The following is a 72,089-nucleotide window of genomic DNA, read 5'->3' on the forward strand; positions in this document are numbered from 1 at the left end:
TTTGCAAGCAAGACAAGATGTAATGTTTTGTAAATGAAAATATCTAGGAAGAAAATTACATGTATGCAGGGTGCTGACTTGTTGAGTGCTGGGAGAGCCAAACTGCTGACTTTGAGAGTCAATTTATTGTAGTGCTATACAATATTTACAAGCCTGAGGCAATGGGTTTCTTTCAATTCAGAAAGAGCTCTACCATGGATAAATGCCTTTGTCTGAGCAGGATGGAGCATTGGCCAGGAGCTGGCATCTGAACAAACAGGCCAGGGAAATGTTTTAGCCTCCTAGAAACTAGGGATGCAACAGATTTTTCTTATATGGGGCAGGGCAGGGTGGTAAAAAGGATGATAAATAGCCTGCCATAATCCGAAAGAAGGCCCAGGCAACCTGTAGCCCAGAGGTGAAATTAGGACAGCCTATCTAAGTATGGAAGTTCCCATATTGCATTTTTGTCCATGAATATATAGAACCCAGGCAGTCTATACCAGTGTCCACTCAGGGACACTTTTAATGTGCAATTAATGCTAGGTGGTCTAACTCAGTTACAGATCAATATGTGCCCCTGTCTTCCCTATCCAGATAAACTGAATGACCACGGCACTAGAATGTGGCACTGTTCCCTGCCACTTGCTGGCTCAGCTGCGTTACCTATGAGCACAAGGATCAGTCCCTTTTCTGCTCCTCTTCTATGTAGAAGCACTGAAGGACAGCATGCTGGCACCCATCCTGCTACAGCAGTTTATCCCCTGTACTGTGTCCTGTAAGAATGTCCTTTGGGGACAGCCTAAGGGAAACCTGCAGAAATATCCAAAGGAACAATATACCCAGACAGATATGCCTTTTAGGATTGGCAGGGTGTGGGGACAGAGCCATGGTGAGACACCTACTTGAGAATTTTTGCTATATCCATTCTACTAGCTAGCTTTCCATCCTGAAATTTAGGAATACAACACCCAAGCCCACTTTAAACTGCTTATGGACACACCAGATGAAAGACATCCCCTGGCACAACAGTCAGAGATCAGAGGTTATCTAGACATTGTGAGAAATGGAATGGACAGGGGCATGTAGGTGTGATCAAGGGTTCATGTGAGCAGAGAAGAGACTTGTTTTGTGCTTCTTGTGAGCCCAAGTGTACTGCAAGGAACAGGGCACACAAAACCTTTGGTTATCACTGTTAACAGGTCAAGCTAACGGACACAGGAGGAAACACATGTGAATTCAAACACAGGTTGCATTGTAGTCAGTGACAAAATTCTCAGAGAACTAAATGGAAGCAGAGAACAGACAAAAGGCACATGGAGAGAGCAGACAAAGCAAGTGAAAGCTGTGCATCAGTAAGGAAAGAGAAAGACTCTTGAGAGAACAAAAAGAAAAAAATGCAAGGATTTTTTAAAATATATATAATGTAGAAGAATAGAAGCAGAAAGAAACTTTCATTGATGTCCTTTTGGTTTGTTGCTCTAGACAGCACGCAAATGCATCAAGGAGGGGAAATAGAAGAATAATCTGATTACGTTTCTAACGAGGGAGAAAACAAGCCTATACAGGAGAAAAAAATATGGGTGTTCAATTTCAGTGGAACAAGCTTCCTTAGAATTGAAAGTGTTGGGCTAAAGCGAAAGGAATAGAATCACGAAGGGAAGGGGTGAGTGAGGGAAACTGGAAGGTGTTCAGAGTAAAAATCATGTTTGCCTCAGGGAACGTTGTGTATGTGTATGCTACCTACCCAGTAAATACACTGTAAAGGAAAAGGGATGCCAATGTGAATGAAAAATGCTCTGTATGAAGTAATCCAGGTTAGTAAGGGACCAAATGTGAGGCACAAAATGTGGATTATGGAAGGGAGAGATGAGAAAGCGTAGAGAAAAGAGAGGGGAATTCAGCAGAAAGACTAAAGGCAAAGTAGCACAAAAGGAGAAAAGAGAAGCAATAGAAATGCATTAGGGCAGGAAGGTCATCCAAGGAGATTACAGTCTAGGATATTGTAAATGTAAGGTATTATTAACCAAAGAAATAGATATGGCAATGATATGAAATTAATTCCCTGCCTCAGTTTTCACAAAATAAAAATAAAGGAGAAATGTTAAAAGCAGACATGAAATTTCCCCAAGGAGGAAAAAGAAATATTAGAAATATTACAGGAAATCTCAGTCATGCCAGAACAGGTAATCAAAAATAATGGTCAGAACCATATACACCAAGAATATATATAGAAGAAACCTCAAACTACCTCTATTCAAGTATACTTTACAACTTTCTTTGTAAGGAAGAAAGAAAAGAAAAAAGCAGTTAGAGGAGAGAAGAATAAAAATTTCAACTCACAGCTCTCTTTCAAAGCGTATCAATGACAAGCTAAAAGCTATATTTAAAATACCCAGCCCAGCAATTCTTCACTTTTCTGATAAAAGAAATGCCTTTGGAAAAGAACACAATAAAACCACTCCTCAAAGCCTGTACGTTTCACTCTCTTGTAATTCACATACCCATTAAGGACATAATCTGCTACCACTGAAGCCAATGGAAGCATATAGTGCTGATTTCTCTTGGCATTGAGTCAGGTACCAGCTAACAGAACAGTGTACGTGCCTATACCAGAGAAATGATATGTACCTTCAGAGCCCTGCGTGCTGAGAGTGCTTCTGCCACCAAATTCATGCATGTTCATCACTGCTTTGTGTCTGTCTTCCCAGGTGGAAAATGAGACATGCGACAGGTGCTGAAGTGTTTTGAGATCAGTCAGTGAAACCTTTTGGATTTTATACATAAAAAGACCACTCAAAAAGCTGCTTCTTGGGACATACAGAAGGAGAAATTACTGCTAAGCACCTCTTTATTTCTCTGCCTTGTCTGCCCACCCTGTATAACGCAGGGCAGAAGAGCTGTTACGTCTGGGCTCCTACACTTTTCCAGTGGCTTGTCCCCTTGTGTATACAAAAGTGCAGGTCAACAGCAGGGAAAACTGCTACTTCTGTCCCAAAGCCACTCTTTTAATGCCTTCTCTACTGCCAGACATGTGATAACAATGCTGCCCTTCCTCAGGGAAGACTGCAAGCATTGGGTTTTCAAGCAGTGCTGGGCTAGGATATCTAGGACCCATCAGTACAGTAGTTTTAGAAGAATCAGCCTTGAGGAGTCACATATCTGACACTCCACCTGAGGCCAGTGGTTCAAAAGCTGCAGGGAGCTTTTTACCTCTTTTTAAAATGTTCAGCAGCAGTAGGGCCTCTTCTAGCAAAACTACAGTTGGGTGAGCTGAATCCTGCTCCAAGTTGCTTTGGCATTCAGAGAAATTTCCTTGACTTCTGAATGCATGTAGAGCTGGCAACTTGCAGAAGCATGGAAGGTGTTTTCTTCAGCGCATCACAATGATACAGGTGTATGATGATTCCTTTTTTTTTTTTTTTTTTTTAATTAAAAGCACTTAAAACACGTTTTAAAAGTCTTTAAAGGCTAGTGAATAGTATAGTCAGACAGTACTCTTCTCTCTCTTAATTCCCCAGATAAGAGGTTAGGCATAATGTTGCAGAAGCACAGGACTGTAGTTTTTGCTTGGTTTTATCTTAAGTATAAATGGTGTTTCACATCTTGCTGGAAAGGAGAAACATTTGTGGAAATGGGACCTCAACAGCAGTGGGAATATAACTTCTTTGAGTATATTGAATTCAATATTCAGACTTGCTCCACTGAAATTGGACACCCATATTTTTTCTCCTGTACAGGCTTGTTTTCTCCCTCATTAGAAATGTAATTAGATTATTCCTCTGTTTCCCCTCCTTGATGCATTTGCATGCTGTCTGGAGCAACTGAATCCAGAAGAATGGTTGCATTCCATCTTTTGTGTATCAAAAAGTGATCTCTGAACCACCTAAGAATTTAATCCACAGTGTTTCTGTGGATATTTTCAAAGGTATTTTCAGCTGGTGAATTGACACTGGCTATACTGAAGTTAGACTGATTTACACCAGATGTGAAAGATTAAGCAGCAAATCAGGAAACCAGAAGCAGAATCCAGACTCCCTTGAACCACATTCCCATGTGTATCTTGAAGGTCCTTAGCCTTCCCAAGTGCTCAGTTTTATTGATTAGACCTTCTGGTGTATTTAATAATTAGGTGTCCTATATTAGAGACAATATTTAAGCTTTACTGCATCAGTAGAGAAACTCCAACTTCACAGTAGGAAGGAGCCATACAAATGAACTAGTCCTCAGTTCAAGCAGAACAACCAGAAGAAGGTGTGATTCTACAAATAAGTGACATTTTCAGTGAGGTTTACAAACAGACAAACATACAAGCTTTTGTAGAAGAGGCTTCATTGCAAGAACCTTTTGAAACATAAACTGAAGCTGTAACTCTTGTAAGTGCTCACCACGTGAAACACTAGTAGATGGCAGAAAAAGAGTATTTGAGCTGCATTCAAAAGACAACTGAAGTAGGTGCAAGCCATTGATAGAGCAAAAGGTCACAGTGCAGGAGAATATTAGTGGACATGCTACACTGCTTGGGAGGAATCCAGATCAGCACCTGAGCAGCTGCATATTCTGGACAATCTGTTGACGATTAATGAAGGAAGACAGGAGGCCAGTTACAATCATCTCAGCCCAGTGTTATGAATGCATAGCATAAATCAGGTTTTCATCATCTTTTTTTAAAAAGCCTTTGTGCAAAACACAGAGTAACTCTCAGGTGGCAACTAGGGCACTGTGGAAATTCACCTTCAGTAAGCAGGCACACTGTTCTACTGGCTTCTTATGAAGAGTTAATTATAAAAAAAATATAATTATATGACACTGAATAAGTGGAGGAAAGTTTTGGAAAATATTGCCTAAGCATTAGAGCAACTGACTGAGGTCATTCATCAGCTCAGGAGGTCAGCATTTGCGTGGGCAGAAGTCAAGCTATTTAGACATCTCCAGTATAAGTGTTCCTGTCATCCAGGGTTTCCCTTGTTTTTACAGAGACAAGAAGACACTCCAAGGATGGGTTTCTCTGACATATTCTTGTTGTCTATACCACGATGAATTCAACTGTACCTAGAAATGCCCATTTCTCTTTTAACCATAAAGTGGACTTGCAGTAAAACTGCCTCAGATGTAGATGACTGCATGCAAATGTCTCATTTAGTCAGATGAATCCTCCTTGCCGCCTTCTAACAGTATGAAATGCTTGCATTGGGCATTAAAGTTTTGATGTTAAGCTGTGGAATTGAAGTTAGAGATATTTGGGAAGGAAAAGGCTGGCTCAGTTTCTTTGATTAACTTGAAGGCTTGGTGGTTCCCTTTACACTGTGCTATGGAGTGTGATCCTCAAGCTATCAGCAGCCCATGTGTGTGAATACGTTCCCACAGCAAAGCTTCTTGCCTAGAAGTGCACCTTCAGAAGTGGTATAATCATGTTGTCAGAGCCAAGGAACAATATGAACAGGAAAATACGGTTTTCAAAACATGTTGAATAGCTCAGCAGCGTGCTTGCTAGTGTGTTGGATTTCAGGACATGAAGAGGCAGTCTGAATTTGTCTGCATGTGTAACACAAAATATATACTCGTCCTTCATTTGTTATGGCAATGACTTAAATATCATCTCCAGTTCCTTATTTTCTTCAGTAGTGTCTTAGTCAACAAGCATAAAGGGAAAGGTATGGATTATATAGTATATTCTAGGGGGAGATTCTACAGCTAAAAGATATTTTAGCCATACCTTTTAGGCTGAAAACTGCAGTAGGAAAAAAGGAAATATGTCAAGATTAAGTTTAATTTACCAAACAGTTCAGTTGAAGTGAATGAAAACAAAATTCTCTCATGGTAGTGTTCGGATCCAGTATTCCATCCGTAGATGTTCATGTACTTCTTTGATTGGAAAATGGTTTTATAACATTACGGCAACCCACATGTTGACTACACATTCATTTATGCAGTTACATATTATATTTATTATGTAATATATAGTGTATATAATATAATTTGTAGAAGCTAATATAATTTATAGATATTATAACATTACAGCAACCGACTTGCATGTCAGACTCACCAGCACTGCCCACTGCACTGCTAATCCTCAAGTAGCCCTAGAGGAATCAGGTGTGTGGTGACCTAGTTTTACTGAAGCTCCCTGTACAAGGACTACCTGGCCATACCTAGTGTTATGTGTACATGTTCCAAAGCACTTTTCTCGGCAAAGAAAAAGGCAGATGCTAACACTATTGTTTTAGTCATTCTCCTTTCTTATGACAGCAAATGCAAACTTCTGCCTGCAGGATTGAATAACGCTGTGCAGAGATAGAAGCTGGGACTCAGGTACCCAAAAAGCAGCTTTGCATAACAGGACCTGGGAGTCCTGGTGGACAGCAAGATCCTGTCCTACAAAGCTGCTTTCTGGACAAGCCAAGCAGACAGCAAGATGAACATAGGTCAGCTCTAAGCCTTTGCAGCAAAGGTAGCCAACTGCGTATTGGTCAGCAGGTCAAGAGAAACGCTTCTGTACAAAACAAACATTGACATAAAGGAACAGATTAGACAGAGGCCTCCAAGCTGGTGAGGGTCACTGGTGCACATGACGTATGAGGAAAGGCTGAATTTTCCCCAGACTTAAAAAGGCATGTTAAAGGAGATGGTATTGCCAGCTTCAACTATCAAATAGAAGGGTCTTGAAAAGGTGGAGCCAAACTCCTCTTGGAATTGCACAGTGATATGACAAGGGGCAACACGCATGGAAGTTGGAACATGGGAAATTATGGTTAGCTATTAGGAAAAAACACATTTTTATCACAAAGTTGGTCATTGTACCAGGTTGCTCAGCATAAAGGCTGGGAAATCTCCCTTCCTGGAGATATTAAAAATGCAGCCTGGACAAGACCAAACTGATTCATTAAGACCCTGTTTTGAGCAGAAGGTTAGACCTGGTGACTTACAGAGGTCCCTTCAAAACTCAAGTCTTCTGTGGTTTCCTTTGGCCAACAGAGGAGTGTTGCTGTTCAGGGACACTTTTCAAGCAAATTAAGTGACTTGTTTTCAGAATAAAAAAGTTCTGTCCTCATCCACCAGCTGTCACCCTTGAACTGTGTCAGAACACCCAGTGGGTAATAACAGGGGTGGTCCCTGAGCCCCTTTCTTCAGTCTTGAACCTGCCAGAGCCAAATATGCCTCCAGAAACCTGAAGCTGTCTCACATGATATATATACTAAAGCCATATTTTAAACCCAGCTCATCTGCAGACGTGGAGTTCCCACACACACCTTGACAACTTGGGCAGTCCCTCACCAGGTGTACACACAAAACTTTTCAGGAGACTGAACCTAAAGTAAGACCTTTACGTGCTACAGTCAGGGATAAAAGTAGAAGCATAATCTCATTTTTCCAATACGCAGCCTCTCTGTTCTTAGCATATTACTTCTGCCCATGTGTTGGAGGCTGAACTACAACATTTACAATACACTGCTCTAGCTTCTTCATTTTCCATAAGGCCTGAAGTTCCCTAGACCTGAATCCTCAAGAAGCAATATTCTGTTCTCTCTTTTTGTTTTAAATGGGCAGGATATGTTACAACTGAGATCATGACAAACCAAAAAGGATGATGTTGCTAAATAGGAAGCTCATATAATCATAACTTTAGATTTGTGATATCTTCACATCTGGGGAGCCCAAAATGATTATATTGGAACTAGGCTACAAAAAAAGTCTTCAGACTTAGTTTTACAATCATCTAAATCTTTCCCTGCTGCTTGGCCTGAAATTACACCTTCAGAAGCATGCTGATATGGATGGATATAAGCACCTTCGAATACTTTCTACAAACACAACAGAATGCTTAGAGAGAAGCTGCCTAAACTAGCAAAGAGAAAATCCCTACAAAGAGAAAATCCCTACATCTCTCTTCTCTAAGTTTTTTTTGGTTTGTTTTTTTTTTTTTTTTTCCTTCTGATGACACAGGTGAACTACTGCATATATCTAAAAATCTGCCTGGTTAGGCCATACAAATATGACAGGCAAGGATATGTCTGAGAATCACTTTGGGGCTTAGCAAATGATCTTCTCAGATGTTGTATAACTGTGCATTTTAGCAGTGTCAGAAACATATGTCCTGATGGGATTTAGATGCTGCAAGGTAAACACAGGAAAGGATCTGTGAATGCCTAAAGACATGTATTGTGGTCATGAGGTTCCTTCAGGTATAATTCATTACTAAGAGGTAAAAAAGAATGTTTTTCCCATGCAAAGTTTCATTAGTTCACAGTGCAGGACAATTGGAAGGCAAACCTAAAAAATATATGCAGCTGGCTTTGCAGCCATAAGATTAAGTTTAAATGAGAAAAAGGGCATTATTTGTCTTCTGATTTCTGAGTGTATAGGGTTCACTTGGTTCACATTTTCCAGCTTTTCTGTACACCTGTGACCAAAGAAATTTAATTTTCTTAAATAAAAAGAAAGCTGAGAATCTCACTTAACCACATCATTTTACAACCTATATATGGAACACATAATCCTTTCCCTCTTCTAAGTTTTTTCATAGGCTTTTACATGATGGTCCTGATTCTTAGCACAATCTCTTGTAGTTTTTGACTTCAGTATTGACTGTAATTGAGCTAGACCACCTTGTATCTGATCCCAAATCTCATCTTCAAAGCAAACTTTTTTGTTTAATCTTGCCTCACTGATTTTCTGACTGACTATATCTAGTCTGATGCCATGTTCTTTAGTTATTTGCATTTGTTCTCCTCAGGATGAATTATTCATCGTTTGGACACACTCTAAAATTCATAGACACCTTTTAAAGACTGAAGATAGTTCACACCATTAAAAGTAACCATCTCTGAGAAACATGCTTTCTTCTTCTGACCCAGCCTCCTGCTGTCCTGAGGAAAATACTTTCAGCTTTCAGAGTCCTTTCCCTGAATATGGTCTTCATTCTTCATGGAATTACCCAGTCATTGCTCCCCACAAGCATGTGGTCCCGTGTTGGTCTGGAACATATAGAGGGCTATTGTATTACATGGTTATTTGTGACCTGTAAAATTGATACCAAGTTTATTATAATGCAGCTGACTTGGTTTCAGATTTCAGACATTATTAATCATAATAGAAAAGAGTGTAACAGCAGGAACATGTCTGATGGAGGAGACTTCAGACTGAGATTCGTCCTTCATGTAGGTTGAAAAAGTTAAAACTATTCATACTTTAAGCTGAATTCCTAACTTGTGAGATCTCTAGTTCCTTACATTTGCTTTTCAGGCTTCTAAACACATAAGGAGACTTACGTCCTTGGAAGTTTAATGTTGCTTTTATCTAGGAAAAAATAAAAATAAATGCTAAATAAAGCTCAAGATAGACAGGCAAGCAAAAATCCCAGTTCAGGACTTCCTTGTTTGCACTGATTGCTGAAACAGCTTTGCAAAACAAAGATTTATGAAATACTAAAGGATAGATTCTGATTAAAGTTACCATGGGGTAAACTGAAATTATTCCCATGATGTGAACAAACCTATGTAAATGAAAACAGAATCAGAGTTTATGTGAAATCGGTTGCCTAGAAATGGTTGATTTCCATCTCATTGAAAGTCATTAGTATAAATCTAACACTTGAGCAGGAGAAGACCCAGACACACAAAAAGAAGGACCCATGCTCAGCTCCTCTTCCAACACAGTTATAGAAGCAGTTAGAAAAAAAACCAAAATTAAAAAGTAGACTACAATAAGAAGTGCTTTTTCTTATAAGTAAAATACATATTCCTATGAGTTCTGGGTAAATTCATGAGGTAGGAAGTGTTTAAGGAGCTCTATCTACAACAGCACTGAGGTGCCAGAGTGAAACTCCTGGCTGCATAATGACATTGAGGCCAGCAATGAAGGAAAGACTCACCAGACACTTCTGTAGCTCCAGCTTCTAGTTACAATACTAAAGACGCAGATTTTGAAGAGAGATGAGGTTTTATGCCTCAAAGGCATAGGCTAGCAAAAAGCCAGAAAAGCATCCCCAGTGGGCTAATGCCTTTAAAGCTACTTTCTTGACCCTTGGTTTGAAATATGCACTATTCACCATGTCATTCCCAGGATCTTTGCAGAGACAAAACACAGCACGCTCATTACTATGCTGCTATGCCTTCATTTAGTTAGGGTCACTGTAAGGGGCTGTGAATACTACAGGGAGGGCCAGGTGATCTGCCACATAAAAGATTTAGTGCTTTAAACTCATGCTTAATTTCAAACATGGGATTAGTCTTACTGAAGGCAGGAGGTACCCTTTTACAGTGTATTTAAACACTTTATTGAAGAGACCAGAGCTTTGCAGTCTACCTGCAAACACAAACATTAAGCAAAATTTATGGAGTGCATCATTAAAAAATATTTGCCCAAGTCTCTTCAAGAGCTCAAAGACAATGTGTTGACACTACAAACACAGGAGTGAAGGAGAACAAAACACAACCATTTATAGCATGTTTCTTTACTCTGCCAGATCCTCTAGACTGCATAAGCTCTTAGAAACTGCCAATTTATTTTACGGGTGTGCAGGGATATCCAGCACTGATAGCAAATAATTTTGCATAAAGCTTAAAATTCTAGCACATACAGTAAGGCTAAATCCCCAGAGTACCTCTCAGCTTTGAACAGTGCTGCTTAGGAAAAGAAGTGATTGTATATGCAAGAGAAAATCAGAAATAAAACCCATCTACGCTGAAAAATGGAATACCAAATGGGCAGATAAATAATACGCCGCTTCAAAGTAAGTCTTGCCACACAAATCCTATAATCACTGTGAGAAAAAGGGATTATGTAAATATATTTGGTGATTAGCAAAATTACATATTCAAAATTATTTAATTTCATTATCCACTGAAAGTTACACAAATAAATATCTACTGTACCTGCATTTTCCCCATCTGCTTCTTTGTCATTTTTCACAATTTTTATTTACAAACTAGACAATGTATGACCCAGGTGATGTGTTAGATTTTGTTTAACAAACATTTATCGTGTATCTAACATAAATGACTGCAGAGCAAAAAGGACAGACAGCTAGTTAAGGCCTATGAATGAGAATCAAGAATCTTGGCAGTGCCTTCACTTTCTTACTGAAAGAAAGACAATTCTTTTTATGCCTCATCTTTGAGGCATGCAAAATGTGTGAACTGCCAGGCCATAGGTCCCCTTGGTTAAAACATCCCGCATCCCACATGGGAGAAGGCACCAACAAGAGGCAGGAGCAGATGAAGAAAAGGAGGGAGGCTGCGAGGTATGGCAGTAATGATGGTTGTCACATGCATAGCCAGGTAGCCAAGGCCGGAAGGTAAAGGGACACATTTGAACCATCCCTCCCTCCCAAGAAAAGGAAGCCCAAATATTGAAAGGAACTCTGTCAGCCCCTGGTGAAGCTATAGGGAGAAAAATACAAAAAGGGAAGACGGACAGGCCTAAATGTATTGCATTGCATGGCTCAGTGTGGGTGAGATTCTTTTCTGCTAAGAAGGGAGTTCTGAATAGGAGGAAACAGTATAGTAGTAACTGCATAAAAATCCAGGTCTGATAACTCTGTCCAGACATGCATTGGCTGTACCGGGGCTGCGTGCCCGGGTGCCGGTGCCGCGGGCAGCTCCCCCCGGCCGGCAGAGCCGCTGCCCCCCGGCTCCAGGCCGGGCCCGCCGCTGGCCGAGGCCGAGCCCCGCAGCCGCGGGGGCAGCGCCGCGGGGAGAAGGGGCTGAGAAGGGGAAAAACCCCCGCGGGGGGGAACAGCGGCGGGAGCGAGGGGGGCCGGGAGGGGCGAGCAGCAGCCCCGCAGCCCCCCGGGGCAGGGCCGGGCCGGGCCGGGCCGGAGGAGGCCGGGGGGGCTCCGGGCGCCGCAGCAGAGGCTCCCCGGCAGCCCGCGGGGAAGGGCCGGGCAGGGCAGGGCAGCCCCCGGCGGGGCAGGCTGTGCCCCTCAGCCCACGGAGCCCGCGGGGGAGCAGCTCCCCCCCGCAGCCCGGGGCAGGGGGTGCCCGCGGGGGGCTGTGACCCGCGGGGGCCGCGCTGGAGCCGGCTCCGGGCAGGGCCCGTGGCCCCGCGGGGAGGAGCCCGGGCCGGGGCCGGGCTGCGGGGTGGGGAAGGGTGTTTTAAGGTTCGGGTTTGTTTCACATTATCTTATTCTGGTTTTGATTGCTAATAAATTAAACAGATTTCCCCGAATGAAGTCTGTTTTGCCCATGACAGTAACTGATGAGCGATCTCTCTGTCCTTATGTTGACCCATGGGCTTTTCATTGTATTTCGGCCCCCCGCCCCGCGCCCCCCCCCCCCCCCCCCCCGAGCTGAGGGGGTAGTGACAGAGCAGTTGTGGTGGGCACCTGGTGTCCAGGCAGGGTCAACCCACCACAACGGGTTGAGTTGTGACCCAGGGATGAGGGGAACACCCTCCAGTACTCAGATAAAAGTCACATGTGATCCTAAGATGAAGAAAAGGAGGCTTTGGATGAATCCTCCCTGAGAAGACAGAAGATAAAGAAACTACTTGGAATCTATGACATGACAGACTGTCTTAATTCACCAATGTATTTTTTTTTTAAGATGCAAAATAAAACCCCCTACTGTCAGATCTGATAGAGGGAGCCAGAGTAGCTACCAAAGCAAGGCAAGGAATGGTGCAAGGCAGCGCTTGCAGCAAAAAGGACAGCCTAAATGGCAGGCAACAGTATGCGACCCAGGGAGAGGAGGCAGCTAGGCCTTCGCTCTCCTGAGATCTGGCGCTTCTACCTGCAAAGGCTTAACCTCCAACCACAGCTGCAAATGATGTTGGAAGGGAATGTAATCCAGGATTTAGCTGTTGCCTCTCTAGAGGAAAAGATATTAAAGTTATTATGGTTATAGTTTGACTTTAAGCACTAACTATTGTTATTGTGCTTGCCTACCTTTTAGGAACGCATTGTCTCCCTTGATTATAGACATTGTTCATTAGCCATTCTCTTTGTTGTGTTGTCTAAGTACCAGGAATTGTATTACAACCTGAGATTAGGTAAAGTCCTGGGTTAGGGATTTGCAAGTGAGGCCTAAAGTGTGAATGATGCTTGTCGCTGCCAGGTAAATCGCACTGAAAGTTAAATGTGGATGCCCAACACATATGAAGTCCCGTACCCAACAGTGTCTGAACACCAGTCTTTACTGACCATGTCTTTATGACAGCTCCATGGGGCAGCAAAGCATCATTTTATGGTGACAGGAACATGGAGAGACAGGCAAACTCAGGAAGACATCATTGTGATGAAAGGAAATCAAAAAATACTGCTTTGTCTTCAGAAAGTACTTTCATTACTGAAAGACCCTTCATCTCCAGCCAGAACTCCCATGACAATAAATCACAGAGGTAGTGTAACAGAAAGGATATGGAACTTCAAGGAACTGTAATTGTGTTTTGATTCAGCCAGAGGGTATCCGTGGTATTTTACACTGCACATTAGCCAGTGGCACTTCACGTCATTGCCAAGAGAGAACATCACCCTTTCCTTTCTCCTCACTCCATACCATCAGCTGTGCATTATGGCTCCTTCCCCATGTGAGATCAAATAAACCCCTTGAGGATTTAGATAAACAAGGACATTTAGTGGAAACCTTTTTTTGTTCATTTGTTTGCATGTGTGGTAAGTTAGTTTCTATCGATCAGCTGGACCAGCTGACTCACGTTTCCGTTTCAGCCCTAGTACATGGGAAACAGGAGAAGTGATAGCTGGGGACAAAAAGCTGAAGGAAACAGCATCTTGGGATGCACTGACAAGTCATATGAGTTTGAAATGTTCATCAGGTTACAGATCACATCTCTCCTATTTACAATTTCTTAGTAAGACGGAATTAGTATTTTTTTACTTTTGTCTAAGGAGATGGGCAAAATAACTCAGTAATGACTATGGACCCCTAAGCAGTGAGGATAAAGGCAGGTAGAAAGTAGGCAGCAAACAGATAGTATCCTTCCTCAAGGCCTTTCCGTTTAGCAGAAATTTTGTTTGACTTTTTGACTCATGACATTCCACAGATGACTTATCAGCAGAAGTTTTTTTTCCATCCAGAATGAAGTTTGCGAAATAAGATTTTTCAGGTCAGCAATACTGATATTTAGCGGAGTTTAAAAAAAAACCAACACAAGAAAGCAAGGAATTATCCTGAATGAAGATGAAAACTAATACAGCACAAGAGGTCTAACAGAAAACATGAGAACTTTGGAATCATTACATCTCAGAGTTCAGTGTAGACAAAAAGGTTGTGTATCAGCCAGCTACCCTGAACCCTCATCAACAGAGAGAAGAAGGCTGTATAGAGGCTGTGTCGAGGTCAAACACTTGTCTTGAAAGGAAAAGCTCAGTCTTCATTGCATTGACTACTTCAAGTTCAGAAGTCTAAGAATCCAAGTCTAAATATTCAAGTTCAGACACTCATTTTTCTCATCAATCACTAAATATTTAACGTGAATTTTGTCAAATATAATAAAAACCTAGCATAAAATCAATATTGATAAGTAGGTATAATGTAAAAGTTAGAACAAAATGGAACAAGAGAAATGAAATCAAGTTTCCTCCACTTCCAACACCTTCGGGGATAATGCTATAGTCACTGTAATCTGATTCTCTGGCTTTTGCTATAGTTCTGCTTTCCCATCAGAGCTAACGCAGCAGCCTTTTTCACAGGGTTCTGGTAACTTTGCCTACAAGTATCCATTCAGAAAACCACTCCAATGATCATTCCCTAAGTTATCATTCCCCCAGAGCTCCAGCACATGAATCCCTTAGCTGAGGCATAATGCTGTGTTTTGTCCATCTTTACTCCCAGTACCCCAAATAGTCTTTGTCCCTCTTCTGCATTTAGTGCTTATGCAGAACTGAAAGTTTGGGAGAGAGCTGTGGCCACCACACTACAAAGGGACTATAGTGTTCTTTGTCCTCTGAAACTGCTGTTGTGTGGGAGAGGCTCACTTTAAACATCTATAAACCCAATGCCAACTCCTGTAAATCTCTGAAAGACCTTACTTTGCTGTGGTGCCCACAAAACATCAGCTGTTATGCCACAGTGGTTTTTCTGAATAGCTTACCGTATCCTGATCACGATCAGAGAATCATAGAATCAATTAGGTTGAAAAATACCTTTAAGATCATAAAGTCCAACCATTAAGCCAGGGCTGCCAATACCACCACTAAATCATGTCCCTAAGCACCACATCTACACACTTTTAAACACCTCCAGGGATGGTGATTCTACCACCTCCCTGGGTAGCCTGTTCCAATGCTTGACCACACTTTCAGTGAAGAAATCTTTCCTTATATCTAATCTAAACTTCTCCTGGCATAACTAGGGGCCGTTTCTCTTGCCCTGTTACTACTTATCTGGGAAAAGAGACCTACCCCCACCTGCCTACAACCTCCTTTCAGGCAGCTGTAGAGATCGATAAGGTCCCCCCTGAGCCTCCTTTTTCTCCAGACTAAACAACCCCAATTCCCTCAGCTGCTCCTCATCAGACTTGTGCTCCAGCCCCTTCCCCAGCTTCATTACCCTTCCCTGGACACGCTCCAGCACCCCTACATCCCTCTTGCAGTGAGGGGACCAGAACTGAACACTGTATTTGAGGTGCAGCCTCACCAATACAGGGGGATGATCACTGGCCTGGTCCTGCTGGCCATGCTATTTCGGATACAAGCCAGGATGCTACTGGCCTTCTTGGCCACCTGGGCATGCTGCTGGCTCATGTTCAGCCAGCTGTTGACCAGCACCCCCAGGTCCTTTTCCACTGGGCAGCTTTCCAGCCTCTCTTCCCCGAGCCTGTGATGTTGTGTGTGGCTGTTGTGCCCCAAGTGCAGGACCTGGCACTTCTCCTTGTTGAATCTCGTACAACTGGCCTCATCCCATCAGTCCAGCCTGTCCAGATCCCTCTGCAGAGCCTCCTGCCCTCGAGCAGACCAACACTCCTGCACATCTTGGTGTCATCTGCCACGGGTGCACTCCATCCCCTCATCCATATGAGTATTGATTGTTGCAGTACTCCTTGGTGCTGTTTGCTGGTTATGGGCACCTGCCTTTGTCTTATCCATGGACTTTAAGCACCAGGGATAGGGACTGTGTTCTGTGTCCTCATCTACATCCTACCATGGACAATGGAGTGGAAACACATAATAAACACAAAATTCTGAGTCCCGTTTCCTTTAATAAACATGTATAGGTCCTGATTTGTCAGTCATGTGTCTTATGCTAACCAAACATTGCACCTTTATGTTTTGTGGAAAATTGGCATTTTGAAGGGGCCACCACCTGGACTTGAATTTTTATATATGGTCTATATTCATGCCTGAAGTTAATATTGCACCTCCATTTCCATTCCTAAAGCTCATTATGACAGGTTTATAAATTTAACCTTTAGAAGTGAAATAATCTTTTGTCAGACAGCTGTCAAATGGCTTTCAAAAAACCAAATGTAAACAGTTTTTACTTTTGAGGATGCAAAACCTGCAGGTTTTTGTTTTTTTTTATTACAGGATTTTTGTGAGCCTTCTAAAATACTTCTGATGGCTCAACAGGAACAGGCAAAGACTTGAAATTTGGACAATGAATCATGGCTTGCAGCCATGTCTTCATGAAATCCCAAGGAAACCTGGTTTAATTTGGCTGTTTTCTAGAAGTTTAAAATGTCTTTTCCATATGCAGTGCTTTTCGTGTTTGACCTGTAAAGGGCCTGCCAAAGCTCCACTGGCATAGAACATGTGTGGAAGTTGATTAGAAATTTCCATTATGTTGTCAATCCCTGTGCAGTACTGGTATTTTGCAAAGAAAAAGAGAAGAAAAGGAAGATCTTTTAAACATATATACTTGTATGGAAAATTAATCTGAAATACCTACATAATTATGTGTGTTTAAAGAGCTATTTACATACAAAACCACAAAGACTCAGGAGGAAGTATATCCATACTGCATGTAAAAGAGACAGCTGCAATTTATAAAACTGCCAAAATATGTATTGGTGCAATCAGAATTAATGAAAGTGGAAGAGAATATTTCTCTCAAAAAGTAAAAGTTTTTCCTTTAAAGTTATCCATTCTCTTGAAGTAAGAGTCTTATAGTTCATTTATCATTACATAGCATTTATGGCTTTCTTAATTATTTTGTATCATCTGTAGTTTTTAATTCTTATAATATAATATAATCTGTATAATTCATACTTTATAAAATTTTAATGCCAGGAAGAATTAATAATGTAATTTAATCTGAACACTGTATAACCTGTGCCATGGAATTTCGCCCAGTTGTTACTGTTAACGGGCCTTCTGTCACTATTTTGGTTAAACTTTTCTGAAGAAGTAACATTCCAGTTTGTTTTAAAGCAGTCATACTATGGAGAATCTACTGGGTTATTTAGCAGTCTCTTCTGACAGTCAAGGGGGTGTTCAAGTCTTTATAAAGGCAGTTAATTTTAGGTCTCCACTGGTGCACATCTGCACAAGGAAGGAATACAGTCATAAGAGACCTAGTCATCTCGAACAGTAGACCCCTTGAGTATGATTTATGTCTTCTTAAAGTGGACATCTATATTTGATCAGCTGAATCACTCTCAAGACATTATTTTTTGCTTACATTTGCACGTTATTTTGATGTTGTGTGTCATCCCCCCTGCACCCCACCCCCACCCCCCATATTATTTCCTTTGCTGGGCTGGATGCACTGTCCTTTGAGCAGCTCTGTGTTACCCAGAATTTCTCAATAAGTCTGGCAAGTATGACACAGGATCCATTACCTTTCAGTAGGAACAGCTATAAACAAGGCAATAAAGTACAAAATGGTACTAGACTTCTCCATGGTACTAGACTTCTCCATGAAGACAAGTCAAATCCAAGATCTCCATCCACTCTTCTAGGAGTTCAGACACATAGTTCACATTAACACTTTAACAGTCACTTATTTTCATCTTGAGCTGAATTGCCCACTAATTTAATTTATTCATTAAATACAAGTTTTTATCAATTTAAATTTATTTGGCTTTATCTTCCAACTTTTATGTTTTATTATGCTTCTTTGCACAAAATCGGTCACTAAAAATAGCATCAGAAAATGTCTCCTTGAATAGATTAGGGTCAGGTCATGTCTTGGACCATAATTTCATTATCATTCTTTTTTTGTCTGCTCTATTTCTTCCAAGCATCTGTTCTTGTACCCACACCAAATAAATGGTTCTGATGGATGAATACGAGTTAAAAATTCAATAGGCAACAGCACTCTCTAGAGTGACGCATCAGTGGTCAAGGAAAGAGCCATGAATGTCATCTACCTAGACTTCTGCAGGGCCTTTGATATGGTCCCCTACAAAAATCTTACCTTTACATTGGAGAGATACGGGTTTGATGGATAGACTGTTAGATAAGTAAGGACTTGGCTTGATAGCTTCATCCAAAAAGTTACAGTCAATGGCTCAATGTCTTAAGCAGAAAATGGTAATGAGCGGTGTCCCTCAAGGGTCTGTACTGGGATCAATACTATTTAACATTTTCATCAATGACATGGTGGGGTTGAGTGCACCCTCAGCAAGTTTGCAGCTGACACCAAGCTGAGTGGTATAGTGGATTTGCTTGAGGGATGAAGGGATGCCATCCAGAGGGACCTTGATAAACTTGGGGAGCGGGCCTGTGCAAACTTCCTGAAGTTCAACAAGGCCAAGTGCAAGATCCTCCACTTGGGTCAGACTAGGGGATGAATAGATTGAGAGAGGCCCTGCAGAGAAGGGCTTGGGGGAACTGATAGATGAAAAATTTGATATGAACTGCCAACGTGTGTTTGCAACCCAGAAGGCCAACAGAAGCATGGTCAACAAGTTGAAGGAGGTGATTCTGCCCCTCTACTCCACCCTTGTGAGACCCCACCTGGACTACTGCATCCAGCTCTGGGATCCCTAGTACAAGAAAGACACAGACTTCTTAGAGAGGGTCCAAAGGAGGGCTATGAAAAGCAGGTCCTGTCAGAGCGGGTCCAAAGGAGGGCTGGTACAATGTCTTTTATGAAGAAAGGCTGAGAAAATTTGGGTTATACAGCCTGGAGAAGAGAAGGTTCCAGGGATACCTTATTGCAGCCCTTCAATATGTACAGGGGGCTTGTAAGGAAGACAGAGACGGACTTTTTGCCAGGCCATATAAGTGACAAGCTTTAAACTGAAAGAAGGTGCGTGTAAATTGGACATAAGAAAGACATTTTCTAAGATGAGGGTAGTGAGATGCTGTAACATGGAAGTTGTGGATGCCCCACCTTTGTAACTGTTCAGGGCCAGGCTGGATGGGGCTTTAAGCAACCTGATGTAGTGAAAGATGTCCTTGCCCCTGGCAGGAAGGTTGGACTAGATGAACTTTAAAGGTCCCTTCCAACCCAAACCATTCTGTCATTCTATGGTAATGTGAAGGAACAGCTAGAAATGAGAATGGGCTTTTTAAGATGACAGTTTCTTCTCTGTTAGGTGAGTTTATTTGACAATAATGTATATTACGATACTTAACAGCACACAGGAATGTCAAAAATACTTAGCATGTAAGTGGGGAACAGCCCTGTACAAGGGAGACCTCTAGTTTCTTCAGAGAAATCTAATCTGATTTATCTGCTTAATAGCATGGCAAAAAATGTCTATAATGAAAGCCAAATTCTGCCTTCAGATGCCCAACCATAAACACCATTAGAAAAGTAAAGAAATATCAATGTCAAATCAGCTTTAAACTGTGAGATATTGGGAATAGGAAGAATAGAGATTTTTTTTCTATTGTACTTTTCTATTTTACTGCCCTCCCTATCCCTGCTACTCATGTTTTGTCTAATTCTCATCAGTATATTTTTTATAAAGCTTTAGAAGAAAAAATATATAAAAAAATACTTTTAGTATTTCTCATCTTTTTGTCTCTTTTCTCACTTTGCAACATGTCCTTAATATTTATGAAACACCCAGTTAACCAAATATGATATTTCACATGCAAAAAGACTGTCCATTACAAGCCAGTTACTGTTTACCTAGAATGTATCATCATTTAACACAATCCACTAGAGGATATGTATGACTACCCATTAAAGGAATATAAGCTTCTGTTTTTAAGCACTGAGAATGAAATTAGGTGGATGCATGAAGAACTTTAAGTGATAGAAACCATAGACATAGTGGTATTAGTGCATTTGGTGAGGCAGATGCCAAGATGACTTCTCTTTCTGTGCCAGGGTCCAACATTGTACAATGAGCATTGTCAGAATAAAAGGGAAAAAAAACCCCACACCTTGTCCATGTCCCCTGAATGACCAGAATGCTACATTCACACAGGTGCCTGTTATAACACAAAAAAGTTTTTAAAGTGCATCAGTTACAGTCACCTAAAAGTCAATGTCTGATGCTGGAAAAGTCCTGACATGCTGACACCAAACACCCAAGAATGGGAAACCACATACTAACAGAAGCCCAGCAATATGCTTCAGCTGGCAGAACCAAAAAATTTGGAAATGTTGAGAGAGCTGATTGACAGAGAGGAGGCTATCGGTTCTACAGCCTAGATTCCTACAGGGATTTAAAAGCAATTCACAGAATTAAGTACGGTAAGTGATCATGGCATGGCACATGCCTGAGGTGAGGAAAGTCCTCTTTTTGTATAAATACTTTAATATAAATTGGTGCAAGTACTGGAATCCAATATAACCCCTTAATGCCTGTGCATCTCTGGCCAACAAGCTATGAAACTATTTGCAGTCTAGCTCTCAGTTTTACCCACAAGCGTTTATCTTGCACAACGATACTGCATAACACACAGACAACACATGCACACCTGAACCAGCACCACTGTCATGCCATATATAGAGCTGAAACAGATATTTCCAGCACATTCAGTAAATTAAAGTAGTCCTAGTACAGTTCATTTAGCTGGATTTTGATTAGGGCATGAGGGCAAACATCCTTTTTTCTTCTAAGAATGGAACTTTAATACTCAGAAGAGGTGCAACTTTATTTATGTGGTTTAAATATTGTATTACATACTCTTGCCCTCACTGCATTAACAGCCTGAAGTATTAAGACCTAGAGTTCTAAGGTGTGTTATAATAATAAAAGTGACCCACCAAGATTTAATAACTCAGACAAGATTTCAGAGGGAAAACAGTAACTCCATGCCATAGGCACTTTTCATACTCTTTATTCTTTAACAACAACTGGGTTTATTTGATGGCTAATGTGACTTTGTTTGATTCTTCTGCAAGAAAAATACCATAAATATAACTTGGCATTCAGTAAAATGTGAGTAGAAATTGCCTTATAAACATAATTTGAATCCTAAGGAAATTTCCTGTTTCTTAATATTACAGACAAAAATATAACTTTCTTGAGAATGCCCTTGAGAATACTTTAAAAATTGGCAACTTCTGAAATGAAGTGTGAAATATTTTAAGAAAACAGATGTGTCTTTTTCTGATGCGCTGAGTGATACTGGAATATCATCAAGCTGTACACCGATAATTAGCTTAGTATAGAATTTTAATATTTTAATAGCTACATAAAGAGGTGAACTGAAGAGCAAAATACACATGCTGCCTCTACTCAGCTAGCTTGTCTTCACTTCTTCAGGAAGACAGACACGTGCATGCTCTCTTTGATCCCTTTTGGAACTGATTTTGGTCTTACTGTTTTCTCATCCACTCAGATTTCCATTCATAGTCCACAAACTCCTCTTGATTTTATTTCTTGGTATAAATCAGGTGTTCTCCAACTATTTACTAGTATATACAATTCAGTAGAAAAACCGTCCAGCGGAAAGCTCCCTCTGCTATCCACAGGAGGTGTCTTCTCACCCTGTCTTCCCATTTGATTCATATTGTAGTAACTACAGAATTTGCAGCCACCCAGAAATATTGTTCAGTGAGCCTTCAATGTCTTTTTATATGTCTAGGTTTGATTTAAAGGCTGCAAACAAGGAGAAACATTAGATTATGGCCAAACAGTGTTAAGATATTGAGTTAATGCTATTTTAGTAAATTACTGTCCCTCAGATTGAGATGATGTAATTGACTTTGAGTACTCTCTAAATGCTTGGCTTCATTTAAAATACTTTAGTGCTTCTCTGGGTCTAAATGAGTGGTGATTCAAATCAAACTCTTCAACTCTGAATTGCATCAAACTAGGAAAACAGGCACAGTTGAATACTAATGTCAGTTTTTCTCTCCATGTTTTCCATTATTAGTCATGCCCACACCTAACTCCTGCTGATCCACCCTTCTCTAAACACACTCAAAATCAGATCAGACTTGGTCTCTTTACTTTAAAATTTGAACACCAAAAGATCTTTTTGTGGATAAAAAACAAAGTCATATTAAAAAATCCACCCCCTCTATACCAATATGTACAAATTTGGTTTTAGGGCACGGTTTTAACTGGAAGAATTTTATTATTTTTTTTTTAACTCAGTAGAGAAAGTTTGGAATCTCTACTTCAGGGCACTAAAGCAAGCTTGTCTTCTTTGAAAACCCTACAACCAGATTCAACTTCCTGGCCAGCAGTTATTTTAATTATCTTCAAGTATAGAACTGAATTAAAGTAGCTGCTGTGCTGGGAGTCCCTGATGTGTGCTTCATCTGATTTGGCAGTGTTTGGCATCTCTAGAAAACTTGACGAGGCTAAAATCTTTGCAAAATAAATAAAGAAATTGATAAATAAATTGATAACATGCTCTAAAAATAAAGTTATTTAAGAACGAAATTAGAATTTGCTACAGCTCTTAAAAATAAAAAGGCATTAATGAATCTGAGAACTTATAAAAGAAATGATGTATAGCCTGTTGTATGCTACAGCCACTTCTGAGCCAGCATTGGCTCAGCACAGGTCTTTTGCACATTTTTGTCTCACTATCATGGCCCTTCTCCCTCTCCAAAACCCAATATGTCAAATGCAGCTGCTTGATCGAGCTGTGGTGTGTCAGCTGGAGCCTCCCCACATCCTCTGACAAAATTAACACCATCCCCACAGTCCAACAGGCAATATCTCAAATACTGGATCAGAAAACACTGGGAGAGCTGCTTCTTCATGGGGGTTAGAAGTGGTCAAGAGAGAGCAAATGTTCATTCTGGTCTAGCGTCCTGTCTAAAACAGTAGCCAGAAATAAATGCCCAGGCAATAATTTATAAACAAGGCAAACAGGGCAATACCTCCCTAAAAAATAGCTTCCCAGTCTCCACCAATTTTGATCTCAAGGGTTTTCAAAAACAGAGGCAGCACCTTTGATCTCCTTGGCCTTCAGTTAATTGTTTAATCCCATTTTGAACTCATTAAATCTGACAGCATCCATGACATACTGTGATAAGCAGTTCCACAACTTAACTACATGTTGAGTGAAGAGCCAGCTCTATTTGATGGTTTTGATTGCAGGTTTCCCTTTGATGCCCCCTAAATCTCATATTAGAAAAGAAAATGATCATACACTGTGTTTCTCTTTTTCATACCACTCATGTTTTTGTAGATGTCTAACAAAACTCTTCTTAGATGTCTCTTCTTCTAGGTGGATGAGAATTAGTCCATGTCTCATTTTGAGCCAATATACATATGTATCTCTGTCTTCCAGACAGACACTAATTCTCTACCACATTGTAATAGGACCCTTAGTGCCTTACATGAAGCTGGAGATCAGATATGCCAAAGCAAAGTCTTTCAGCATCAGCAAGAGGTTCAGCGTTCCTGCACTTGTGTTAATTTGTATGTCCATGTGTGTAACATGAAGTGTTGATAAATGCCTCATTATACCAAGTCTAGTTATTACCTTCAGAGGATCGAGAAGTGACTCTGTTGATGGAGCACAAGTGAAAGCTCACAAGCTTTCAAGGTCATCTCTGTAAACAGATTTACATCTCAGGCACAGTTTGTCACTGGCTATCTCTCTGATTCCACTTCATGAAGTCTCCTGAGAACCAAAGGCCTTGTGTCCAGCAGAGATCAGCTTGGTGGAACACTGGATCCATGTCTGATCACAGTGCTGCAGAGCTGCACACAGGCTGCATGCACAAGACATTCAGTGCTGAACACCAGTGTCATGAACACCTGTCTCTCTAAGGGGGTACACTGAGGCATGTTGTATCCCCATAAACCTCAGTAGGACAAGGCTCTCCAAAGCTCCCAAGTCCATGTTTCCTGCTGACATTAGCTTATTTACTAATGCTTCTTCACTTGGTCGTTCCCCAGGTGCAAAAGAAGGGGCAGCAGCTTTTGCAGATATGGCTAGTACTAATGCACGACTTTACCACAGCTTTTACCTTCGTCATTCTAACCTCTCTCATAATTTCTCCTGTAGGCTGATGCCTCTTTCACAGCGGGCATGCTATTGCTTGCTTCAGCCTGAGAGGGTTAACCAAAGTTTATTGAAAGTGTCTAAAACTGTAAAGAGGTTCCTGAAATCTGAATTCATGTTTATTCAGAACCTCTTCAAATGTGAATCACTTATGTAAAGCCCTGCAGGCCCAAGACTGAATTCGGATTACTTACAATTACCTGAAATTATTTGAACAGAGTAAAGCTCCCTCTTTTCAGGCTCTTTAAGATCAAAGAGTCAGTTTTCACCCTTTAGGGCTTGTCACTTTAAAACCCTGAAGTAACAATCAAAGGGCACCTTTTCCCAAGCACTTCTATTATATCCAGGCTACATACCTGTGCTGCAATAGAAAGAAGCGTGTAAAGATATTTTCTTTTCTATTACACTTCATTAGGTGTCTTTAGCTACTAAGAATGAGTCAAGTTTCCCAAAAAGCAACTCTCCTCTCTTCAGAGTTCCATTTTCACATGCTCAAACAGACATTTCCACCAAAGTTGCAAAACCAGCCTTGAAAACTCGGCATTCCAGGGCTTATCTCAGTTGTGGAGGTAAAAAATGGAGGCAAACCCGAATCAGAAGGCTACTTAATATGCCTTTATTTTTTTTGCTGTGACCCTACAAAGCAGACATCTCTCCTGCGCTTCCAGTGTAGCACACCAATCTCTTTCTGCTGGGCAGTAATGTCTGATAATCTTGATCCTCAGGACTCTTTCTCTCCCTTCCTCCTCTCCCTCCACATAAAGATTTGATTACAGCTCTCATTTTCCTCCTGCAAAACAACTCTTAACTGAAAATAACCAGCTTTGTGCAGCAGGTAGTTAGCAGCAGTTACTGCTAAGTTTGAATTTACTGTTCGCTTTCAAAAACAGAAAAAAATACCCATTGCCTGCTCTGACAGGCTGGGGAGAGTAAGACAGCGTGAGCCCTCACGTCAGACTTTACGAAATCCATCCACAATTGGAGCTTAGACTTTTTACAACAGCTGTTTGTGTCCTCTGAAACTCAAGTTTGTGAGATCAGCTCGATTTGGTACAGCAGAAACGATCAGATGACAATGGTCACTGACACAGAGGAGCAGGAGATGGCAGTTCCAGGCAGAGGCCACACTTCTAATACAAGAATCATAGTGATAAAATGAAAGAAGTTTTCAGATTTTGGCACTGCCATTATTTCTATAGGATAAACCATTAGCTGTGAACTGGACAACTTACAAGGACAAAATTAAATACAAAATGGAGTTAAATCCAGTTGGTGGCTGGTCACAAGTGGTGTTCCCAAGGCTCAGGACTGAGGCCAGTTCTGTTTAATGTCTTTATCAATGATCTGGACAAGGGGGTCATGTGCACCCTCAGTCAGGTTGCAGACACCAGGCTGGAGGAGAGTGTCGATCCGCTGGAGGGAAGGAGGCTCTGCAGAGGGGTCTGGACTGGTGGACCAAAGCCGGTTGTATGAGGTTCAACAAGGAGAAGTGCCAGGCCTGCACCTGGGTCACACCAGCCCCCCGCAGCGCTGCGGGCTCGGGCAGGGGGCTGGGAACTGCCCGGTGGGAAAGGGCCTGGGGGTGCTGGTTGACGGCCAGCTGAACACGAGCCAGCAGTGTGCCCAGGTGGCCAGCAGCATCCTGGCTTGTATCAGAAACAGCGTGGCCAGCAGGACCAGGGAAGGGATCATCCCCCTGTACTGGGCACTGTGAGGCCACATCTCAAATCCTGTGTTCAGTTTTGAGCCCCTCACTGCAAGAAAGACACTGAGGTGCTGGAGCGTGTCCAGAGAAGGGCAACGGAGCTGGGGAAGGGTCTGGAGCACAAGTCTGATGGGGAGCAGCTGCGGGAACTGGGGGGGAAATCACTCTCTCTACAGCTGCCTGGAAGGAGGTTGTAGCAAGGTGGGTGTTGGCCTCTTCTCCCACATAACTAGCGAAGGGAAATGGCCCTAAGCTATGCCAGGGGATGTTTCAATCAGATATTAGGAAAACTTTCTTCACCGAAAGGGTGGTCAGGCATTGGAATAGACTGCCCAGGGAAGTGGTTGAGTCACTGTTCCTGGAAGGTATTTAAAAGACCTGTAGATATGGTGCTTAGGGACATGGTTTAGTAATAGACTTGCGAGTGTGAGGTTAATGGTTAGACTTGATGGTCTTAAAGGTCTTTTCCAACCTAAATTATTCTGATTTTAATAATATTCACCGAGGACGAAACAGGTATTTGGTGAGATCAGGAAAGAGGCAAAACAATCAGTATCCTATTGGCTTCTAGTTTAATTTATGTCCTTTTAAAAAATAAGATAAGGAATGCAATTCATGTCTCAGGGAGCAAAAAAAATGGTCTGAAATTCATTAGCTCCCCCATGTGAATACTGAAATGCAGATTGCCTTTCAGCTCAGTCTGCCTTATTACACTGGGCATATTTATACCATTTTAGACTTGTTCGGTAGATTTTGTATCCAGGAGGAGAAATACACTGTTAGATAATGGTAGTAATCATCATGTATGCCAATGCTCCAGTATGGTTGCATATGTAAGCACCTAGCATTTAAGTAGGACTAATTAAGGCTGAATATTATCTCTGCTTTTATTTTCCCCACTTGCGTACATGCAAGACAGGCACTAGTTATGTGACATACAGCACATTAACTGAAAAATAGAATGAAATTAGTGAAGACTGTTTTTACTCACATTTAAGACATGGGGCAATATTATAAGACTTTCAGCCAAATCTCAGAGCATTTCTGTAATTTTTTCATCTGAAACCCTGTAGAAAAGTTACTGACAGAGAGTCTGGGGTATTTTTTCATTGGTGGTCCCACAGAGGTCCATTCTCCATCTGCTTAGCATGTCTCTACACCCTCCTCCCCTCCTGCTGCCAGGCACTCCTCCTGACTTAGGCCAGTCACAGGATTATGAGCATGGACCTTGTCTTCTCTTCAGCTTACACTGCTAGGTAAAAAACTGTTAGCTTCAGAAATTTGCCTAAATTCAGAAATTTGGCTAAAACTGCTCATTAGTCAGAGATAGAACAGCACTGACACAAACACAACAGACTAGAACACACATAGAAAGCTACTACCTCAAAGCTCCAGAGCCAGAAATGATCCAACAGAGGTGTTTATGTGAAGCTTGTCACTCCAGGGTTAGTGACAGAGGCCCGTGCTTTGATGACAGGCGGGTTTCCATGCTCTCCCTGCTCTTCCCAAATAGTTTCCAGGTGGATGTGATTTGTGGTGAAGAAACAACTGTGACATTTCTAAGCAGCAGTATTTTGCCAGAGGACTGTTATCCTTTTTACAAGTATGCTGGAACTGAGGCTCATAACAGCCAGGAAACTAAATCTTTATTTAGGCAACTAAAGTAGTGGCCTGATTTTCTATAGCTTTGATTCCCCTAAAGAGAACAGGAACTCTGGGCACTCAGCAGGGCTGAAAAACTACCCATTAACTTCTAAATCTATAGCCGTTACACAGCTGTATCTGTGTTTCACACCATGCTGCTCAGTTTTCATCAGCAGCAGAGAAGAGCCTCTCATAGAAAAAAAGGCAGATGGCTGCACAGTGCAATGATCTCTGGTCTTCTGCTTTGGAAAATGCAGCCCACATGGCTTGGTCAAGGTTGCTTATAGACTCTCTGCTGCATCTCTCTCATTTCCCATTCCTGGATCTCACCCTTCCAGCTGCTAATCCTTCCCTAATACCATTGTGGCATGTAAGACAGAAAAAAAAAAGAGACCATTCTCTTCATTTACATGTAGAGTATAGAGTAAAACATAATTAAACCACATACTACAGATGCACTATAATAAAAAAGAGAAATAGTAAAAACAATTATAGGCTGGCATACTTACAGCTTCACATTTAAATAATAATGTGAACTATTAAGTAAACTAGGGCATAATCAGCTGAGGTTCATTAACTTATCTCACTGTAGAAATAGTACTACAATTCAATACAATTAGGTACCTACTAGTAGGAAACAGTGCTTTTTCTGCACCATGCTGGGCCCAGTCCTAGAGATGCTGAGGTCTTTTGCCTCCCACTGTCTTCTCAGAGCCTGTTTGCTCCCTTTCAGGAGGCACCCAGCACCATGCTGGATCCAGCCCAGAAAGATCCAGCCCATTGCAAAGAAATGGGCATTAAGAGGGTCAGTTCATTCTGGTGCTGTGGATAGCCATGGAATCCCCAAAAAACCCACTAAGAACAGGCCACACTCATGGACCACATTCAGCTGGGGTTGCATTATCTGTCATGGTTTAAGGAGAGCAGCAATGCAGGCATCTACAAAGGAGACACATGTATGACATTACCCTGCATACAGCCGGGGTTTTGGCCGGAGCAGTCCCAAAACTGCTTCAAGTAAAGAATCTCCAGGCCACCCCAGGCTCCCAAAAGCCTTGGGAGAAACTGATTCTGGATCATTTAAAATCATCCAGGAAAAACAAGAATAAACCAAACAATTTACTTCAGGCTATCTATGGGACATTTTGCACATGCTCCATCCCACAGTAGATTTCCCCCTGACCTCTAAATGACCTTCTGAATCTCAGAAGACTTTTCTTCCTGCAGAATGGGGAGTGAAAGCACGGAGACCCTGAAAAGGTGTCTATAAAATCTCATTACATTGCACATTAGCCTTTTCACTGCACATGTGCTCTTCCTGGCTGTGCCTGTAGCAGAAAAGCAGACAGGGCTAGGGCCTGACCTCTGACCATGGGGGCAAGTGGCACGCACAGCTGATGTCCATCCTGCTGAATTTTTTCCCCTTCAGGACAGGATGGACTCAGAAAAACTCTTTGGCTGGTATGGTCCCTGGCCTGTCCAAACATGATCTGGTACACTGGTAGGGATTACAGGCAAAACACCATGAAAGTTCAAGCATTTAAACAATATGGAAAATCACACATCACTATTTGACTCAATGTCTTCACTCCATTTATTTGTCTTTGGTTTCCTCAGAGCTAGCCAAGGCAAGATTTTGATGAAAGGCATTTGGCTTGAGTTAACAGAGGTTGCTGATAGATTGTAGTGAGCATCTGGCGGATCATTTGTGATAAATGTCTGAAGAATTTCCCTAATCTTTCTTGAAGTGGTCCTTACTATCTGAATGCTTTTGAACCTCTTGTTTCCTCAGCCTTCATATGAGTTTTGATCAGTAGAAACTCTTTTCCCTCTTCCATCTGTATTTAGCAAGGAGATACAATGTTGTACCAGATGGAGATGCTGAAGGTCTCCCTGAGACCTCCAGATGGAGAGTGGTCAAAAACCTATGCAAAGGGACATCATTCTTTTTGGACAGGGTTTTAATCTCAATTTCTATGGGTGAAAATAAGAGCATATGGCACAAGAGAGTAAACCACACAGCTGCTGAGGGGAGAAATATTCTCATTACAAGCTAGGGTCCATAAATAAATCTATTAAATGAATTTATAATGTACTCTTAAGGTTACAGTCCTTATGTATCCCTAAAATGTTTTCACTGATTTCTCCAGGTTATGTGAAAACATTATGAGCTACAGCTGCCAATGTCTTCAAGCAAAGGGACTTAGAGAGAGATGTTCCATGGCATCGTTACAGCAGGTGTCATGTAGAAAACTCAGTGTAGGATGGAGATGGTTTTAAACCTGGGAACTGCGAACAAGTCCAAGCAGAAAGTGTGTTACAAAGAGCTCAGATGAACAATTCACAAAAAAAGTCCTAAGCAAAGATCTGTTCAATAAAAACATGGGTCAAACAACAGGTCAAGCAATTGCTAGCACTGAAGGAACTCATGTTTAAATTAAATCCCTCTGTGTGTGTTCAATTAGGGATCAGAAAATGAAGCTTAATTGTCTGAATACGTTCACTCCAAATTTCTCACTTGAATGCCTATAACAGGGAGCTAATAAGCTGGAACTTTAACTTCATGGAAAATTCCACAAGTCTCCTAAGTTCTTCCAGACTGGGGAAACAAACAAACAAACAAAGATAAAAAAATAAAAATAATTCCATAATACTCTGCAAAAAAGAAATTTTAAGAGATGAGAAGTTATTTTTTACTTACTGGAATACATACATTTCAACAAGATCAATACTTCTTTTGCTTCATTTTCGAGTTTTTTTGAGTTTCCAAATAAATGTAAAATAATAAAACCAGACTAACATAAAGAAAAAACCCACACCTTTAATAAATGAAAAAGCCTTTGAAAAAGAATAGCAGGCAAGCCCTATTCCCAAATGAAAAGTTGTCCCCAAACTGTTGAAGTGACATAGTATTTCCCAACATAAAAATGTTCCTTTGGAAAATATGTGACCAGAATACAAAGCACTTCTCTAAGGCATATCTGTGACAGAGTTTGTTTCTATGATTATGGTGCTTCAGAGGAAGTTTCTGCACTATGTGTTCCATAGACATACACCGTAGCTCTGTGGGTAAACATAGGAAATCTTAGGTCAAACTGAAAAAAAATCTAAGCACATTTCAGGAAACAGAAAATAAGCAGTCCCTGTGGATTGCCATTCTCAAGGTTTTTCTTCAGTGCTGCTTCCGTGATGTCTTGCAAATGGATTTACCAGGACTCCACAGGCCCCATGTGATTAAACTACTGAAAACAGGGCAGAATATTCCATTGCACATGTGTGAAGTCAATTGTTTAATCATATACAACCTCATAACTTTTAGAAGTATGTTATAGGCAATTTAAAACTGGGCAAAGCCCAACTGCTCCTTTTTTATTCACTGCAGTTTACCATATCCCAATCAAACCAAAGCATTTTCTTTTTTTATCTTTTCCTTTTTTTGTTAGACTTGCAAAACACTTCAGCTCCCATTATTCACTTTCTACACCCCAGTAAATAAGTGAAATTACTGGCTCACCTGTACCCATAACTACCTGCCTGGTTTTTCTACCCTGATCATACAGCCCTGTGCATAATTCAAATTAGCAAAACTAATTTGGTTTTCATTATGATGCTAATGGATCTTTCCTTTATAATGTGCTTTGAGATCTACTGACACAAGGCATTATATCAGAGTTGGCATTAACATTTACTATGTATTTATGATTATTATAACTCTTATAAATATAACCGATTTTCCATTTCATTAAAATTCTCTGCACACTTGTAAAAATTCCCACTCAGGCATCTCAAAATCAGATGCATTGTTTCTGTTTTTTGGACATTCTAATTAATCTGTTACATTGTTGTGATTAAAGCTTTTCAGAGTTCTGGTTCTTGTGATATAATCATCATCATTTTTATTCATTAGTTGTTGACGGTAGTGACCACAAAGTGCTCAGCAATTTCCAGACATTCATAAGGGAGAATAACTGCCCTAAGGAGCTAAGTCCAAAAAAGAGCTCATTAAAACAGTTTTGGGGTTTGGTTTTTGTTTTGTTTTGTTTTGTTTTTACTCAGGAAAATCTGTATTAGACCCATTCATCTTTTGCTTTAAAGGTTATGCTCTGCAGAAGCCACAATATGGGGCTTGGGTAAGAAACAAGCCTGTAAAACAAGCGGGGGTGTATGCACGTGTGCTGGGAAATGCACTGCAGCCTCTCTCTCATACTTAAAATCCCAATTTTTCCCTGCCTGGCTAAGGTAGAGCACACAGAATCATGGCAAGAGGGTCCTCGTCTTGTGTCACAGGCAGGCTGTGCCTGCTGCTGGTCCCCAAGGGCCCTTTCCAAAGCTGTGGGTGCTTAAGCTGTGCCTTCATCTGGAAGAGCACAAAACTAATCACATCCTGTAACCCTAGGTCAGATGGCTGACCTAGGAAAGGATTTGCTCTGGCTTTATGCAGGTATAATGAAATCCCTGCATAAAACACGTCTTAAAAATCAGCTGCCCACACCTGACCTGCTCTCTCCAGAGACTGTATCCCTTCAACCACAAGCTTTCAAGATCATCAAGGGCTAGAGAGGTGTGTGTGTGTGTGTGATTTTATGATTCTAAAATAGTTGAAGGGATTTTCCTCTAGTTTTACAAATCTATTGATTCAGTAGTCCTACAAAAGATCTCAATGAGGATTTTTTTCAGTCTAAGCATGGAACAATGAAGAGGGGTAACCGAGATTTCATTAGAAATGGAAATTGTAACTGGCAACCAGTTTACAGCTGCAATTCAAACTGGAGGACAAAGCACATGTTTTGGGGTTTTCTTTTGACATTTTCTGTTATTTGATTAACATAGTTTTTATTAGCCTAGCAGCAGCTGGGGTTTGGTTCTGTTTGTGCGGCAGCTCAAAAAACAAATGGTGTTTCTGAGCAAGCTCGGGTGTCTGAAAGCAGCTTTGTGATGTGCTAACAGAAATGTCTCAAGTCCATCTTCTCACTTTTCCTCTTCCTGCAACTTTGCTATTTTTAATTAAAATGTGCAGCCAAGAAAATGTGGATTGTCTCAAAAAGATTGAATAGCTTTGGTTTTATATTTAGTTGATACAGATCAGCAGCATAAGCCCCAAAGCTTAATTTTTATTTTTATTTTTAATATTTTCAAATCTGGCAGCAGTTCTCTAGCCTTCTACCATCTTCTGCCCTGTTCTTCTTTAACATTGATTTTAATGTACCTGTTTTGAGCAACATTATCCAATTTCCTAGAACTACATGCAATAACAATTTGCAGTTAGTTAAAGAGAGATTTTGTGAACATTAATTTAAGGGTGGAACTACAAAACATAGACATTCCCATATCTGCTGTGTCCACCCGATTTGACATATTTAATTTATCAAGTAAAATCTTTTTTAGACATTTTAAATAATACTTCTAGAAGCATTTTAATCAGGTGCTGAAACTAGTCTACTTTTCCTAATGGGATTTAGATAACAGGGCTAGCAGTAAACAAAGAAGCAAATGAAGTAAACCCCATTAATTAGGGTGAAACAGTAACGGAGCAGTTCTGGTTTTACAGATGGGCAAGATGTCTGATTGAATTTCCCAGGCTATGCAGATTGGCTGCAGATGGTGTGGAAAGTGGTCCAGAACTCAGAATTCATATAATCAAAAACATGCTTAGATCCAAACAAGAACATTCTCCCATGTGATGCTGTATAGCTTGCAGCCGTATCACAAGCATTTGGTAACTTTTAAAACAAACCAATACATAAACCTCACACAACACAGCATTCAGCAAGGGCTGTCATTAATGGTGCCATTATATCTAATAACTCAATAACAGCACAGCTCCTGGAGGCAAGATAATTTGGCCCCAAGTAGTAATTTCCTATTGAAAATGCCGACTGAAAATGCATGGGCCAACTGGAGATCTCAAGAGAGGAGCATTCACTGAGTAGGCAGTATATGAGCAACACCTGTTATCATTAAGAAAATAAAACTGGAAGATCTTATTGCCAGTGAAAATGTCCTGAAAACAAATCAGCAAAATATTAACATATTGTAAACCTCAGACTCTTAGAATCTGAATCTAAATTTTTGCATACTTCTTCAATCTATAACTACATTTCTGAAATTTTATTTGCAATATCTACCCATTAGAGAACAAAAATCTTTTGCAAAGGGAACTGTATAAATATGATGACCTCTTACTCATTGCAAGGACATTGAGACTCTTCTGCTGACTTCAGAAGAGAGCAAATAAATTATTGTCCTCTTCAACCCTGTTCCATTTGCGAGGTCCTAACCCTTTTTACAAGGGTGTTGCTTAGGTTTTAATTTGAAAATAATAAACCCTCTTTGAATATCTGTTAGAGGACCCTTGATGTTATTCTGATGTTTTAAAAGGACAAAAGATATGTGCTACCTCTACCTATTCTCTTACAGCTCTGACATAAAAACTTGCTTCACTATCCTCATCAGGAAGAACTAGAAAGTCTGCTGAATGCCTGGAGGCAAGTACTGCATGGGACGGAATCCTTTTGTGCTCTCCCTTACACCCACAGTTAGATCTGACCTCACCTTAACTCACACTAGGACAGCAGATGTGGCATTTTATCAATAAATTTAACTCACCTACATGCAGTCTTCACCTTTGCACCAAATCAACCTAATCTAATGGAATAAAGATTGGGATTGACTGAGAATGATTTTCAGTGGCTTTGCATAGGTGTACCTAAGACTTTAGCTGTGTCTTTGGGCCTTTTTTCCCTCTCTCCTTTTTCTTCTAACAATAAATGAGAGATGCAGTCTTCAAATTCTACAGTCTTTGAGATAAATATCAACCTGAAAAATTAGCACACTGAGTTATGTATATAGATCACAATAAGAAAATACACAGCAAGACGTAGGTAATAAGCCGGTATAATAAGAGTTGTTAATTTTTGCAGGAACAATTTATAAAGTTACTCAAGTCCAAAAATTTGTCGTTGAGCCTTTTCTAATGGACTGGTATCATTTGAAGGTACATCTAGAGGTAGAGCAAGAAAGGAAATAAAAATGAATCTCATATTAATTTGTACACTCAATTTCAGAGGAAAATCACATTTTATGTAAAGGCAGTGAGCCTTGGCAGAGAGGTTCTCAAAGAATGAGGTATCAGTGGAAGCTTAATTTTTATATTCCTCTCAAAAGGTCTTAATTAGCAGGGAAGGATGAAAGTGAGCTTGAAAGAAAATCACCAAAGACACTCTGTGAAAAGAAATGTCATTAAATAAATCCCCATCACTTGGCACTTTAAAATTGAACTTGACAAATGATGGCCTAAACTACAATTGATAGGAATTCTGCACTAAGGCGTCTCCATTCAGGCCTTACCAGAGCGTACAGCTGGGAGACAAGACAGACAGAAAGTCATTGAGGGGAAGATAGGAAAAGGGAAAGGGAAAGGGAAAGGGAAAGGGAAAGGGAAAGGGAAAGGGAAAGGGAAAAGGGAAAGAGAAAGGGAAGGGGAAAGGGAAAGGGAAAGGGAAAAGGGAAAGAGAAAGGGAAAAGAGAAAAGGGAAAGGGAAAAGGGAAAGGGAAAGGGAAAAGGGAAAGGGAAAAGGGAAAGAGAAAGGGAAAAGAGAAAAGGGAAAGGGAAAAGGGAAAGAGAAAGGGAAAAGAGAAAAGGGAAAGGGAAAAGGGAAAGGGAAAGGGAAAGGGAAAGGGAAAGGGAAAGGGAAAGGGAAAGAGAAAGAGAAAGGGAAAGGGAAAGGGAAAGCTCCATGCTGTAAGGAAAATTCACAAGTGAGAAATATCTTGTGAAGGTATTTCCAGGGGAGAGGAAAAAACCTGTTTCAGCAGTAGCTGTCAGCTGCCAACCACCAGCTGAAACGCTCTTGTCGATTTCCATTTCCAGCAGAAACTGAGTTTCTGGCAGAAGGTGAAATTTGACAAATTTCCCTCCGGCTGGGCTGCAGGGCTGGGACACTTGGGGAGCTGTGCTGCCTTTGCAGCAGCTCTGCTTTACTTCCTCCACTCTTTCTGGCAGACTTAGATAAATTTTGCTTTCTTCCTAAAAGCAGAGGTGAATATGACAACAGCCTTCTCAGTCAAAAACTGTGGAGACATCCCTTGGATTTTCTTGAATCGCAACTAACATTTTCAGCAGAATTGTAAACTAAATTTTGAACAGCTCTAGATTTCCCTGGTTTTGTGGAATTAGAGGAGCCTGGAAATTACTTCTGTAAACAATGTGTAAATCTCCGGATAAGAGACACATCTGTAGCATATGATATAGTGCTAGAAGGTAATGAAGAATGAAGAAACAGTAGTCACTGCATCGGATAATCAGGCAGCAGGTTAAAAAAGTGAACAAATGGAAACACATTTTTTGTGCTAGGAGTATTAAACTGTGAAAGTCGTTAACACAGTTCTGAAAGGCCAGTGGATGCAAAACATGATTCCACGTAGTGGTGGTGAAGAGTTCCTATTAACAGAATAGTACACATGAAACTTCTCAGTTCAGGAAGTCCTTAAAAGAATTAATGCCAAAAGCCAGGAAAGTTTATGCAGCATTGATCTTGTTTCTTCTACTGCTTCTCTAAGCATCTAACGTTGGCTACTGTCAGGAGGAGGATACTGGGAAGACAGATTATTGGACTGAACTGGTTTGGTAGTTTCTGTGTTCATACAAAGCAACAGAAAGTGATCTGCCAGCTCAGAGGCACTGGCCATTGAAAGCTGCACCATGTAATTACGCTGGAAAGACATGGAAAATCCAAAGCCTTAACTCATTTTTAGCAGGGGCTTATCTTCAACTTGCTAAGGAGAGCTTACACATATTAAGAGGAAAGTGAACATTACCAGAAAACAAGTCTACCTGCTAGGTTAGTTTTACCAGTCTCCCTGCTCAAATATCACTAATTTTCTTGTTATTAAGACTTATGAAGGCTCCAGGAGTTTTTTGAAGGAAAAGATTCTTGCTTACCACATGTCCCTTCCTCTTTTGGCTTTACTGTAGTTTCATCTAACACTAAAAATATCTCCCTAATTCAAAATATAAATTACATCTCAAAGTGGTTGATTTGAGTCCGGTTAGGATGACATATTTTGAGCTGACTCTCACTCTCTTCTTGAGACCCACAAAGAGAAAAAGAAATAGTTAATAAATCCTTCTCCTTATCACAGTGATTTCAAACCAAAAAGTAATACACTGAACTAACTCAGAATACTGAAAATTGGATAGCAATTTTCACCTCAGTTATAAAAACTTCCTTTTTTACTTTGGCTCACTTAATTCAACTGTCTTCCATTGCTTCATTTAAAAAATGACACAACAGTTTCCTGGATTACTCTAAAATTCTGTATTTGCAATGTCTTCTGAAGACCCTATAATAAGCAATGTAGGCAGAAAGAAAACTATTTCATAGGAAAGTGAGACAATTATTAAAACGTATGGATAAGGCTACTTACCTAGAATTCACTTAATAATTAATGCTTACAAAACTTTGTCATGGGTGGGAACTTTTTTTCTTAAAAAGCCAGTGGTTATCTGTGCACTGTACAGGTTCAATTGCTATGCTGTTATATAACAGCATTCCATATGGATGATCCAGGCTTCAATTTTCTTTAAAATCAAGATTTTGGACAAAGATATGTACATGAGAAAAATAAGACTTTTTGAAGGTTATTATGCATTTCATTTTTATTGTACGTTTTGGAAAAAGGCCCTTGAGATTCATGCCAAATAGCTAGTCAAACTCATACTTAAGTGTGCTACATTCAAAGCAGCTGCTAATAAATGCTAATGGTGGACATTGCTTGTTTGCTTTTCTGAGCGTAGATCTGTCTGCTTATACACAGGAGAAGGAATTTTTAGATTGCGTTTTACAATAACCATGTACAAAGTCCTCAGCAGTCTTTTGTATGTATAAACTTTATTAAAAGGCTTAGGTTCTTAAGTGCATCATACTATAGATGATCTCATAAATTACATGAACAGCTCCTGGCTTCTCCACCCAGAAGATAATAACTTTCGGTGGCTTGACTATGCCATCACTCTGGTTCAAATTATAAAAGTCAATAAAATGAGATCTGAAACCCAACACTGTAAATGTTGTTAAAAACCCTGTATAGGTAGACATAAATGTTAAGCTTCCATATGAAGATCTATAATCTAAAACTATGATAACATTACAGCACATAAAGGTGAGGGGAATTAAAATAATTCACAAACCTTGGAATTGTACTTGGATTTCCTAAATCCCATAGTAGACTTTGTTCTTCCATTGTAAAAATGCTTCTGTCCAAAGTGTGCTCGAGTCCCAGTAACTGTCATGTTTTATATCCCTGAAGTTCATGCTCCTTCAAGTACTGGAATGCATTTTGCTTATGCTAGCACCTTTCCCTGGCATCCACACTAAGAGGAAGATTCATTTATCCTAACTGAGTACATCCAAGTGAGATGCTCTAAATCGGCAATATAGTCATTTTAAGGAGAAGTTATTTTCACCTGCCTTTAGTCATCTGAAAGCTCGACACTTAGTCCAACATGGTTGTCTCTGAAGTTGGTGAAGGCAGGCATCTCTAGAAGGAGATTCTAGAGACCGCCCTAGACCAGTACCTAAAACAGATAAACTGATGTTTCTTTCTAATACAGAAAGAATTTGTTATTCAGGCTGAGCTTAGATAACTTTGATAGCAAATATGAACGAGATGAAGGAACCTCTACCTTCTTTTGTAGTCAAGGGACAAAGGCACTGCCAATGGACAAAACAGTCACAAACTGAATCACCCTCTTGAACATGGCATTCTCTCTTCAGTGACATTTATATCTGATAGATTAAGTTCTGTTGTCAAACTACCTTTTACTATTTTTTTTAAAGAAAAAAACATAGCTTGACATGAGTTTTCTTCCTGGATTAAAAGAATCTCTATGAAAACCTCACTTTCTGCCCCATTTTAATGACCGATCAAAACACTTCTGAAAAAAAGCACATGCCTTCTTCTCAGAGGATTTATGGTTTTATTGTGAGAAGAATTTTAAAAAAACTCAAAAAATATTCCTTCAATCATCTTTAATCCAATCATCTTTAATTTAAAAATCCTTCTAAAGCAAGAAGTGTACTACTATAGTAGTGAAAAAAACTGCAGCTGATTTTGTAAGAGCATGGCTAGTACTCTGTCTATGCTGTGTTGGCCAAATTCCAAGGCAAGTAATTACATTTACATACCTAAATTCACCCTGGTTGTTTCATCTGGATACTGCAATATTCTGTAAGCTCATTTAGCTAATTTAGAACCCACATGAACAGCACAGGTTCAAAAGTTCAACTCAAACTTTATTAGGTTTGCGGTCCGCTTAATAATACTTAGCACTTAATTAATCTCCACAACACCCTTGTGAGCTACTTAAGTTAGTATTACCAGGAGAGTCTCTGAAAAAGGAACAAAAAGAGAGCCAGGAAGAAAAATGACCATCCTATAATGGTATCTTTCATACTCAAATGGTTGTTCAGGTGCATAGAGTACTCATTTTTAGTTCAGTGGTATTTAGTCTTGAAAAACCATTAAATCAAAGAAAAGCCCACAAAAAGCAATGTGACAGGCAACGCCATTTTATGATTTCAGTGTGCCTATGCATGTGTCCAACAAAAGTCTGACAGAAAAGAACACATTCTCGTTTTCCTTCCCTTTCGTATATGGAAGCACTGGATACAGACATAAAATACGAGAAACTCTGAGATGGAAAAAAGTCAATAACAGTAACAGGGCAATATTCCAGTAATGTGTGTACCTGATCAATGTACTTATCATACCACTAATGACTGGTATGATGCAGGGCATCTAGCAGGATGACTAAAGGCCAAACAGCTTTAGTAACAAACCGCTGAGTCTCATTCTCCAAAACATGAGAAATCCTCTGTGCTCAAATTCCCATGCTTACTACATCAACACCATGGCAGTAAACAGACTGGTGTAATAGTGGGCATGTCCAAATGCAGGAGCAGGCAGTGCATTGGCAGGTTATCTGAGAAGCTTCCATGTGAAAAAGAAGCAGGTGGAGAAGGGCTCGTAGGCACTTCTGAGATTGCTATACTCTTCTACCTAATGCCTTCATCACATAAAGAAATATCCATGGTGCCTAAAAGTTGTTGCTCTCTGTTTCTGTCTCCTGTCCTGTGGTAATTTTCTAAATTGTTTCTCGAGATCCTGCTGTTTGATCCAGCTTCATTTTTTAAGACCTAGTACAAGCCCTTAATTTCTCTTTTCCACTTAACAGTTTCTACCGTCGTCTGTGTCATTTGTAGGGACAAACCCTTTCTATGCTGCAGGGAACTCAGTAAAAGAAAACCATAAGAAGCCTAAATCACAGCTGTTAAGGGGCTTGTGGAACTGTGGATATGCATAATATATAAATGAGACTGAAAGAGCACAAGATGTAAAGATTTCCTTTTCTTCTGAAGCTTATGACTGCAATGACAGGCACAGACAACAGTCTGTATGGACTTACAGTTAAGTTTAAATATGGTCCCTATCAAGTAGGAACCTCTCACACTTTCAATAATGATCGTCACAGCATTTTTTAATAAAGTACTGTCTTTTCACTTAGGGTGAACTGACACATGAAAAATTAAAATTATTTGCCAAGGAAAAAATACAGGATAATTGTGAGGGGTGTGAAACTAAGTCTCACATCCCCAGTGAGACCTCTAGTGACTACACATCCTTCTTCTCCACTGGAATCTTGATTTTGCCTGATTCTTATAGGCACGACTGTTACGACTTCTTTGCATCACCCATGGCACAGCAGGAGAAACTCAGGACATGATCCTTCTAGAAGATCCATACAGTTAGAACTATATGCTTGAGGCACCCTCTGATTTCAGGTGGGTCTTGCACAGACATGAGGGACAAACCTTTGCTGAACATAAGCAGTAGACATAAATATTTCCATGGTAAATGTTTTATGAAGTGTCAGGTATGTATTAAACAGAATAACAGCAAAGCCATATCCTGACATGGTATTGTGATTACATCTTGGTTTTAATAGTTCGGTTTTGCCTGCCACTTCACTCTCCCTCTTCTTCACTGCTCTTAGGAAATTAATTTCTTCCTTTTCTTAAATTATTTGCTTAGGGACAATCAAGAATATAAGATGGTCACAAAAGCTGTTATCTCAAACATCTATATACTTCATAAGTCAAGCTGTCTGAGGGAAACTTGTGTAATCCATGATCCTCTTAAAAGCAGAAAGAGAAAGAGGTTCTCTTGTCAAAAAATACCATCTTCAAAGTATTATGTTAACTCAGATGATGAAGAGCAAGGAAAAACAGGGTAGTCAAGCCTTTTCCTTCCTGAAGATGTATGTTGTCATCAGAATACATTGCTCCAGTCTTTCTTCCACCCACTTAAATTAGTTTGTAAACCTGCATTCCTTGCTTTAACATGAATTTCTTCATTGAAGGCTGAAAGAAAGGTAGGGTTACACCTTTTGATCCTCAAGACATTCAGCCCTTCAGCAAGCTTTTCTGGCAGAAATGATGAGTTCTCATCTTTATACTGCTTCAACAACATCCTAGCAATAAAGGGCTTTTTCATGCCAGTGGCACTTGAAACTGAAATAAATTGCAAAACACTGCAATTAAAATGCCAGAAAAAGTGCATCGAAAGAGACTTTATAGCCATTTAGGATACCTACAGGCATGATAAATCTTCCATCTCTGTGTAGAAATGCATCCCAGTATTCACTCAAACCCACAGCAAGAAACTACAGCTGCAGCATAAGCTTAGGGAAAGTCCTACAGCAAAACTTCCCAGTACTTTGAGGCAGGTATCACTGAGCTTATCTGAGGTCAGGAGAAGAGCTTAAGTATTTCCACACAGTGCACCTGAAATGCCCCCATTTTTCTGAGTGTAATCAGGTTGTTCTAGACAGACTTAATAGCTCAGACTCACTGCAAACTCTGCTGGAGAAGAATGAAGAGACAAAAACTATATTCTGAAGACAGAGGGACTATAATTTCTTTTCCTGTCTAAAAAGTCTGTCTTCTCTGGCCTTCACACTTGATTGGAGACCACATCTCTCTGTCAGTAGCAGACAGACAGAGCTGAGACAAAATATGTGCATGAGAAAACTTGATGAAATTAGTACTACTCAGGGACTGAAAAGTAACAGGGATAAAAGACAAATGGAGACGACTCAAGAGGAGGAGATTGGAATGTAGATTTTTTAAGAGAGAACAGAGGGTGGAGATTCATCAAACTTGAAGTCAGCAGGAAGAGTCAGAAGAACTACCATACACCATGGATGCCTACTGCTTTTCCCTTTTCCTTCCATCAAAGGGATCCCTGTGCCTCATCCTTATTTATGCTGCTGATTTCTGGACACCAGCTCTGCAACTGGGATGACTACCCAGTCAACTCTTTTTGACTTTGCCGTGTAATTATCTTTATGTAATTACCATATATATGATATGTAATATAATTATATAATAATAATAATATATTATACAAAATATCGATTGTAATTGCTGTGTAATACTGTCTTCTCATTTGTTGTGGCCAAGTCCTGTTACTGTCCACCTGGTCCTCCATGATATGAGCAGGGTTCAGTTGCTTGGTTTCTGTAGGTTGCTTCCGCTGCAGTGTGACTATATGTCACTACAGAATATTGTGCTCCACCAGTAACTTCTGCCTCATCAGCTAAGAACTGCTATCCTGTGTTCTAGCAGTGACGTAGTGCGTAATTAGGATATGAATATGCTTTTCCTCAGAAGAATATAATAAGAAAAAAATAATCTTGATTTCACTGGGCAAAATCTAGCCATTGCAAGTTACTGCCTAAAATAGCACCAGATTTCCTCTTAGAACTGCTGGTGGCCCATGACCAACAAAATTCATCCAAAGCTTCAACCTTTGATATAATGAACTGGCCAGACAAAAAATGCTAGAATCTTCAAAGGAATACAATCCAGGAATTTACCATACACCAGGAAACAAGAACATCTGAGTTTTGGTGTGAAGTTTGCCATTTGTACATTACGTTCTGCCTATGGGCCCTTCTCTGAGGCTTCACTTCTCAGGTTTTTTTTAATTTCTTCCAAATGATTTTGTCTTTCGCCTGTGTGACGTGGTTTGCCTTATTCCATGAAACCCCCAGAGTATTCCCAGCTCACACAGGATACAGGAGATTTCCAGCAGATCAGACAGACCCCAGCAGGTCCAACCAGTGGGGTCAGGCAGTGAATGCACCTGCATTCTGTCACCTAGTGAATCCTTATGATCATCCCTGCTCCTCCAGATCAGACTCCTGGGGCTTTCTCCCTAGAAAGATCTTTCTCCCTCCTCAGATCTTTCTTTCCAAGGGAACCAGAACTCAAGGGAAGGGGTGTCCAGCGATTCCCACCTCTGTGTGCAGCTACGATGCCACCAACCCACACATGTGACACCAAGACTACAGAGTTAGCCTCCATGGTAAATGCAGACTTTCATGGTGCCGTACTGCTATTACCATTCCCAGCTTAGAAAACTGTTCACTCTTCTACTCCTTGGTCCCCCCACTACACACACACATAGCCTTACTGAACTTTTTCACATTTTGGGGCTGCAAATTCTCTCATTATTGCTTATTTACTTTTCTATGAGTGCTGCTCACAACCTGATCTCTGCTCTCAGGTGAAGGTCCAGCTGGAAAAAAATAAGCTTCCTCTTCAGGTCCATCCTGTTTTTAATCTGCTGCTGTCGCACTAAATTCCCTGTGGGGTTTTTCTTACTTCCTATTGCTTTCCCTCTTCTGCTATAAACCTCACAAATATTAATCTCTTTTGGTCCTGATTTTCCCTTGCCTCCCATCTTTTATTTGTCTAAAATGCCTGCCAGGACTTTTCACACTTCATCATGTCTCCAGCAATACCGGCCCTGGGCCAATGCCAGAGACTGCAACTTGACAAAATGTGTTGCAAGGTGGCTTTCCTTCCACACCGTCTGCAGCTGTCATCTTCTCTCAGGGCCTGATACTACAAATTAGCCAGAGCTGGCGGGAGACCATAAGTTTTTACCTCCAGAAAGTTAAATTGGGAACAGAATTGCCAGGGAATTTTCCTTTTAGCTCCTTGCATGTGGGATAGGCAGCCTGGGCATCATGTCTGTGCTTTATCCCGACATTTTCTTCTCCTTTTGTTTATTGTGCTGTGCTAGCTCTTACTGTACTATCATGATGTGAACCACACTAGTCAATTTGCAGGCATCACCTCATGCCATATTAGCCTGGACTGTGAAATCAATTAAACAGTGGACTAATCTCAGAGGGAAAATAGTGGAAGACCAGCAGTTTCATGCTACAGTGAGCACAACCGTAAATAACCTAGGGACTCTTGAAGGTTTTGGTTCATTGGTTCGCAAGGACTGGTTCCATATCAGTAGGGACATAGCATAGATGTTTGTATATCCTAGGAATTTCTCATTCAAACACATCTATTAGGTGTTAAGAAAAATGTATTTTTAATTAAGAAATTTAAAGTGCTGGAGCTGCTACCTGGTATAACCAGGCCTCGGTCCTTGTATAGCCCTAATCCAAGGCTGGTTTATAACCCAGTAAACCTAATCAGTAGGAGGATAGAAAAACAATTGATGATCAATTTGTGTACACAGGTCCTCTCAGAAATGCAGATGTTTTTAGAAAAATTCATATAGATGAATAGGAATTGCTTGTTCAAAGACTAAGTGTGCCTGAAGGACTGTGTGAGCTAAAGCAGGCAGAAAGAAGATCATGATCCAGGGAGGACCTTGGAACCGAGGCAGAGATGGGAACTGAATAGATGAATCAGCTGGGACAGTCAGGTGATGGATTCGCAGAACTGACAAGACCAAAGGAAACTCCTAAAAACTTCAGACATTGACTAATGATTTGATAAGCGTATATAAGCCATGCTGTATCCCTTTGTCTGTACCACTCACTGGAGTGGTGGCCCAACTCTGAGTTGTGGTTAAAGCAAGCCCAGTGGTACCCACTTCTGTGTGAATTTTTCCTTTAACAGTAGGCTCTGGGTTTTGCAGCTCTATTTTTCTGGATCGATGGGTAGAAATTATGTGCTATGTATATTTTGAATTGGGAAGTACCACATTTTTTTCTTGACCTTTGATAGTCTCCATGTACATACAGCACAATTGATCAAGCTGAATTAGTGAGAGAATGAAAAGAACAAGAAATCTTTTTCTGTCACTTAAACATTTTTTCTCTTTTTAAAGTAAGGTTAGAAATCAGGGAATATGCAAGGGAAGGCAATAAAACACTCATCTAAAACCAGTTATGTTTCAGAGCTTTGACTGGTCCAAAAGTGAGCAGGAAATTTCCCAGCATAAAAAGCTCTCACAGAACTTCCCTCCAGCATGAAGAAGGTGAGTTGCACTGCCTGCTGAAGACTGGCCAGCTCCATGCTCTTGAGTTGTTGGCCTACACCTCTGTAGTTTATACTTTGATCCTTAGAAATCCACAGAGAATAGTGATAATAAAGTGTCAGAGGTATATAGTTCAAACTGATGATACAGCAGAGAGCTGGTAGCTAAGCGCAAGGAGATTCTGGAACAATTAAAGAAAAAAGATACTTGCTCTGTGATGGCATCAAACATCTTCTGAAACAAAGCAAGCCATTCTTCAGTGTTTGAGATTCCCATGGGGTGAGTGACATCTGGAAGGGCTGATTTAGCAGTATTTGGAAAAGGGATGAGCAGTCACTGAGAGAAGAATCAGTTGGGTAGTAAAATGTTAACAAAGGCCCCTGGAGGCTCTGGGGACCCCCCCTGAGCTCCTCCCATCAGTCACAGCTCCTTTTAAATTGTATCTTCCATTTGTTCTATGCTTTCTCAGAATATTTTCTTATTTTATTTTTATTATACTTGTATTTCATTACGATTGTGTTCTTTTCAAATTTCATTTTCCTTAAGCTCAATTCAAGAATTGTGATGACAAACCCTATAGCAAATTATACTTAGAGGTGGTATAATTAAATGCATGTCTGTTGACTTCAGTGGGGTTTGTCTGATTTATGCCAGCTGATAGTCTGGACAGATTAATTATATACAAAGGAGATAGGAAGACATCTTTCCTTGGACTGGTTCAACAGCCTGGGCCAAAGGGAATGAGTGATCCTGGACTTCCCAGCAGCTCTGATTATGATTTGTTGTGTGACCTTCAGCAAGTGTCTCCACTTCCTTGAGCTGTTAATTCCTTTTCCACAGTTTTATGAAAGACTTCCTGTCGGAGAGACTTTATTTTGCTGTGTAATGGCAGCCTCACCCACACTGCACACCACTGTAATACAAATAAGCAATAACAATGCCTAGCTGCAATGCAACGTTGGCAATCTGAGAAGTAAATTTCTCCCAGGATGCTTTTCCTGCTAATGTATGACTATATTTATTTGAAGAAAGAAAAGCATATCCTTGTGGGACCATTACCCACCTCCAGGCAGCAGACATACCAATCCCAGTGGAATGCCAGTTATCAAAATTACAAAAAATAATCCAAAAGGTAAATGCATTTAAGTTTCTAGTTTGAAAGATCTGAACATTTTTGCTGGCATGAAAGTCTCTCTTTAACGCAGACGCATGCCGTTTGATAGTTTGAAAGAGAAAAAAAACCCTAAGACGAAGACATAAATATTTGAAAAGTTGTACTGTTCTGTGCGTGTTCCTGAGCACTTTTCATCTTAACTTTTATTGGCTACATAGCTAGATCAAATAGCTCACTGAAACTGAAATGAGTACATCAATGTGATATGGACTATTCATTTTCCCATTTGGATCCCTTTGTTTCAATTTTTATGATATTCAAAGGAATCAGCCTTGATGTCCAGCCAAATTAGCCCACATTTTCAAATACTATTTCCAAACAGAGGCATGTTCTTTCTTTCCAGAGCCTCCCACCAATGTGTGTAAGGCACACATAATACCACTTTGCTCAAGATCAACATAGTTATACTTTATTATCTTATTTTGTACGTTACACCAGTTCTACCCAGTCAGGGCTGCATTGCATATCTGTATTCAGCAGAGCTAAAGAACAAAAGGAGCTATTGTGCCACCTAGTCCTTTAGTAAGTGGTGTATTCTCCATGAAAACATGCTACACACTGTTACTAAGTTGTTTCTGCTCGGTCTGTCTTTTCACTAGGTTAAATTGATCTCCGAGTCTTTTGCTAGAATACATTTCCTCCGGTCTTTGAATGTGGATATTGTTACTCTCTGTAACATCTCTGATTTTTCAACATGCTTTTGAAAATGGTAAAAATTAGACTCACGTTCAGTATTTCCATGCCTGTCCCACCAGTGTTTTATACAGACGCAAAATGGTCCTTATGTACTATTCCTATTCATTGGCTTGTGACTTGTGAAGCTATGAATCACTAGTCTTTTTGCCCTAGTTTCGCATGAGCACCTGTATTTAATTGTTAGTTCACTGTGATCTTTCAAGCTTTTAGGGATCTTTTTCATCCAAGAATGAGAGAAAAAAAAAAAAAAAAAAGAAAAAAAAGAAAGAAAAGTTCAGAAGAAGATGCTGAAAAAAAAGAGGAGAACTGGAAGGGCTCAGCAACAGCAGTGTAAGGCAGCTCTTTCTCCTGGAACTGAACCCACCTTGATTGTATTCTCACCCCACCCAAAGACAGATAGTTTAAAAAGTTTAGATTTGTCTCTATTACAAAGAGTGTCAAACAGGCATTTTCAGAAGATGACTCATTCTGTTCTGGGATGGGTTTGTAACACAGATATGTGAACAGTCCCCTGAAGATAAATCTGTCTCCTGTGTTTTCATAGAGAACTACTAAATATTCAGACAGTTAAATTTTGGTGAAATTAATCTGTGTCAAACCTGTGCTTCCACCTGCCTCTCCTATGTAAGTTCTGTAGACATATCTTTCATTTCTTGGGCCTGGATGTGCGATTTTGTACCCGGCTGCATTAAAGAACAGTTTATCTTAACAAGCTCAGCTTACCAAGTAGATGTCTGTAGGGCTATCTTGTCAACTGATATAAGCCATTTTCTAAAATTTTGTGCTACCTGCCAAGGTTAAAAGTACTGATAACATATTTATTCTTAGATCACAGGTTAAAGTATTAAAAAAAAAGTTGGATCTAGTCCATATGACTGAAGGACACAGCTAGAAACATTTCCACTTGATAATGATTTATTGTAGAGATCTAAATTTGGACTACACCAGTTATCCAATTTTTTTTCTTTCTTTTTTTCATGTTTTCTTCTGTTTCTATGTTACAGTCTTACTCTTTCCACATCCATCGAAACCAGGGCTAAGGCTTGACAGATCACTTCTAATAATAAGTCATTTAATTAGTATAATTAAAGGCAATTCAGATTTGGCTTTCAAAGGGCCCTATGAGGGGTTTACTACCTGATATCCTTAATCTCTCTTGAAAAAGTTGGGCAGTATTAAATTAGCATTTTAATCCTCATCTCCTGCAAATGTGTTTACAAGTCACAGGTGAATGCAAGACATGTTTCTACATACACACTTTCCTACTCCCCACACATACAGTGTGACCATGTGTCAACAAACATGATTTGTCTGTGCAGAACTTTTCACACATAGGCTGGGATGTTTGTTAGCTATGAAGCGCTCATTCGTCTTCACCAATGTGATAGAAACAGAGCGAGAGACAGCTGAAGCTGTCATTCCTTCACTCTGATTTTCACCAAACACTATACAAAGGATAAACTTTTGTACCAGATGTTCATACATTTATGGTGCTAGGAGGCCAGAGAGGAGAATAAAAGTTTTTCACCATCTTATTACAAGCTCCAACTTCTCTGCAATAGTAGTATTCATATGTTAACATTTTGGACTGATTAAAATCTCTCTGGAATATTTCAGAAGGGAAGGTTGTTTCTACTGAGTGTGTGGGGGTTTTCATTCCTTTCTCTTTTTCCTTTAAATAATCAGAAAAAAACAACCACCCTTATTTTGATTAATTGAATAGTTTCCATAGCAGCTGTGAGCCAGGTGGCTGGAACCGGTTACTTTAGGATGCTAAATTCTGGGTAATTAGTTTATTTTTAATCTTTTAATTCTGTGGGAGTGAAGTTTAGTGTGTTAATGGGAGAGGTTTTGTGCAGAAGTGTCTTGACTAATGTGTTATTATCATTTAGTTTTATTGATGAAGCTCGGTCCTTGTATGAAAAGAAAATGAGTGGAAAAATCTGAGGCAGAGCAAGCTACAATTTTCATTCTAACTTAAAAGTCCCTAAAGGGCTTTTTTATATTTTATTTTTATCAGGAGTTTTTTATAACTGAAAACCTGAGGGATTTGGTTCAAAGAGCAGCTTGTGTTCATGCAGAAGGACCCACTCTAACAGAAAAAAAGGCATTAATAGCAGAATGAGAAGGCATGGAAAACATATTAACTGTGTCATTCTTTTACCAGCTCCTATTGTTGAGGAAGGACTGATTTTGATTATTTTACAATGTGTACATTTGCTGAGCAAAAAAATTTTTTACTACTTAACATGTTTCTTAACTTGACTTCCCAACCCCCTGTTTTTTTAAAATTCTCCCACTGACTTCTGGTTTTAGTTTTTAAAGCTACTTATTCAATTACCTAGCTTTCCAGGTTAAAGCAATACATTTTTTGGCTTAAAACATAAAAATGGATTGATGTATCATTTCAGTATTTTCCATGTTCTATGAAGTCTTTCTTTTCTGTGGATTAAGGCCAATTAGCAGATGGAGATTTGTGAGCTGGAGAAAGTCCAAGGGGGAGGAGGCACTTCCTTTCAACTAGAGGCCCACCGACTTTATATCTACTATCAGCTAAATATTTTATTAGGAAAAAAACCCTTCTCAGGGATATTTTTACTGCCATTTTTCCCCATCATGCTCTAAAGCTACAACCACTGAAGCATACGTGTTTTCCAGAGCTGTACTGTGCTGGCCAAGGATGAAGGGGGCCAAATTCAGACCACCTACCTTACTTCTCAACTTAGAAACAGTTATTTCTTTCCTGTAATAGAGGAGTCACAGGTGTGCAGGTAAGGTTTAGCAAAGGCTTAGAACTTCTCCTGGCTGTCTTGACTTCACTTACCTGAATTAGAAAGTAGGTAATCAGAAAATGACCAGACTTCACCTGTGGTCTGCTTCCCTCATACACTAGTTGTGCAGGCTATGGGTGCATTTACATTAGCTTTCTTATTCAGATCCAAAGCACACTTCTAGAGCGAGTATCTCAGTAGTTGTCATTTACCGAGCTTTGTTTCATGACACAGAGCAGTCCCAAGGTGCTTTTTGGGTCAGGCTAAACCAGGTATGCTCCAGAAGGACACCTATTGCATCCTCACCTCTAAAAGGTGGTCAGTTCAAAGGAAAAAAAACAAAACACCCTAAAACATGTACAGTGTTCACACCAGCTCCTCAGCACCAACCACTTCACTTTACAGATCTTTCTCCGTTGGGCCTCCTACCTACTGACACAGAAAGAGCCTACCAGGGAAACGATTGCTGCTCCCAGGGATAAGATGTACAACTCAAAATGTTTCTACACAGCTAAATTTTCTTTTCTGCAACAAATGTTTATCTCATCTTGACTAACTACTGGAAAAAGGCTCTGGCTTATGCCAGGACTATCCCCCCAAGCTATGCCAAGTTTTTTTGTTGTTGGTTTTTTTTTTTTTCCCCTGGGAGAATACTGGTTCTTACACACCTAAGCTGTGCCATGAAGTATGACAAGAGTGATGTGATTTGGATGACTGTATGCCAGCGCTCCACCCTAAGCCTGGCCCTCCCAAAGCCCTGGAGCCTCACTATGATGCAGAGGTGACAAGGCATTGCCTTGGCAGGGCAGAAAAGGATTATTTGCATGTTCCAGATGCTGAATGAGGTAGAAATGTACCTTCACCCAGTTCAGTGCCTTGATCACTTGCCTGGAGATAAAGCTGTAAGAGAAAAATTTTCTGTCATCTACTTAATGCTGTGTCTGTGCACCAAACAGGTTAGAAAACAATAAAAACAAGATCCTTATTCTGCCTTCACTCTAGATAGAAGCTGTTGGGGAAACGTGATAGCTTGGTTGTGCATTGCAAGTATGCATAAATAATCCTAAGTGTTTTTTAAACAGGGCTTTTAATTAAACCTAAGGAGTAGGGGTCAGCATACATTAGACAAGTAGTAGACGTTACCACATGGTTCTGCTTCCACTGTCACTACACTGTGGAAATGCAGGACAAGATTCTAACTAGGTATCCAGTTCTACAAGAACAATGTACACACAGCCAGCACTTGCATACACATAGTGAATAACTGTTCAACAAAGTTTTCATTTGCATTGTGATTACTTATTTCGGATCTTCACATGTCAATGTTCAGAGATACTCACTGATTTAAAAAGGCCTGAAGGAGCAACATTTACCATCTCAGTCTGCACTCCCCAGACTGACTCCCTCCTTTGTCGTTCTCTCTGTGAGCACTCTTCCCACACCCAGCTTCCCTATTTGCTTACACCTGCTGCTCAGTGAACAGCTTTATTTGAAGAGCACTTAATTGTAACCCACATCCTTCCTTCCCTCACTGACCAATTCTGTTGCAGTCACTGTAGGAAGCAGATTGATAGCTTTTCCGCTTTAAAAAACCTGCACACTAAAGCAAACAATGCCATCTCCTACACCAAAGAACAGGAATAATTAAAGATGAAATGTTTGCTTTCCTTTTTCATTTACTGGTGGGTATTAAAAAGCTCTTGTTATCTTACATAATGATACCAGCTTGGGTTTTGTCTCATTGCATTGTAGTGATAAAACCTTAATTTTATTAAAGTACAGCTCTGAAGATAGCAAGTGCTATAGATTCCAGGGTGAGGATGAGGGCAAATTGGGGAAGGCTGCTTAAAAAAAAAAGAAAAAAGAAAAATAAGAAACAACGCCTTTGTGGCTATTTGGACATCAAGGAGGTTTTTTTTACCCTGAAGAACCCATTTGTGCTTCCAAACATAAACATGTGAAGGTGAGAGGTCTCCTTATTATGCAGGTAGGACAGAATGAGGCTGAATCCTATCCAGCTGAGCTGTTTCTGTTGCTTTGAACCTTCTGGAAACATAAAGATCACAGTGCTCAACTGTGAAACTGCTGCATTTCTTGGTTTGTTCCGTCGGTCAGCTTTCTCTTCTCTTGGAGTATTTTTGAACTGCATCTTCAGAGAATATTTAGCTTGCCTCATTCACACTGTGTAAGTTTGAAGGGTGTTAATGGAATGTTTTTTTCTTTTTCCTTTTTTTTTTTTCTCTAGCAAAATCTGTGAAAATTAATTATAAGCTGTCTGTTGCAAACATTTTTTAACCTGATCAGTATTTACAAAGTATTCCATGAAGTGGGAGGTTGAAATTCTTTAAATACTTCTAACTTCAAATAAATAGTCATGAAATGTATGTAGAGGGGTGCATAAAAGGGACTCCTTTTTGTTGAAAACTTCAGATTTAGGTTTGGGCTGCAGAGGTGTCAAGTTATGTGATGCTCAAAAAAGACAATACCACTGAACACTACCCAGATCAAAAATTTCATTCCTACTGCCACCTGAGTAAAAATTCTAAATAAAAATGTAATGTGACATCTTCCTTATTTCCATGAAGCTGTTATTCCTCACTATAGTTCTCAAGCTAGGGAAAAAAAAAAAATTAAAAATTGCAATTCACTCCATTTCTTGCCTTCTCAGCCCCCATTCTCAAGGAGCTGTATTAGTCTTGACTTGCTTACTTACTGAGAGTAAGGACATGATTGTAGAGAAATTGGGGGGTGTGGGTGTGTGTTTGTGCATACAGAAGTCAACGAAGCTGCAGTAATTTGCTGTAGCTGAGGCTCTGGCTCCTGAGTCACCCTCTTATCCATCTTGTGATGTACTTCTCTCCCACTCCATTCCTGTCATTTGCAGCCTTTTCCAAGGTAATTCTAGGAATCTCTTCAAGGAATGATAGTCCACCATGTTGCTATTAATAAATTAATAAATATATGCATGTATGTGTCTTTATACACCTAAGAGAAGATGGCACCAGAACAGCAGTTGGCTTTGACAAATAAGCATCTATTCCTGGAGTGTTCTGCACAGTGCTTAGGAAAAACTTTCATTAAAAATAGTCACATATGGATGGATATAGGTATGTGTACTTAGGTCAGTATAAGTCACTTTTCTCAGTGATGGGTCATTTCTGTTCTAAATCTTTTATTGTCCTCCTTTAGGAAAAGCAGCTCTGTCAAGCTACTGTATTTTGGGATTCAAAATGAACTTGAAACACTTTAAATTTTCATCAGGTGCAAGATGTTTTATGGTTTACTGTTACATCTTTGGAACGTGACCAAACTGAATAGTTGAAAAGACAATGGTAAAAATAGGAATAATCATATAAAGAAAATGCTGTAGGTTTAATGTCATTAATATTTAAGCAGCAGCTCCCTGTCCTAATACAATAACGTGGTGGCAGCTGCCTGTTCTTTGGAGGCATCAGTAGACGTTGCCATTTACTTTGAATTAGATTCAGAGCACATGTGAACCAACCTATACTTCTCCTATAGCTTGATGACAGTAGAAGTACATCTGGCAGATGCTAATTATTTTATAGGTATAAATTAGCAATTCTGCTCAGTGAAGATATATTAATGAAGCAACAATGCTTGAGCATTAGGTAGCACTTTTTTTTTTTTTAAAAAAAAACAACATCTCTTTTCTTGTAGATACTGACAGTTTTCAAGCTGAGGTGTATATTTCAGAGAGCAAGGTCTTGATGATATGAGCATATTGTACTATATAAATAATAGCTTCTGTGAGTGGGTCTTGGCACATTCTTTCCAGTGCCAGATTCTTTTGCTCAAAATGTTCATGTGGTGGGGAAAAAAGGACTTGCATTTTTCAAACAGGCTTTGTTCTTGTCAGACTGTCAACATCTAAACAAACATAATCATCTGTTTTGTCATCGTTCTTGAGTGCAAATAACTTCTGAGAAAAGGTTTGCCTCATTTTAAAAAAGAAAGAAAGATGTATGGGCCTGAAATCCCAGGGCCCTGCTTAGCTATCCTTGCAACTTGAAAAAAAACTGGTTTATTAGAGACAGGGAATTGGCTTCATGGTGCCATTCTTCTTTTATTGATGCCCTCATTACTGTGGGATAATGTATTATTAATGCATGAAGCTAGGATCCCACATCTTTTTCCCTGCACACCTGGGGTGGTACAAAATATGCTGCCCTATCTCCCTGTTAAAGCTCAGCACCTCCCCTCAGCCTGAGGAAACCATGTTTGCAAGCAGAGCTCCTTCTGGGATTGCTTTCTAAACTATTTGGGGAATGAATTAGCCTGGTTTGTTTAACTAGATTAAATAACCTTAACAACTCTGTTCCATTTTAGCCTGGATTGGGTTCAGGAGCTGTCCCACGAGCAGCTCAGTCAGATGTCTGGGGTGGTAACTGGTGTGAGACATGCACAGGACTGGCCACAGAAAGTCACTGGCTTCACCAGCCCTGTCATGTCTAGAATCTGTCGGATTGAACTCCAAGCAAAACAGAGAGGAAAACAGTATGTGATGCAATAGCCAAAGGAGAATGCTGGAGGTTGCTTCATGCTTCTCAGCTAAGGTCCATGCCTCAAAGGAAAGGTTTGTTCTGCAGTTCATGGGCAAAAAATCAGATTAGATTGACTGGAGAAATAACTTCACAGCAGATTATTTGCCATGATTCAGCATTCACCAATCTAACTTTTCCAAGCACTCACAAATTAAAACCCCCCACATTCTTTCATTTTGACCCAGATGCCATTTTGATCCATCTTATAGAAGTAAAGCAAAACAAAAATAAATTAAATTCCTCATGGTAGGCTGTATGTTTTCAGAGGTTTTTTTCCTTCTCCTTGCATAGCTTTATCCTTTTGCTGTATTAAAAATCAGGAACAAAAAAATACCAAAAGTGAAAAAGCTGCTTTTTCTTTATTTTTTTCCCACTTCCACTTTTCAGAAGACTTAAGAAATGTGTCTATTCTACTTTATTTCCACTTTAAAAATCTTTTGACAATGTTATTCAGGTGAAATAAGAAAAACCTGGGAGAAGAAAGAGTGGGTTGCTTCTTTATTTTAAACCCTCTCATTTCCCACATATATTTCAAGTGAATATAAGCCAAAGACATAAAGTAAAAAAAGAGGATGTGATAAAACATAATAAATTTTCACCCCCTTCAGTTCCCAAACAATTTGGAGCAGCTTCCTTTTTAAGAAAATATTTTGATATTTTTTCAACAAAGACAAGAATGTTTGATCTGATGTCAGGGGTTGATAGTCACAACGCATTTGCTACCCCAGCTCGAAGGCCACTCTTGTGAACTTTCCCATCATCCAGTGGATGAGAGCAGATCCCTCAGAGCTGGAGCTCACAGACCTCCCATGATGAACACAGCCTCTATTGACTGTATTGGGAGCTAACAAAGATCAGCCTTTCAACACAGGTGCGTGAGTGCTTGAGGTTAAATAGGAGAATATCCTCTTTATCTGCAAATGAAGTGCCTTTTTAAACACCAGGAAAATATCACAAGGAGTATTTTCTTAGTGTATGTTCTGCTGACGATGTTCCTGTTTCCTCAAGAATATCCCAGGCCTGTGCCATCATTCATAGATAGTCTGTGACTGTCATTCTTCTTGTTAGTATTTTCAGAACTCCTTACAAATATATTAATATCATATCGTAAGCATGACTGTTGCTTGACCCCCTAAGGTATTTTCCTTCTGCCTTCTCCAAAGACCAGACTTCACCTAATGGGGCTGTCTTCTCAGAAGGGCACTCCTGAGAACTAGCATAAAGACATCCATGAGCTTCTCTTCTTGCCTTTGTTTCAGGTATGGATAAAATGTCATTTTGACTAACTAAGGTGGTCTCTGTCTGTAAATTTGGAGATCTGGTGATAGCTATAAGAGGAGATTTGCACACACAGATACAATAACGAGGGCAAAGTAGCAGATTGCAAATGCAGAAGCATGTGGTATAAAGTCAAAGTTTTTTTGACCAACTGTAAAGAACTGGTGAAATACAATCCATCTGGAAAGGGTTATGACCTAGAAACTAGTAAAAGCTGGACAGCCATGAGGACCTGACCATGTCTGACCTCTAAGTTTTTTTGCAGAAATACTGAACTGATCCTCAGTAAGAGAAAAGGCAAATACTTGAACTATAGTCTTGTAAGTCTTTGTATCTCTACAGAAGTTTGGCAGGGGTTCGACTAAAGGATTGTGCAATAGAGCAAAACTTCATTACACCGGTGGCTACTCTCAGAATCTAGAATACATGTTCTGAAGTGTTTTATAAAACCTTATTTCCATCCTGAACAGTGTTATTGATCAGAGCACTGGGAGTTTTGTTGGATGAAAAATTTTGCCCTGAAATAGCTGGATGGAAAACAAAATATTTCCCTTCCAGTACCACTTCTTAACAGTATATTGCTAAGATATTTATAGATGTTTCCTTTATAGTCATCACATAGAAGACCATTGTAATGATTTTCTTTAAATGGTATTTTTTGACAATAGGCATGCTGGGGAGTGCAACTGACCTTTTCCCTAGTATGAAAGCTCCTCCTGGTATGTCTAATGTTATTATTGTCCTCAACGCTGGTCAAAATAGTGTGTTCAGAGAAATATAGCTGTGGTCGTGTATAATACAAATCATCAACACTAAATCCCCAGAAACAGAACCAAGACATAATACCTTGGATGTTTGTGCGCAGTATGTCCATTCAATTTCCTGGAGGTTTTCAGTTTCAGGGCAATTTCCTGATAGCTTTAAGCTTTAGCACTTTCAGGTACAGTTTCTGTTACGAAAAAAGTAAAAGGGACAGAATAAAAAGCCTAGAAACCAAAGAAAAATGGCACTTTTTCACAAGGGAATGCTCAGTTATAACTGAGACAGTTATAAAAGTCTGTCATGAAACAGTACTGTGTGATTGCATCACAGTCTGTTTCAGTATGATTTATGTGTTCCTGAACTATTCAGTACCACCCTGTAGAAAGTATAATGCACTATTTTGAGGCAAAACACTTTATTAACTCACAATTGAGGTTAAAAACCACTAGTGCTTATTTGATCAAGGATCTCTCCAGAAAACACTGAAATACTGCCATGAGAAAGTCTAGGATTTTAAATCTAGGTTTCATTTTTTAGAAGAAAAATACTAAAATAAGTCATAGTAGAAGACAACAGTTCAGCTTTTGCAGTTTATCTGTTGTGGTCTTGATCCTGTTCTTCAAATAAATGAAAAAGGTCACTGATCTGTAGGAAGAAATTCTTTGAAAGCAGACAGAAAACCTACAGTATTGGCTTTCTCCCTCTCTTGTCTTATCATTGATCTCTAAGTGTGGAATATTTTGCTCTTAGAATGCTTAATAGTCCTACAGCCTCCAGACTCCTGTAGCCTCTTCTCAAACCTAGAAATGGGTCCTAAACCCTATGGAAGGTTGTATCTTCTAGAATGTGGACAGGTCTTGTCAATTTTATCAGATTTATCAATTATACAATCTTGTAAATTGTAAGTAATGTCCAATATTGAGCTCCATCTGGGGTGGATGAGTGTGAGGTGAGATAGCTAACAAACTGCTATTGATTAACATGATAAATTATGAATGTACAGTTCCCAGACCCAGTCAGTTTGCAGTGATAAAAAAGCCTCCCAAAAAGTATGTACAGATTTTAAATCCTTTTTGTTCTAGACACTTCACCAAAAAATTCTTTAAAAGAAACATTCTCATTTGGTCTATGAAATGCTGGGTGTTTTGGTTTGATTTAGATCAAGTTATTGGGTAGTGAGAAAAAGAGGTTATAATATGAAGGAAATCTGTCTTCACCCAAAAGCTATATAGTAAAATTGCAGTCTTTCCACAATGCCATTTTTCACTGTCCTATGTATCACACTTTCTGGTATAAGGGATTTTGCAGCCAAATAAGGTAGTTCAATTATGTTAGAGAGAATGCAGTATTTATTGACCAAAAGGTCAAAGGGGACCATGTGATGCAGGGAATTTTCAGGAGGAATGGTGATCATTTGTCAAGAAAGATGAAATGTACATTGATATGTGAAGTTATTATGCTTCTCCTGATCACAATTTGACCTTTCTCTTGCTAGAACTATACATCACCCTAAGGGAGAGGAAAGCAGGACACAACCCACAAACAGGCAGGAGACTTAAGGTGATGATTAGAAGAGCTAAAATGAATGTATAACCAAAAAAAAAAAAGAAAGGGGGGGCCATTTGTACATACAAAAGCACATGTGTTTTAAAGGATACAAGGCAGTTTTATTACAGAAACTGGGTGGTATGTAGTCTTTTCAAAATTTGAAGATTTATATTTAAAAAATAAGAATGAACCCTTTTTTTTAAAAAAAAAAAACTCTTAAAGCAAACACTGCAAAGTATGGCAATTCACAGACAACATCTTAATAAAATTAACTGTTCTGCTAAGCCCAGCTTCTTCTGTTATTTACCTTATTCTTTTCTACCTATTTTTCCGGATGTGCTATTCATACGTATATGTCAGCAATGGAGGAGGAAAAAAGAATGAAAAATCCTAGCATAAGTTACTTCATAAAACTTTTACATCCTTCTGGCGGGTTGACCATGGCTGGCAGCTAAGCTCCACACAGCCACTCTTTCACACCCCTCCCTCTGGCCCAGCAGCCTTACCCTAATGCTCACACTCACGTAGTTACAAATGCAGACTGTCCTTCAGTATAGATGGAGTTTATCCAACTCTATGTCTAAGTCTGTAGTTCTTTGTCTCAGGTACTTTGGCAAAGTGATATGTGCTTCAGAAATCAGCAGTGAGTGAAATATAGCATGGGGGAGTATTCAAGTACTTCATTAAAGGAAAGAAATTGGGATCATGTACCAGATATTTTCCCAATTAGTTGGTTCTATTTTTAAAGTCAAAAGTCCACAAAAACCTACTTTTTCCCACCAAGCATTTTGTTTCTAATCCTGCGATTCTAACCAACCAAATTCAAGTGGAAAGTGTAACTGTTGTGTAATGTATTCAAATTACAGTTTAGAACCTTACCACGCAATGTAAAGATCTGAATTATTCATGTTAAGAAACCCCCACAACCCAACACATTACTCTGAGACTGACAAACAGCCTCTCTGCTTAATATACTGCCAAGCATATGCTGGTTAAACACTGATACTGTACGGCATCCTTCGTTTCACTGGAGTTGTTGATGATCAGACTTCCTTCTATTAAACTATAGTGACAATCATTTTCAATGCTGATTTCAAGTCTGTTGTGAAGCCATCTCAGGAAAGCAAGAAAGAAACCATTAAGCATTTCAAAGCCAAAGGCAGGCATCAAGTTTAGTATCCAGAACCTCCTAGCACCAGCTGTTACTGGGGATGAGTGCCAGTCAATGACTCTTCTGCAGTAACCTATTACTTAGGCAAAACTTTGGATGGTGACATTCCACAATGCATGCCTGACAAAAGCTAAGCTTTTCTAAAAGAGGCAAGTCAAAACAGATCTTTGACCTCATATTCATCCTTTTGCCTACACTGAATCAAATTAATAAGACTTTTGTTTGTGAGACTATCATCCACAAAGGCTTTGGACTTGAAATCTGTATAGCAGGTGCATTTTTTATGTCAACAATGTGACTTCTATTGTGCTTATGATAACCGAAGTTTCAATTCTTATTTTATTATCAAAGCCTTAGACCGAGATGAGCCTAGAGAGTCAGCAGTGCATGACAGCAAGGCAATTTTCTTTTCTGTTCTTCCAGCACTTGTTCTTCTGGGCCCAAGAAATGGGGAAATCTGATTTAATACAAAAAGCAGAAGAGCCAGACGTGAAGAGTTGGGAGGCAAATTTGTATACATAGGCTGTTGGGGAATAAAGGAAGTTGGCAATAGACAAAGATAAAATTATATTAGCTGGACTAGGATACATGAAATTCAGAGAAGACTGGGACAGGAGAGACTGCAGTTAGGTGGAGGCTGGTCAAGGGTGATGCCTGGCAGCCACCAGGTAAATAGAAGCTAAGTTCAGATGAGTTGTTGGCAGAAGGTCTGAAAGGTGTTTTGAAGTGAATTGAGAAGCCTGAGCAATAGAGAGTGAGCGACAGGAATGAAAATGTAGGAATCCTAATAGAAAGCATCATACTTAAGCCAATGCACTGAATAATTCCAAAGCAATGATGCTTGTTCTGAGGTTGAGACATAATCTAAGAGTCTCAATTTTTGTGCTATACGAGTGGTGGATTTTTGTTTGGTTTGTTTGGGGGGAGGGTTTCTGGTTATTATCTGGCAAAAAGTCTTATTAATTACATTCACCTCCAAAGAATTAAACAAAGAAACCCTCAAAGAGTCCATTAGCTGTAAGAGAAAGGAATTTGTGAGGTAGATTAGCAGATTCCATCACTTTGGAATAATCTCCTGGAAAGGTGCGCTATCTCAATTAAGGAGCAACAATACACATAAAAAGACTGTTTAAATTTTCTTTTGTGTCAAACTGTTAAGACCAGAAATTGTTAAAAGAATATTTCTGATATTATAAAGACAAGATAAGCAGTATAATAGGGATCATAAATCTCTGAAAAGTGGCACTGATAGTGTGATGCACAGGTATTTCCTTCATGACTAGTTTGCAGTCATTCTGCATTTTCACAGCTGCCTCAGAAAACTTCCAAGCACTTCCATGCTTTGCCAGAAATCAGCAAAGACTAGAAGAACTTGGCAACATCTACACTAGAGAAGCAAAATGATTATCAGTACACCCTATTTCATTAACTTTCATGGTGAATGAGGTACAGACACGAGAACTCAGCTGGCATAGTTCTGTATTTGTTTTTAATCCAAAGGTCAGAATGGCCTGAATTAAAATGCACCGTAAAACTATCATTTGCCCCATTTTATAATGATTGAACTTCTGATTGCAGAGGACCCCTGCCTTATTCAACGTAAGAAATGAAACACTTTTGATAGTACCTTTATAATGCGAGGGATATTAAGGAAATGTCTGTAGGATTTGCTTTGTAATTTTAAGAGAGTCATAAATAGCATTGCAAAAAAGGAGAAATTTCAGTCCTGAATAATTTCTTAATGATCTAAGAGTTTGAATGAAGTCATGAGAATTGACTTTTTTTTTCAAATTAAATTAAAATTCTAAATTAGTTGATCCAGAATGGATGGAGATTTAGAAAAAGTCAAGACATGTTCACTATTTCCAAATGGAAGTGAAGCAAAATTCAGTTTGCTTTAATTAGCTGACTTCATGTAGTTTCAATTTCAGTTAAATTCAATGCAAGATTATGTTTTTGTAATGCTACCGCAAAACTCTGGAGCTTGATGGCTGCCTGACTATATACCCCAGGACCCATCCTGAATGATCGTATTCTGCTTAATTATCGAAGCACATTAGAGGAAAACCAACGCCGAATTGTGTGACTTGTTTTCTTCTAAGTATCCTAACCAATCTGGCATGACAGAAACCCAAATATAATACTTAAAAAAGGCAATAAGCTGATGGAGAAAGTCAATTACATCTTTTCTTGAAGACAAATGACATTTACTATTTCAAAATATTAAATATTAAAATATTTCAAAATTTGGATTAAGCAAATAGAAAATATTTTAATACGTTTTTCATCTGACTTTTCTATCAGAAAATTATACTAACAAAAAATTTCCAATGAGCTTATATGTGTTCTAAGTAAAAGAGAAAATGCACCCTGCATTTGTTGACTGCATTCCAATGTGAAAATGTAGAAATAGTTGGACCAAGAAGGAAAGGGGATGGCATAGATACTTTGAAGAGAATATTTCCACAATATTAATTAGATTGTCTGGGAGGGCTGAACACAAGGCTCCATTGTTGGTGGGAATTTGTGCCTTTTCTCCATAGGCACATGCTATGTTTAATGGATTGATAGCTATGTAACAGTGTGTAGAACTAATGAACGTGATTTTTTATCAGTGAAAAAAGTAGCAAATAAGCAAGAAAATTTACATGAGGAATATCAAGAAGGAAGAATTTAACAACAGTTTGCATCCCACACTACAAGGAGTTCAAGCAATTCCAGTTCGAAGAACTTCTGGCCACTTGTTCCTAATCCCACATTACATGTCTCAGTCATGTCAATGCCATTTGGGGACGTTGTGCCATGCATTAGATAAGTCTAATGAATCACATTTGTTGCGAAGAGGCAGATTCAGTGCTGTTGTGCTGGGGATATATAAAGATAGTACTGCCACTGAATTTCTTCCAGCCATAGAAAAACAGATTCTGTAATTCAAATAAGACAAGGTGGAATTCATGCAGAACGTTAAAGAATCCACAAATGAAATAAACATAATGAGTAAAAAGTAAAATGCAGAACTAATGGTTGCCACATATGACAAAACACAGTGATAAGAGTCCTTATGCTCCCTCTGTAGGTGAAGAATGACTTTATGTTAAAAGATAAAGGGTGTCTGGAAAAAATAATCAACCATATGTTCCCCCAGTCCTCCTACATCACTTGTAATTTGTGTAAAATATGAGCAGGGTCAGATATAGCAAATGGATAGGGTGCCTGCAGCTTACTACTCCCACCTGTAAGTGAGCAACATTAATAAACTGAACTCAGAATCACAGGTGTGGCTTAGCAGAGCTGTAGAATAGATAACTGTGGCATAATAGTCTGTACAGGAAAACAGGCAAGAGAAAATGGTTAAAAAGGAGTAAGATAGTCACTCAGAAGTGAAAACATTCCAGATTTGGCTCAGCTATGGTGTTCTATATTGCATAGTCATGTCATTCGATGTACCTGTTCTTTACTGATTTCCCTATAAAATGGGACAGTATTTTCCAGCTTTATGGAATTTGTGCTTAGGAAAAAAAAAATCAAAGTTTTTGATCTTCTCAGATGTTAGACACAAGTTGTAAAACTAGACAAAATTAGTCCATCCAAATGGATAGATACAATGCATAGAGAACATAATTTCAAATTTTACAAGTTGTTTTCCCTTTATTCACTTCCATTTACACTTTTTCCTTATTCAGTATCAGAAACAATCAAGAAAGCCCTTTAGGTGATGGATCTGTTTCCATTATGTTGTTTTCCAATGCATGCTGACTCTCAGAATGGGATTGCAATGCCCAAATATTCTGAAAATTACAAAAAAATCTAAAACATGTATCTGTATGTGGGGATTTCCATGAGCTTGACAATCTAAAGGTACTTTCTCCTCCTTAGAATCAGTAGGAAAAATCACACCATCTGGCTCATGCAAACACCAGCATATAACTGACACTTTCTGTAGAAATAGAAGTGCTATAGTTTTGGAAGTTTCAACAAATGCTAATGTATTACAGGTTTTAAAATTTTGAATTCTAGTATACAGATTTATCTTTGTTTTCAAGAGACTCAAATCCCATTACTTCAGACACCACCTTAAAAATTAGCAAACAAAAAAAAAAAGGTAAGGAAGAAATATTACTGAAGTAACAATAAAGTCATATGATTTGTTCTATAGCTGTGCATTAAAATGGCTTTCTCATTCAGATATATTTTGGTCTGAATTCTAATGAGCAGCTCAAGAGAATTAAGACAGCTAGAGGAATTAACCCCACTTGTAGAGAGTAAGGTAAACAAAAATCCTCCTGTTTGCAGCAGCTCATATCACAAAGAACCAAGACACGGTTTTCCCCTTTATGTCAGAGTTGCTAAGAAAAATCACTTGTTAAATTAATGGCAGCAACTAGTGGCTACTATCAAATAATATATATCAAAATCTGACATTTCATTTTCTTCCAGTGTCTACTATAATTTTGGCATATATCTAAACCTTCATATGAATTCACGTTTCTGGACAACAAAAGCTGGATAGACCCATAGAATACATCTGTGATTCCAGTTCAATCATAATGTGCAGAGTGAAGTGTAACCTTCAGAAAAGTAGAAGGCTGTAAGTATAGCATTCCTGATCACATAAACCGGAATAACTAAAGTGCTCACTATGCAACAGACTGCATAATTTTAATCAATTCAGACTTGCTCAAATGTTTTGAATCATTTAGTCTCATAATGCTCACAAAAATTAGAATAATAGACTATGGATTTGTGTGAGGGGAGTTAGTTACATCGTCCTACTATTTGCAATGACACATGGGAGCAGGGTTTTCTCTGTTACTTTTATGGTTTCCTATATTCACATCATGAAAGTCCTCCAAGGAATACTGAGGAGAGCATAACACACTGAACACTTTATAATGACCTGATGTATCTGTAGAACCTACAGTTACAGTTGGCCCCTGTAAATGTCCTACTAATACCAGCTTGAAGTAAGCAAGATGCACCTGAGGAAGACCTCGCTTAGCCATTCTAGGGTTTGGTCATCACTGACATCTCAAAATTATTTAATGCACTCACCTACAAATCCCACTCTGTTTCAACCAGAAGTCCTTGGTTCACAGTCTGGGAACTACTGCATAGTTTCAGAAAGTTTGGCTGGGTAGGAAAAGATGTGGGGGACTGCAGGTCCTGATAAACAGAAAAAAGACTTGGGGTCTGAAAAAGGGTGGGGAAAATGGGAGACATGGGTGATAACTGCTAGTTCTGAGAGGCAGATTTCCGAGAGGCAAATTTCCATGTTCTAAAATTCTGTTATATTTGGTGTTTCTCAAATCTTTTGCTATCATACTGTGAAAAGACCACATGAAAACCTGTTACGTAATTCACCCTTTCTTTGTAATATATACACTTAATATATTCATATATATAATACATACATATACTTAATATATATAAAGTAGGATCAAAATCAAATGTGGATTTTGAAAATTATTTTCAAGTATGTATATTTCTATGGAAATAGTTTCAAATACTTAACAATTTGTAAAGAGAACAAATCAAAGCAACAGCAATGAGTAGTTTCTCTTTTGCACCATTTTCATGCTTTACAGCCCTTTTTGCAGGACTGTGTAAAGGCATGCAATTTGCTGTTCTGTATATTTACATTAATGCCATATTTGGGTACATATTGTACTGTGCTTCTTGGCAGAAATCTCTTTTCCAGGACACGTATCAGGAATATTTTCGAAAACCACAATAAGGAATTTCTGATATGTGTTTTGAGCAACGTGGTCTAGTGAAAGGTGTCCCTGCCCATCGGGGGTGGAACTAGATGGTCTTTAAGGTCCCTTCCAACCCAAACCATTCTATGATGCTATGATTCTATGATTCTATGAAGTTAAAAGTAGTCTGGTACCAAGATTTGAGGACTACATCTGAGGCTGTTGCAGAGCCAAAGGAATCATCTGGCAAAACATATTTTAAGCAAGAAAAATGTGGGTATAAATACATTGTATGTATTTTAATTCAGTTACCTGCTTCTCATACTACGCAAGAAAGAATACTAATGAATATGAGCATAAATAATCAGGGTACACATCAAGCTAAAGTTTAGAAAAAACAAGAATTAATGAATGAATGCAAACCTAAACCATTATTTTAGATGTATCTGTTACCCCATGCAGAATAATAGATATATGGTTAGGGAGTATTCATGAACACCAACAGTTTTATTTTTTCCCTAGGAGTGACTCTGTAGACAAAATATTTTGTTATATTCTAGGATTTCTAGAAATGAAAGGGAATGATGCAATACTAATTAGGTGCTGGTGTCACTAGCAATACAGGTGTTCTTTCTATCTCTACTATTTGCATCAGTAATATTGAAGGCTATGTTGCAGTCTCAGGGGAAAAAAAAAGCTTTTTTTGGGTGAAGACTGGAATTCTTAATGGTAGTGCTCAAATGGATACTTCTGTTATAAGGAATGAGAAGAGCAAGTTCTACTTCTGTCTGCTGTGAAGACAAAAGTAATAGGGAATGTTCAGTGCATGCACATCATTTTCCTAAATGTTGTTTATCTGAATTTCAGGTGGAGTGTGGGGTAAGGCAGAGTTACCTGGAGACTCAAAAGCAACACAGTAATGAAGGAGAATGTTCATCATTTTGTAGCTAAATTGACTAAACTACTTCTCAGTTAGATCTTCTGGACTGTAACAGAATAATTGAAGAAAAGGGTCTATTTTGAAGAAAGCAAAGCACTTTCTGAAAAGGCAAGACATATATAAATCATAAACTATTTATGCTTAATAAAGGGGTAATTAAATAAAATGCAGTAGGGTGTGATATGTGATATGCAAGAAGTCATGACAGATCACCTAGTGATGCCATCTTAATTTAAACTCCAGTGGCAGTCTAGAAATGGGAAATCTTAAGTGTTCTATACCTCCTCTATTTCAAAAGCAACAAGGGAAACACACTGCAGATGCAAACATTTCATTTAAATTCTTTCAGAAATATTTTTTTTCCCAAATTAATTTACTGGCTGGCTGATAACTAAAACCAAAACATTTAATTTTCTTATAAGTAATGCTAATAAAATCTGAAATAAAATGAAACCTTCAGTATTTGTGTTAATGATGGACGCACACTTTAGCCAGCACTTAACATTCCATTAAAGGTAACAGAAAACCCTGGAGTCTTCCAAAATTGACCTAGAACACCACTTGAGGCTCACTGCATTCTGTTTGCTAGGTAAGGAGTTTACGGTTAAACTGAAACTGTGGGACTTGGAGAACATTTCCCAGAAGCCAGTGCACACTCTGCTGACATTGCAATTTCATGGTGGGATGAGTTTCAGGGATAGAGAACCTCATTTCTCTTCCCCTAATACAGATAATGGGGCTAAAGCCAGGTTATGAGGCAGACAATCATAGTTTGAGCCAGCAGATTTGTAAGAGCAGAGAGACATGGGGCCAGGACTGAGGATTTTATTGTGTTGTACTGAATGGTGGCTCCACAGCCTGAAATCTCTGTAACTAAATGTGAATATTAATCTAAATGCATATAATTAATCTATTTTTCTAGAACAAATGAAAAAATATAAATGTGCATGGTACCACTCATAATACAGAGACATAACATTACAGGAAAAGTGTCTGAATTTTCAGTACAAAGTTTAGTAAGTCTCAGCACATTAATTTAGAGTGTATTTTTCATTCAAAAATTCCAACCTTTACCCATGTTAATAACAATGAATAATTAGGAGAGCTTGAAAGCAATCTGCTTGAGGATTCCAGTCTGAAGTGGATTTCACCACGTGAATTTCACCTGATTAAAACTGGGAATTTCTTCATTTATTTTTTAGAAGTATTGCACCAATTGTTAAACACATACTTAATCACCATTGAAAACTAGAATTGATTTCTTCAACATACAGCATAACTGCACATTAAGATTCATTCAGAGATTGCTCACGTGCCCTTTCACACTCTAGGCTGGAGGGCATTACAGGAGATGAGGATCGCAGGACGTCGGGCTGTCAGAGAGCCAGGGCAGCACTGGGTCGGTGCGTTACACACCCGAATGGCTCCCCCGTGCTCAGACACCCTCATGGTGGGCTTCACCTGCCCCTGCCCCAGCGCTGGCAGCACGGAGGAGGCCAAGGAGAGGCGGGCTGGGCTGGGGGTGACGAGGGGCTGTGATGTGTCCACAGCCCGGGTGACAGGCTGTCCCCACATGGGCAGCAGCAACAGTGGGCTGTTTGTGCCTGACATGTTCTGCATAGGCCTGAGTTATCACCCGTCCTCCTGCGTTTGAGTAAATCTGAAGAGCAGCGGCCCCTTTGCCCTGGGCAGCCGAGGGCAGGGCCTGGCATCAGCCCCTGGCTCTGCAGCTGCTCTGTCACAGCAGGCAGGACGCAGGCAGGGCCATGTCCCAGGGGCTGGTGGCACGGCTGGCCCAGGGAGGGGGAGCAAAGGGCTGTGCAGGGAGCCAGCCTGGGCTGGGGGCGAGCCGGGAGGAGCAGAGGCTGAGGCGAGGGGACGGGGAAGAGGGCAGGGGAGGGGGCAGCTGGGCCACAGGCAGCGAGGCAGGGGCTGCCTGGGGTGCCACAGCCAGTGGTGGCTGTGCCTTTGCCGTCTGGGGCCAGAGGCCCCACAGAGGACACAATCGGGTCATGGCGCATCCCTGTCCTCAGCTGCTCAGCCGGAGAGACTCGCAGCTTTCTGCAGGGACACCAACATGAAGATAAGGAATCAAAATAATAGCCGCCTGGTGCCATTTTTGACTACTCCTGACACTAGCCCCAGCAACGCAGTGGCCATGTCACAGTGGGCAGCTGGTGGCGGGGTTGGTGACGTGGCCACCCCAGGATGGGTGTCGCCAGGCTGCTTGGGAGACATGGGACTGACAGCCGGGGCCTGGGCTGGGAGAGCCCTGGGCAGGGGTTGCCTGTGCTGGCCCAGGGCGGCTGTTCCCGTTGTTTGTACATAGTGTCCAATTTGTCATCTCCTCAGGCCCAGACAGGGACACAACTGGGCCCTGGCCAATATGACCAGTATGACCAAATATGACCAAGTTCAAACAGCTGCATTGAAGTTGCATTGATGATATTTAGTGTCTGATAATTCTGTGTTCTTATACTCTTAAATAATATTATCTTAAATCATATTTTTAAGAATATAACTGCCTGCAGAAGGAGAAGGTGTAGCAAATTGTACACTGCACTGGTAACTCACATCAAATATTATTAGTGCAGTTTTATCACTGTCCTCAATGTTACTGTACCATTCAAACTATGTGACTAGCACAAACATTCCTCCTGGGGCAATCTTCTTGGTCTGAGGTACTGATGGGAGGAAACATAGCTCTTCTCATTCTGGTATCCTTTGCCTAGCAGACAGGGCACCTGAGTAGATATGTTCAGGCAGCATGTGAATATGGGGCAAGGAAGTATTCTTCTCCATCACCTCTGTTCATGTCCCTTTACAAGTGGTTTTTATAACTGCAGGTGTTATTGGTGAAGGGTTTTGCTAATCCCTCTGAAGGTGGACTAGAGAGGTCTTCAGACAAAGCAGCCATGTTTAACTGTTTTTCTGGCAAACTGACATAATTTGTCCAAATGGCAGTTGGAAAAAGGTTGAGAGCATTCTTCTTTAAAGGCAGCATAACTCAGCAAAATTTTAAAACCAAATTTTTACAGGACCAGGAAAAAAAAGATATTTTCTATCTACTTTCTTTTTTGTTCATTTTCCAAATGTTAAGCCCATCTGGAGCTGGAAGAATTTTCTAAAGAAAAGCTACAAGATACTGTAAAATGATAGAATTTCCAAAGCAGCCTGAAAGGAGGGATGCCTAAAAGATCTTCCATCCCAAAATGCTCATTTGACTCTGTATGTACCCTCTATACAGAAAAATACATACTTGACATACCTTCAGGCAAACCAGATGCCCCAGATGATCTGGCACTCCTGAGCCATGATGTTAAGGATATTTTAATAAGTTGAAGCAGTTGCAGACAAGATTATATATGTTTCTGAAATATGAACATCAGAAGACTTTATTACAATTAAAAAAATGAAAAAGGAATTTAATTTGAAATTAAATTATCCACAAAATAATTTGTGGATTAAATATCCACAAAATGATAGACACCTTTTTAGTAAAGGTGGGTCAAGTTTTAGTGTCACTCAGCATCACGCTCGCTTTTTAATTTTTTCCTTTCCTCATTTCTTTTCGGTTTGTGCCTGTATGCACTTGAGGAGATGACTTTAAAAGATCTTCTGATTAACCTTTGTTTCCATGGAAACAAACAGTTTAACCTGTTCAGTATATTCAGAAAAAAACTTAATGATTCAGATGTATAAATAATCAGTCTGCTTTAAAAAAAAATGCACTGCTTTCTTCATCAAAAAGTTAGACACTGCTTTTCAGCACTGAAAAAGTAATTAACTTCAGTGTTAATATTTAATTTTCAAGTAGGTTCTTAATAGAACCATTCACTTAACACATAAGAAATAAGGAATGAACATCTGTTTTTATGCCCTCATAAGCTGTCAAAATATAAATTTTTCTTTAAAACAATAAAAAAGAAAAAGCGCACGAGTTCATCACAAAAAAATATATTCCAATGATTCAATCTGTGTATAACGGATTTTAACTTCATTAAGAAAAGTGGCTGTAATTAACAGTAATTATTTTGCATATTTAGAAGCAGACATACATATATATATATATATTTGCACATCCACAAACAAAGACATTACATTATAGCTGAAAAAACATGTCTAAGCTAACTTAAAAGTTAAGAGGCTTTGAGGAGATTTTCCTTTTTCCAGATAAATTCAAGCAGCTATATATACATTGATTCTATATGCTGTACGCTGGAGCAGCAGACTATACATGTATGATTGAGTTTACACTGCAAAGGAGATCAAATTCTGGTCTCATATTTTTAGATTTATATTTATGAAGTAGTTATTTATTTGATTATCAGGCAAGATAGAATACGCTTTTCCTGTCACTAGAAAACGTCCTCTGATCTATGACCTGAAACAAATACATGTAGTCTAAAATATACAAACTGCACGCCACATTAATCAATATTCCCCAGTATTTTTTTGTAAGGAGATTTGTCTTTTTTAGTGGTGTGTGTCTTCAATTCAGACTGGTAAATGCTGAACCTAGCAGAAGATATGGAACCAGGAACAGTCATTAAAAAAAAATTGGATTCAGACCTTGTGCATCTTGAGGATCAGGGATTTAAGCACTTTCAGTTGTGAACTGGATCCTGCTATTTCTTCTTTTCTGAAAGATATGAAAGCAAAGATGGAAGGGTGAAACCAGTTAAGTTTGATTATCTTTACTGCAGCACTTCCAAAAGCTTTGGGAACAATAAGAAAGTATGAGTGTTTGCAGCTTTATGATTTTTCCAGAGTATTTAATGAAAAACTCAAACTTTCTATATGCATTTGTTCATCATGACTTTACACACTGATATATAGCTTGAAGAGAACTGCACTGTCTCAACTGCGCGTTTACGCTAAGTAGTTCCATACAGTTTAAATTCAGCAGTGAGCTACAGCATAGTTCTTTTAATTTGAGATATCAGGAAACCCATACTGAATTGAGAGTGCAAATTAAACGGCATAAAGTCAGTGTAAGAGGAGCTTTATTAGAAGCCACGTCAGACCTCAGAGCAGGTCTGCTGGGAAATTTGTTAAGAAGTCACTAGAGAACCTGTATACTTAGGAGCTAATAAAAGTATTTTGTCTTTTCTTATGGCAAACCCAGCTCCTGAGCGTATGCCACGTATTAGACATTCAGTACCAAAATTTGTACTTCTAAGAAAGACATCAGCAACTTTTATTACAAAGCGTTAGGGAACCATATGGCTTTCTTGACTCCTTAGTTGACCTGCTGGTTCATCTTTCTCTGAAACTTGATTAACTGAATTGCCATGTGGAATTATCTGCTTGGCACTGATTGGGGCCTTAATGAGGAAGGTGTGATTGCTGCCTGCAGTGCATTTTGGTGTAATCAGAAGTGGGAGGGTTGGAAAGCAAGCTATTTGTGGCATTATTATGACAATATGGTGGTCAAAACTGACAAAACCACTACAGATCTGGATAAGACTTCAAGAACTAGATGCTACTTGAAATGGGTAATACCCCTAAATTCCACCCACAAAAAGCATGCACCAGCTGAATTCAGCCTGAGAACAAAGGAGGTTTAGCAAAACATATTCTTCCTCTATAGGACAACCTGGAGCAGATACTATGGTGTGGATTGCACAGGAGGTCTGGACCCTGGTGACCATAGTAATGCCCAGAACCATAAAATAAATACAGTGAAAAAAAGATAAGAGAATGAAAGACCTCAGATTTAGGCTGTTAGTATTTTTATATTCTCTGGTCATTTGCAACATCTCCATTTGCTTTATATTTGATTTCTGTGTTCAGCATTGTCAAGTCTGAGCAGAAAAAACCCCCCACAAAATAAAAGGGAAATAGTAGATTATTTTTCTATAGTTCTTGGATACTGCTATAGAACTGAAGGGAAAACGTGTATCCTTGTAGTTGAACTTATAGAATAAACCATCTATATTAAGGAAACAGTCTCCCCTGCCTTTTACAAGATGAAATCCTGGCTCCATTATGTCACAGAGGAACAGTTCCAATAGCTTCAGTTAGATCAAGACTTCCCCACAGCTTTTCAAAGTGGTTTTAATATTCAGTAGACCACTATGTCAATCCTACTCCTTTCTGTTTCATCTCCATACACTTCTATGAAGCCACACAGCAGAAAAGGACATGCATTCATTTTTGCTGGCCATAGTTACCATGAAGCCGTCAGTCACAAGGACTGTCAGAGTTCAGGACCTTAAAACATTTATCCTTTGCCAGCTGTAACTCAGGGAGTTTTCTACTCCAGCTCTTGCTCATGGCAAAACTTACGTGGCTACATGGGAGGCAAGAAACAGTTAATAACTTTCCCATTTCTGAAAACTAGGAAGGTTTTATGCCAAGTCCCTAAGGAAGTACATCCCTTACTGAAGAATTTTAAAACTTCACTATTTCTATTATGCTATTTTTGCTTCATCTGCCTAATTGATAGGTTCATTAAAAAGGAAAATAAAAGATGCAGGATGATGCAGAAAAAAATTTACATGCAAAAGCAAACACAGTTTATAA

Source organism: Falco rusticolus, chromosome 2, assembly GCF_015220075.1.
Source record: "Falco rusticolus isolate bFalRus1 chromosome 2, bFalRus1.pri, whole genome shotgun sequence".
In the NCBI taxonomy this organism is placed as follows: domain Eukaryota; kingdom Metazoa; phylum Chordata; class Aves; order Falconiformes; family Falconidae; genus Falco; species Falco rusticolus.